Raw genomic sequence first — 72,089 nt, 5'->3', positions numbered from 1 at the left:
ACAGTGTGAATATAAACCTATTGCCTAGTAAACGCCCACCCGCCCAACGTACTTTAGGGTAAAAAAAAATGGGGGGGTGGCGGTCTCCCATATTGGCAGTTAGGCACATAGATATTCATTTAATTTGTTTATCAACTTGTTTGTGTATCTCGTTCACCTGATGTCCACATGGTTTCAGGATTGAAGGCTTGTCAATATTATCCATTCGTTTATCAACGTAGCCAATTAATCTCTCCATGTACTTCAGTAATCAATTCCATATATGTAACACTCGGCTTATATCACAGATTGACTAAGTTTACATTTGGGCCAACAGCAAAGTGAGAGCTGTATTATCAATGGTTTCTCCGGTCAATGGGAAACCATTTACAGCTTAGTCTTTTGTGAAGGACTATGACTTTCAAACTAGGAGGCAAAATTGCACTGGCTCTTAGTGCTGCAGCCTTGTGGGCTAGTTGGCCTTTGGGAACCATCCCAACGCCGACTGTCCTAAAACCCTCTTGGCCTAGAGAGTGGGGATGTACTTGGGCAAGACACTCTCCACTATAATCAAATTCTAGCCCAAATAGTCGGAACAGCAGTTGCCTCCTCTGCTGCTCTGATGGTCATAGTCGGACACGACTGACTATCATATATGTAGGCTACGGTTTTGGTGTGTATTGGCAAATACTAGAAATTTATTCTATTCGTTAAATTGTTTACCCATTTATGTTCACTTATTCACCTGTTATGTGTGTGTTTGTACGTGTGTTCAGTGGCAGGTATCCATACAGATGTTTGTTTATTCATTTGTCAACCGATTTATTTATTTACTGAACCATCCCACGAAGTTTACGTGTGTCTGACAGGATGAGTCAGAGGAGGAGGAGGAGGAAAAGGAGAAGGTAAATCCTGAAAAGACCTCGCGCCGTCTGTCCCTGGTACAACGTTTCAGTCAGTTCGCCATCAACTTGAACAAGACTTTCATCAGCAAGAGGAACAAAACTGCGGCTAATTCAAACGAACAGGCGTTGACCGAATCCGACGAAGAAGTGTGATAAACTGACTGGAGTGACAGTGAATAAATCAAGTGTACAACCACGAGTGTGGACAGCGCGTTGGACTGATAAAGTACGAGCTTTTTGGCGCCAGTGATATTTCGTGGGTGTTTTGGTGCTGACACGCCTTTGCCTTAAGTCTTATAGCCGTGTGTACATGTAGGGTATGTGTCAGGTTTAATGTGTGTGGGTCTGACGGACTGTCGGTGTGTGGGTCTAAAGGACTGTCTCTGTGTGGGTCTGTGGGTCTGAAGGACTGTCTCTGTGTGGGTCTGTGGGTCTGACGGACTGTCTCTGTGTAGGTCTGTGGGTCTGACGGACTGTCGGTCTGTGGGTCTGACGGACTGTCGGTCTGTGGGTCTGACGGACTGTCTGTGTGTGGGTCTGAAGGACTGTCGGTGTGTGGGTCTGAAGGACTGTCGGTGTGTGGGTCTGAAGGACTGTCGGTGTGTGGGTCTGAAGGACTGTCTGTGTGTGGGTCTGTGGGTCTGAAGGACTGTCGGTGTGTGGGTCTAAAGGACTGTCGGTGTGTGGGTCTGAAGGACTGTCGGTGTGTGGGTCTAAAGGACTGTCGGTGTGTGGGTCTGAAGGACTGTCTGTGTGTGGGTCTAAAGGACCGTCTGTGTGTGGGTCTGTGGGTCTGAAGGACTGTCGGTGTGTGGGTCTGAAGGACTGTCTGTGTGTGGGTCTGAAGGACTGTCTGTGTGTGGGTCTGTGGGTCTGAAGGACTGTCTGTGTGTGGGTCTGAAGGACTGTCGGTGTGTGGGTCTGAAGGACTGTCTGTGTGTGTGTGTCTGAAGGACTGTGTGTGGGTCTGTGGGTCTGAAGGACTGTCGGTGTGTGGGTCTGAAGGACTGTCTGTGTGTGGGTCTGACGGACTGTCGGTGTGTGGGTCTGAAGGACTGTCCGTGTGTGGGTCTGAAGGACTGTGTGTGGGTCTGAAGGACTGTCGGTGTGCCTGAAGGACTGTCTGTGTGTAGGTCTGAAGGACTGTCTGTGTGTAGGTCTGAAGGACTGTCGGTCTGTGGGCCTGAAGGACTGTCTGTGTGGGGACCTGTGGGCCTGAAGGACTGTCTGTGTGTGGGGCTGAAGGACTGTCGGTATGTGGGCCTGAAGGACTGTCTGTGTGTGGGTCTGAAGGACTGTCGGTCTGTGGTTCTGAAGGACTGTCTGTGTGTGGGTCTGAAGGACTGTCTGTGTGTGGGTCTGAAGGACTGTCGGTGTGTGGGTCTGAAGGACTGTCCGTGTGTGGGTCTGAAGGACTGTGTGTGGGTCTGAAGGACTGTCGGTGTGCCTGAAGGACTGTCTGTGTGTAGGTCTGAAGGACTGTCTGTGTGTAGGTCTGAAGGACTGTCGGTCTGTGGGCCTGAAGGACTGTCTGTGTGGGGACCTGTGGGCCTGAAGGACTGTCTGTGTGTGGGGCTGAAGGACTGTCGGTATGTGGGCCTGAAGGACTGTCTGTGTGTGGGTCTGAAGGACTGTCTGTGTGTGGGTCTGAAGGACTGTCGGTCTGTGGTTCTGAAGGACTGTCTGTGTGTGGGTCTGAAGGACTGTCGGTGTGTGGGTCTGAAGGACTGTCTGTGTGTGGGTCTAAAGGACCGTCTGTGTGTGGGTCTGTGGGTCTGAAGGACTGTCTGTGTGTGGGTCTGAAGGACTGTCTGTGTGTGGGCCTGAAGGACTGTCGGTCTGTGGTTCTGAAGGACTGTCTGTGTGTGTGGGTCTGAAGGACTGTCGGTCTGTGGGCCTGACAGACTGTCGGTGCTGTAGAGGTCAGCAAGTTTTATGCACCCAGAGGCTTGGGGTTTTTTTTCCTTACAAGTGCTGTATCTATTCGTCTTTTTTTTTTTAAATACTTTTTTCTTTTCTGTTTATTTTTATACACTGCTACCGTTTCTAGCATACCATGTGCTTATACCAAACAGCAGCTGGAATGTGGTTTTAATGTTTCCACTCACCAGTGTGTGTGTCTGTGTGTGTGTGAGAGAGAGAGAGAGAGAGAGAGAGAGAGAGAGAGAGAGAGAGCTTGTATGTCAGTGTGGATAATTGGGAGCTGTGAAAGAGAGAGACATACGGACAGAGAGAGAAACATGTAAGTGACAGAGATTCACAAATAATAACATGGTTGTGCGCTGTGCATGGGACTCTGTGCGAGTTACTGTGTATGTGCATATGTTTGTGTGCAAATGTCTGCGATCAGGGAATTCAACTGCTACTCCTAACACACACACACACACACACACACACACACACACACACACACACTTTTCCATCAAGATCTGTGGATGGTACATTCGCCTTTGAGGGTGTGACAAACAATACAAGACCCTATTTCTTTTCATTCATGTATTTCTCCTTAGTTTTGTAATTGCACTCACACAATTTTAGAAAGATATACAAATCCCCGAAGTAGTTTAGACACATAGTGAAAGTGAAAGCAGAATACTGGTCGATATGCAAGCCATAGCAACAGGGAAGCTAAATTTCCGGACAGCTTTCCATTGAAGACAAAGGTTATGCTATTTTGTCAAATTTATGTTGCCAGTGGCCTGGAAAATGTTACCATGCATACCTTGTTATAATATTTGTTTGATTGTCATAGATATGAAATTGGTTAGTGAATTTCTTAAGCGATACAGGAGTTGACAACTGCAACAGTTGAGTGATTGTTTGATTGTCATAGATATGAAATTGGTTAGTGAATTTCTTAAGCGATACAGGAGTTGACAACTGCTACAGTTGAGTGATTGTTTGATTGTCATAGATATGAAATTGGTTAGTGAATTTCTTAAGCGATACAGGAGTTGACAATTGCAACAGTTGAGTGATTGAAAAAATTGAACTGAGGGTCATAGGTGGAAATTTTTCTTCATCTCCCAGTCAACAGAAATGCAGTCCTGCTTCTGCCCGAACCCTCTTTCTTAGTGAATCTCTCTATCTCCCCCCCCCCCCACACACACACACACCCCTCCTCCGCCCCCCTCCCGCTCTCTCTCTTTCTATCTCTGAATATTGATAGAGAGATACACACAGAGAGCATGAGAGAGAAATATATGCATGTACATATGCATGCAGAAAATCAATTAATGTTAAAGATATGTCAAATTCAGGTTTCATACAAGTTCTTCATCGTAAAATTAAAGAAAAGTAATTATATACATCATTATATCATATATATATATATATATATATATATATATATATTTGTGTGGAGAGAGAGAGAGAGAGAGAGAGAGAGAGAGAGATGCATGCATATATGCATGCATGCAGAAAGTAAACTGTAAATTCCAGGGTTCTTACATTAAAAACAAACAAACAAAAAGCACCAAAAGCCAACAATCGCAATCATCAAAAGCCAGATGAAATGCATGACATTCTGTAATCATCAAGAGCCAGATGAAATGCATGACATTCTAATCATCAAGAGCCAGATGAAATGCATGACATTCTGTAATCATCAAGAGCCACATGAAATGAATGATATTCTGTAATCATCAAGAGCCCAAATGAAATGCATGACATTCTGTAATCATCAAGAGCCAGATGAAATGCATGACATTCTGTAATCACCAAGAGCCAGGTGAAATGCATGACATTCTGTAATCATCAAGAGCCAGATGAAATGCAAGACATTCTAAGTGTCAGCATTTCAGTTATAAAGATTCTTCCGTAACCAAGGTTTTGTGAATCATTGTTTTACTGTAAAAGTCAAATTCAGGTGGAGCATTTCGCAGCTATGCTTTATTACTGACGGAAAAGATGTAGATGTTTTTGTTGTCAGAAATAAAGAGGCCAAAGTTTGAAATGTTTACAAACCTGGGTCATTTTTAAAGACATTTATGGACTTCAAAAGTGCATGTCATTCTTTACAAAGTCTTAACTCACTCAGTACGGCCAGTCCTCTCTTCTCCTCTACATAGACCCCTCGGATGTCCAGTGGGTGTCTGAATGACCCAATCTTTAGCTTCCGTCGTCAGAATTGTGGTATTCTTTGTCAACATTCACCTCTTCAGTATAAGAGCCTTCCGCTTGTAATATTTTGATGGTGGTAATTGGGGTGAAACGCTGTTAACGTCGTCTCTTTCGCCGTTCGTATGGAGAGAGTTAAAAACTTTAAAAACTTGTATGAACCCAATGACCAGTGAGTTATGGAAACAAAACCATACTCAATATGCACACCGTCTACTTGGCGGGGTAAAAATTTCATACACATAAAAGCTTACTCGAACACTGTATACAAGTGAATGTGAGAGTTGCAACCCTAAAATGCAGAAGACAAAGTCCAGGACTTCTCTTATCAATAAGAAATGCAAAAATGCAATGGTTATCAATCATTTAATATCCTGCAGATAGTAACCCCTTGATTGACTTGTCCATTGAATTTACAGAGCTCTCAGAGCCTTCTGCGACGGCCATCTCCGTGACATTAATGGGGGATTCCATCAAATGTATGTGCCTGTTTTTGAAGGTCTGAGTCCATAGGGTCGGGAAAGGTTCATTAATGTGATTTTCTTCCATTGTCCCTCTCTCCAAGCCATACAGTTCTCGTGAAATCATTTTTCTCTCTGGAATTGAACCCGGTCTTCTTCAGAATGGCACTGCCACGATGGTCTCAGACTCGTAATCCTTTCAAACATTTGAGGAAAATAACAATGATGCGGTCTGGGATAAAGAATTTTTTTTTTTTTTTTTTTTTTACAATGATTCAAATGGTATTTTTGATAATTCTGATGAACATACGAAGGCTTACTGCTCGCTCGCTCTCACTCTCTTTCTTCTTCTTCTTCTTTTTTTTTCCTTTCTTTCGTTGGGGGATTTGTTTTGTTTGTTTGTTCGTTTCTATATTGTGAGTTTGCTTGTGGAAATATTCACAAAATATAAACACGTAATAATTTCATTGAATACTCAGCAAACCACGAAGTGAGTTCATTTGAAAGTGGAACAGTTACAGTAGTCTGTTTTCAATTTCATCGTACTGGCAGTATTTTCCTCGGCATATGGAATACAGCTGACCACAAAAAGTGTCTGCAGTCATGGAATACAACAGTTTTAACTTCAGAAATGAAATCTACTGGTGAACACGTGTGAAACGTATTCTATTTAAAGTATTTCATTTGTTCCAAAATCATTTTGGTATATCGTGCTAAACACCAAAGTTCAAAATAACATACACAAATCTATCCCGAACCAGAAAAAAAGCTCTGCTACACATGTTGACCAGAAACACACATAGAGAGAGCGAGAGACAATGACATTTAATCGACATTCACAGCTGAATCAAGGTCAAACAACTGTTAATGACAATTATAAAATAACAATTGTTCAAAATGCATAACTATATTTATCATAGTTAAAGTTTCACGGTGTCAAAGTGCACGGAATCATGCACACACACACACACACACACACACACACACACACATTTACATATATATATATATAGAGAGAGAGAGAGAGAGGTGCCGGACCTTCACAAAGATCCAATGTGCTGGTCAGACTCTGGGGGCCTATCCTACATATAATGAAGTAAAACAGCTAGAATAAACAAATAAGTAAATACATATATATATATATATATATATATATATATATATATATCGACAGATAGATAGATATATATATCTGCCGTCTGATTATACGTATTTTCTGGGCACTTTGTTACCTTTTCCAATGGTTCTGATCACACATGAAATACCACTTCTAAAAGTGAATATGCATGGGAACTACAGTCTACAATACAGAAGAGTTTTAAGAAATTTACCTCTGTGTGTGTGTGTGTGTGTGTGTCCGTGTAAGCATGTGGATAGGCAAACAAACAGACATTAACTGGAGAATAAAACGTTGTGTGTGTGTCTGAACTTACGTCCTGATCAAAAGCATACAAACAAAACTCTAAAACTATTATCTCCTATTAAAGTTATTCACAACCTTTTTTTTTTTTTTTTTAGGACACAAACAAGACCAAAAAATAGTTCTAAAACTTATCACCGGCACCTCTTATTCACAAATTATTTCTCCTTTTTTTTTCTTTTTTTTTCCCTCATTTTTTTCTTTTCTTTCTTTCTTTTTTTATTCTCTCTCTTGTTTTCTTCTTTTTTTTCCATACTGAAATCCATCATCAACAATTCCAGAAACTTGATAGATATGTAACAAATAGGTTTTCAGCCATTATGGAATTTTGTGTCTTGTGTTATCTTTTTCAAATATATATAAATCATTTTGACATTTTCACCGGATCTTGTGAACATAGTTTCTACGTCAGTCATTAATCAAACGTTCTGTGAAAAACAGGGGGGTTAACTATGAGCACACCAACAACGCAAAACAGTTATATAATGAAAATACTAATATTTTAACAGGTTAGCTGGTTAACCAGGTCTCTGGTCTTCTTACCACACTCATTACCAACAGCTTTTGATTTTATTCACTAAACTTTTCTTTTTCTTTTATCATGTATTACTTTTATCAAAACGTATTATACTATATGCCTATGTGCACTTCTGTTTGTGACAAATACCTTGACATGCAAGGTACTTTCTGATGACAAGATTAATACTCTTAGATAACGACCTAATAGTAACACTCATTAGAGTGGAAACGGAAAGAATGTTGATTATTTTACAATCAGAAAAATCTAGCTAAAATTTATAAAAACAAAAAATCGTCACCAAAAAAAAAAAGTAATGTGGCAGATGGCAATTCCTCATTGCTATATATAAATATAAATCATTTCTACCATAAATCAATAATCTGCATTATACATTTAATATTGATTATTATGTATAGTGATATAAAAATGCAATGACATTTGAGCAAACTCAAAATGATTCACACAGAAAATCTGTTAAATGACACTTGTTACATAAGCAGGGCAATTTCTGAAGTTAATCCTAGAGTGGCTAGACTCCCAGAGAGACAATCTGAAAAAAAGACCTCTCTTCCCTACTGGAATGTCCACTGACTGCCCAACAGCTGGTTTCTCCTACCTGTTCTCCCCACTGAATGGGTCCAACAGATTACATCTACATCTGTACATGTCAGTCTTGATTCTCTGGCACAGACAGAGTGATTGTGTACTGGCTAAGACTAATCCTTGAATACATCAAGGATCATTTCTTCCCTACTTCACAACACACTGAGAGAGAATTCACCATGTGGGTTCATAATATCTTGGCCTCAAGTGCAGCATGTACCTAAAACAGTAAAAGAATACAATAAACTGTCCTTTAAAAAACTTGCTGGGGAAATAAAAGTCAAACAGTAAACCAAAACACTGGCAAACACATATGTCAGTATCTTCAGTACGAACGATCTTAGCAACTCTGAAGATGAAAGAAAGTCCTGAATAACGAGAAGAAAAAAATCTTATGCAGAGTTTGCTGTAGAACTTTTGGCAGCCATGTTACGATTTGTTTTGTTTCAAAAGCTTCATCAGTTTACCGCTGTTGTATGCAGCTGCCACATCATCTCCACCCCCGACACACCGCTGATTGACGAAAACACGTGGCACCTGAAAACACACACACACACGCGCGCGCTCTGAATCATCACTAACTGATAACATATACTGTCTAGATCTAACACCACACAACTGGTGATATAACTTTTTTTTCAGCAACCTGGTTAGTCAGTATTATTTTATTAGTTAAAACGAAAGAACAATGAGACCAGGAGTGTACATTACAGGGAAGTAACTCTCCATATACAAGTTACATAACTTCAAGTCAATGTTGTTCATGCTACCGATTCAGTTAGCACACAGGTAAATAAAAGTTACATTGGAACAAACTCAAACACTTCCTCAAAGTTACATTGGAACAAACTCAAACACTTCCTCAAAAAGCAAGTTCTGGGCTTCTTTTTATACCAGTCATTTGACAAGTACACACCGCACAGCAGCAATGACTGAAATGTGCAAACACAAATTAGCCTTTATTTAAGACTGTCGTTGCCTTTTAGTTCTCAATATGCTAAGCAGAACATACAAACTTTTCAGAACAAACGCATGATTGCCTCGATGGATTTTTTTTTTTTTTTTTTTTTTTTTTTTTTTTTTTTTTACTTGAAAGAACAAAGATGTAAGCAGAGTAACGGATTAAACAATAAAGAGAAGTAACTCTTCATATACAAGGTAGACAACTTGAAGTTAATGCTACTTGTGCTGCCGATTCAGCTAGCAAACACTGAAAGGTAAATAAAAGATAATCGGAATAAAATAAAAGATAATCGGAATAAGTCCAGACACTTCCTCAAATACGAAGTTCTGGACTTGCTTTTATACCGATCATGAATTATGACATGTACACGGCAGCAATAATTTTATTTCTTCTGTCATTGCTGCTGTGAGAAAATGTCTGGGTTTGTTCCAATGTACCTTTTATTTACCTGTGTGCTAACTGGACCAGTATCATGAGCACCATTGACTTGAAGTTGTCTACCTTGTATATGAAGAGTCACTTTATTGTCGTTTTATCGTTGTCTTTATTGTTTTAAAAACCTTTTTTTCATGTTAGTAAAAGGGTTTATATTCAGGGATTCAGAATTTATTTTGAAGTTTGTTTTAAAATCTTGGCTTTATTTCAGTCTCTTTTCTTTTTCCCTAAGATTAAAAGTGTCACTGAATGATCATCAATAATTGCTAGACATGACAGAGAGCAAAGGCAAGCAAGGTCTCGAGTTTATTAACACGTTGGGGTTTTTTCTTCACAATGACTTTAAATCACTTGTAATTTGTCCTGACATTCCGAGATCATAGTCTTTTCAAAAAACCGTACCAGGTTCAACAAAGAAAGGAGAAAGCATGATGGTTCAGTTCTGTTCCCGTTTCTGCAGATCTATCCTGCATGTCTTAACAGCTCATGTTAAGAGACAGCGTGTGCGTGCGCACATCTACGTAAAAGGTTTCAATCTATATGCGTGTGTGAAAAAAAGATACATACATATTGCCCACACACACATTACACATATGTATATAATATGTGTGTGTGTCACAGTGGATGCAATTTGCAGTGCAAACCTCAGTATGGGGAAAGTCTGAATAACTTCGAATATGATACACAGTAATAGTTTCTGTACAATGAGTGAGAAAGAGTGTGTGTTTGTGTGTATACTTTGGGGTATTTGGATACCATCTTGGCACTGATATCTTGGTTATTCATGTTCTGTAGAGTCCAGCTGATGCAACTACGATTAATACAATAAGTGAATGACCTTACTTTAGAGTTTAGTAAACAGTGAGTATTGCTCTGGCCATTATTCAAGTATATATATATATATATATATATATATATATATATATATATACTGATAGTGATACATCATGAATGTTTCCATAACACAACAAAGGCTGAAAAGAACGTTACAGTGGGATATTTCAGTTAACTAAAACTTTTAAACACGTGTTGTATGATAGTCATATAAAGTAGGGTAGGTACGCCAAATAGCGAACGATCCAGTCGAGGCCACCAGCTCAACGTGTGCATTGAACAAGTAACAGTTTGTATCACCGTCAAATGTTTTTGAATTCTTTCTCAGACTGGTTGCACGAGGAAAGGTTTCCTCTTTCTTTTCAACGTTTTTTAAACGGTTGAAATGCCAAGGGCGCCTGAGGGTAAATGCGAACAGACAGGTCCAGTTGCGGACGACTGGTTTGGGTACATGTCGACAACGAAAACAGAAGCAGGTTTTCAACTCATTAGACAAAACATATTATTGGAACATCGCACCACACTGTTGTAAAGTTGTTTTGATCACACACACACACACACACACACCACACACACACACACACACACACAGGCACACACACACCACACCACACCACATCACACACAAACATACCCTTTAAGAGCCGTGTGTAACTGTGCAGAATCGTTCGCAAATAGACTCACATCAAAATATCCTATGGTCTAATTGCAAACGACATTATTTGGAGATCCCAGTCAAAACGGGCGTTCTGATATGTCACCAGCATATGCTTTCTTAGTTCTCCCAGCACTAGTTATGCAAAATAAATTAACATATCCAATCAAATCAGCTGTATTCAAACTGTGTCGAAGTTCAAGTCGTACCACTTGCTTCCCTTGATTTTAGGGGGCGAGCACGAATTTGAACTTGGTCGGCTGTGATGTGCGTAGAAAAGAAAGAGTGCGGAAATAGTTCATTGGAAATACCTGATGTCTGACTGGTTCCTCGAAATGGATATTCATCAAGGTATCAGAACGAGGTCGAAGCAGATTGAATTGTGAAATGTGTGTGGTGAGAACGCTTTGATGAGGGGCGGTACACGAACCGTTTGCAGATACACACTGTTTGCAATTAGGCCTACCTTCCCTAATTGCAGCTCCGCGCATACTGATATGGGATAGTAGATAACTGATTTCCCAGGAGAAAGAATGCGAGCACACAGAGAGTGCTGATTGCCGGCAGCCCTCCTCCCTCCTCACACGTGTCAGACTGAGTACTAACCCTGTTCTTGAATTGTAGCACCAGTGGAATATAGTTCCTTGTAAACTAATTCTACATGAGTTGAGTGTATGTCAGTTTCAATGTGAACATACAAACTTGACAACCCAAAACCCATCTCGTGTGGAAACCTTGATCAAAATGCAGGATATTCATAATCAATTTTTGTCCAACACTATAACCATCAGTCTAAGCATTTGGCTGACACACACCTAATTGTATGTGGTTTACCAAACTAAATTAATTTTATAAACAAGTGTCAAGCATGCATACCACACCGTACATGTGTGTGTGTGTGTGTGTGTGTGTGTGTGTGTGTGAATTATCATTGTGTGTGTGTGTGTGTGTCTGTGAGAGACAGAAAGAGACAATGAACGACATAGCCTACCGATTTTGCTCCTGTCAGCTTGTGTAAATGATCTTGTATCAGATCACAGTGCGGGTGATTTTCTATCTCCATGACCTCATAATCGGTTGGGGTGAGCTTCTTCTCTTGTAACATCTCTTCGAAGACTCGTTTCGCTTTTGAGCAGAAAGGGCAGTGTGATTTGGAGAAGACCACGACCTTCTTTTGCTGGATTTTGTCTTCGATGTGAATTGTTATGCTGCCCGCTTCAGGGTTACTGCCGAGGAAAGAACAGGTACGAGTTGCTTGATTTTGTGTCTGTCTTGACAGCCGCGTCGCTGTCGAAAACAGTCGAGTTGCCAGCATTGTTGATGGAGAAATTTCAGTAGTGGGGAGAAAGAGCAAAAGTTTACAACGTTAAAACGAAAGAAATTACGTGCTCGAAAACCGATGACGTAACAAATCGTCTTCGTTCTTTAGATAGCGTCTTTTCACTATCAGTTATATTAGACGATTTTTAAAAAAATCCTTTTTTTTTTTTTTTTTAAAGGGAGGGGGTACGGGGGTAGAGGAAAAACAGAAAAGGTAGAAAACTACCAAAAAATGCACAACTAACATGCAGTTACATCAACGTTTAACAGTAACAATTCAATGAAACCATTAACACAATTCTGAAGTACATTAAAGGGAATGTAGAAGTAGGGTTATGAACTGATGCCTGTGAAAGTTCGACCATAAGAACCTCGTCAGAAATAACTTTCCAAAAATCATCTGCAGAATAGTTATTCTCTTTGAAATACTTGGGCAAGAAGGTACGTAACTGTTGACAGTGAAACAAACAATGATGCAAGCTGAAATGCTTACCACAGATGCATGTAACATTTTTACTATGCTTTGTCTTCAGCGCATAAAGTTTTATACGGAAGAAAGTAGAGGTTATTAATCTTGAATAGCAAGTTGATGGATTCAGTATCTTTTCTTTAAGGAAGTATCGGGGAACAGTTAGCTGGGAAGAGTCAAGAGATCTCAATGTTCTGTTTGGCAAGTATGGGTTAAAAAGCTCAGAAAAATATGAGGGTGTGGTAACACAATTCAGGCACTGAAAGCATAGACAGGCAACTTTATTTTCAATTCTGGCTTGAACAGGCAACCATGAAATGTCCGCAGGAGAGAAGCTTTGCCCTCTCTGCATCATCCTTTGTAATCCTGGCGTTCAGATTTTGACCAGTGCTGTACTGCGCAGTAGCTCTCGAACTTCTGTTTGAAGGAGAGCCAATTTGATTTGCCATCATTACAGAGGTTCTTTGGCAGCTTGCTTGGGTCACCGCGTTAACGCGTTTTCCACGGAGCTGAATTTGGGGTGTTTCCTCTGCACTGTCCTCAGAATCATTGCAATAATTGAAACCACGATCCCCAACATCACTGAGATAGTGCTCCCCTCTTGGGCTGTTTCTGTGCAGTGTGTTGGGGTGTCCCTGGTGACTGGATATTCTAAGGGGGGACCAAGATTCCAAGGAGCTTGAGTCTTCAGGGTCACGCCCCTGGTATCTAGGGTTCCTGTTCCTCCTACCCGTATACTCACCTCTGCGGTCATGCGCCTGTGATCTCCTGGACCAGCAGAACATGGGCTATGATCCAGTGTTCCTTCCTTGAGGTGAGTCCTGCAGTCCACATACCCGTCCTTTGGTCCCAGTATCCCAGTCCCTCGAGCTGCACTGTCTATCGGCACAGCGTCCTCTAGCGTCACTTTGTTTGCAATCACCAGCTGAGAGTAACTCCGAAGAGCAAGGTTCAGGTCTCCTTCCAGATTGTGTGTGGACAGCCCTCATCCTTTCACACAAGTCTAGTGAAGGCTCATCCTCCTGTTTTGGGGCTGGTAATTTTGGAACTGAATGGGAAGTTGGTAGGTTGGCACCACAGGGAGATCAAGAAGTGAACCAGTTGATCTGGGCTGGTGTGCACTTACTAGGCTCCAGAAATGGTTAAAAAAAAAAATCTGCTTATCTTCTGGAGACAATGCAGACCAAGTGTTTCCCTTACTGTTTCCTGGCATTGCCACCTCACTAGCAGGTTTCTGATTCCCTGACTCACCGTCAAATTCTATCAGACTGGGAAATTCTTGGCTTGGTTCTCCAAAATAATAGGGGTGATTTTCCCATACTTCACTCTAAATCTGATGAGTTCTCCTGCTGCCTTGTTACATATGCCTGGCAACAGATTTACCATTTCTTCCCATCTGGCAGCGTTGATGTTAAGATGCATGATTTTTAGAAAAAGAAACACACACACACACACACACACACACACACACACACACGTGTGTGTGTGTGTGTGTGTGTGTGTGTGTGCGTGTGTGTGTGAGCCCCGTATTCTCAGATCTATGCACTGATCTATGCGCACAAAGCGAAAACCAAAAAACGATTATCATTCTTCTTCGTTGTTCTATTTTGTTCTGACTACAAGAAATACAGATCTAAATGATTTCAGATATAAACACAGATCTATGCACAGAAAGACCAAACCATACATATTTCTTTCTTTTCTTTTTTCTTAGTGATATATGCCTCCCCTAACCTTAAAGCAACCCGTTTCACCTGACACCAATAAAGTGCTCGTGACTGCTTGTGACTGCTGATGCCCAACTGTCATTATGACCCCTAAATCTAAGGCACAGCTACGACATAGGTCAAACATTACAAAGAGTCTACTCACTGAACGTGGCACTGGTCAGGCTCGGCCCTCAGCAGATGACTACGGGACCGTCCTTCCAGGCTTTGGTCAGGAAAGTAAACACAGCGGAGACACTGATCTCTGATTTCGGTGTTCGTATAAAAATTATGTATATTTCTTCTTCTTCTTTGTTCGTGGGCTGCAACTCCAACGTTCACTCGTATGTACACGAGTGGGCTTTTTTGTGTATCCCACCATGTAGGCAGCCATACACAGTTTTCGATGGTGTGTGTATTCACTCACAGAGGGACAGCTCAAACACTGCTGGGTCTCAAACAGGTTCTCCCGGGAGAGTTTACGGACTCTGACTTGTTCGTCCGTCGACCACATGGATGGAGCGCAACAGTGCCGCGCTGTTGTCAAGAATATCTCGTTGTGTACAAAACCGTTGCTTCCCCAGCCATGTCCAAAGGCCGCCCACATGCGCACGATCGCTTCCGGATGTTACTGCTTGTGATCCGTCATCACTGCAACTGAGTGACTATATCAATAACATCGTTCCGCGACAAAGCAAGTGTAAGTGTTGACAGTGGCACCACACAGCTAGGGGGAAAACACACACACACACACACACACACACACGATTTGTTAAATGGAAAATGGAATACAGTTACCAAGTTGCCCAATATCAAATAACTCACAAAACAAGTTTCTACCAGATTAGGAAAGGGCAGAAATCTTTGTTGAAATGCTTGCGAAAAATAGCAAATACGAAGGTTTATCACCTGCGTGTAAAACACACGGAGACAGAGAAGAAGGCAATGCTTTATACAGTGATCCCATTCCGCAAAATGACTTGTGGTTTAATTCTCCTATCACATATGAGGAGTTACAAACCGCTTTAGCTTCCCTTAGCAATAAAAAAGTTCAGTTGGCATCGATGCACTATCTAATGAGATGCTAAAACAATGTATCGTTTTCCTACACAAAAAATACAATAAATGTTGGATATCTGGAACTGTACCACAGATATGGAAAACATCAATAGTTGTACCGGTTTTAAAAACAGGAAAACCTAAACGTAATAAAAACAGCTATAGGCCTATTGCTTTGACCTTGCATGTCAGTAAATCAATGGAAAAACAGTCCTGTTGAGAATAATAACTTCCTGTGAAAAATACAATATCATTCCAGTGAACCAGGCTGGCTTTAGAAAAGGAAGACCAACACTGGAACACCTAGTAAATATTACAACTCAAATAAAACGTCAGTTTGCCCGCAGAAAAAGTGTCCTAGCAACGTTGTTTTTTTTGTCGTAAAAAGCCTACGATCAGGTTTGGCACAAAAGCGTGTTATACAAACTGAAATCAGTTGAAATATCTGATAATCTCTATGGGCATATAAAGCTTTTTATCAAATAGAATTATTCAAGCAAAGATGGGAACACATTATTCTTTGCCACATAAACTTGACATGGGAATTCCACAGGGCTCAGTTATAGCCCCTATTCTCTTTAATATTCTTATTTAGGATCTTCCAAAGGCATTGTCAAATCGTGTAGTTTTAGTACAGTATGCTGATAATATATGTATGTGGATGGTTGTCAATCTAAAAAAAAGTCAACCCCACAAAGAGTGCAGAATTACATACGTCGTTTGTATCAATCTGACTTTGATAACTTTGGTAACTATATGTATGAAAATGGTCTAGCTTTGTCGACTGAAAAAAACATGTATGATGTTGTTTAGTTCAGGTGGTAACCCATCTAGCATACCCATTTTTAAATTACTTGGTGACGTCATTGATTATAATCAGGTGGTGAAGTTATTAGGTGTTTATCTTACTTCAAAGCTGACATGGAACATTCACTTTGATTACATCTTAACAAAGGTAAGGAAAAGTATCAATTTTATGAAAATTATAAGCCGCTTACCCTGGGGAATGGATACAAAAACATTGATTCATCTTTCCATGGCCCTTGTAAGATCTAAGATAGCCTATGCACAAGAAATATTTTTCAGTTCACCTAAATATCTATTACAAAAGATTCAAAGTGTAGACTGTAAAGCTAACAAAATTGCCCTCGGAGTGCCCTCTTATGCATCCAACCAGGAAACATACAAAACAGCCGGAATTCTTCCCTTAAATGAACATCGTGAGTTAGCAACAGCAAAAATCGCTGTGAGGTACACTTCAATGACAAAAACTTTCATTGCTGATGAACTTACAGTAAGATCTGACACTGATTGTCCAAAAAGAGCTAAAGCCATTAATAATTTTCATCACAAGAAACACTTGCAACTTACGTTTCAAATTTGATAAAAGAATCTAATGTTAACATGAAAAAGTTAGCTGCAAAACCATATCATACTCCTGTTCCTTTTTGGGAAATGTTGAAAGCAGATTTTGATATCGATTATTCTGAAATAAAAAGGAAGAAAACATCAATATCACGACAAGTACTGCCAGAATTCATGTAGCAGAAAATATCAGAATCATCTGAGCTAATTGCTATCATACAAGCTCTGAACTACTAAGTGAGACATCAAATATTTTTCTCGAAAATAGCATTCTTTGTTGATTCCAAATCAGTACTTTATGTGGGTATTCGTGGCAATGAAACTGCTGATAAAGCAGCTAAAAGATGAGGACAAGATTCAGAAAAATCGACAAAAATACAAGTCCGTCTTTCCGTAAAAGAGGCATACACTTTGTTAGAAAAATCAGCATGGGGTCGATTTCATAACCGGTGGAAGGAAAAGTTTTTAGAACATAAAGGGACATTATTCCCCGAAAATATTATTAACTCTTGTGGAATGAGGTCATTTTTCGTCTTCGCCCAACAAACTTAGAATTCTCTGCCTATTGCTCTCTGACAAACAGCTCATCTATCTACCTTTAAAGCAAATCTTAAAACTTATCTCTTTAAAAAGAATACTTGTCATAACTCAAATAGCGCTGTTGTCCCAGGCTCAAGGCAATGTGTGGGTGTGGGTGTGTGTGTGTGTGTGTGATGTGTGAGTAGAGAGAATGGGGGTGGGTAGATGGATGATGGTGGTGTGGTTCGAAAGGGAGAATGCCCCGATTTTTACCCCTCTTACCGTTTCTATCCAAAACTTTATTTTGCAATTTTTACAAAATCTATGGCATGCAAATTACAATTATACTCCTTTTTACATGTATATATTTTAAGTGAAAATTGCTATTATCTCAGCTGTTTAATCATGTGTGTGTGTGCGTGTGTGTGTGTGTGTGTGCGTGCGTGTGTGTGTGTGTGTGTTCGTGTTTGTGTTTGTGTTGGAGAGTAACAGTTGTAGTATTGAGAGTGTGTTACTAAGTGGGTTTTGTGCATTGTGCTTTTATAATATTTATGATTCTGATTTATGTTTCAACTACTTTTTATGTGCTTTCTTGTTTCACTTTAGGTACTGGATTGTAAAGTGCATTGCGTTTGCTCATGCTTGAATCAGGCCTATAGCGCTATTATAAAAAAAAAAAAAAAAAATTTAAGAAATATTATTTTTATAGATTTTTATGCCATGGTCACAAGAATGGATACGGAAGGGTCATTCCGACAAATAATGAAAAAGATGGAGCAGCGTTTCGGTACGAGGGAACTTGCCGAAACTGCCCGCATCAAGTTCCAACAAGCAATGCAACACCCAGACGAGGCGTTCTGTGACTGGGTAGACAGAGACAGAGTGATGACCCTGGCAGCTTCCGTCTTCAGGGTATTTCCAGAAAAAGTTTGCCAAAACGGAGGCCGACATTAATAAAATCTGCCAAGGCAGCATCGACAAGGAAGCGGGAAAATCTGCCTGCTCAGAAAACCCATGGATGATGGAGGAAGCGCGGAACAAAAATTCAGCAGTTTCAGCACATTTCCTGGGCAATACAAGGCCAGAAAGGAAAAAAAAGGAGGACCTCCTCATAAGGACCAGACCTAAATGGCCAACCTTCAGAAAGCCATGGAAAAACTGATGGCCAAGGTGGAGTCCCTGCAAAAGAAGGTTGGGCAGAATGAGAGGGGCGAATTGGGTTCTCAAAGGCAGAATGACGCAGTAATGCTGTGTTTTTTCTTTAACCAACAAGGGCACGGGAAAATCAACTGCACAAGTTATAAAGAAAACATGAAGGACAAAAAAGCAGGCGAAGAGTTAAATGGCTAAGGTTCGAGGACGGAGGCCAAGTCCCTGAACCAGAGGAAACTACAGGCCATGCAACTCACAGGCATGAGAGAACCAGGAGAACTCACAGAGAAGTGTCAAGGAAGCTGGGCGAGTCTCTGACCTCGTCACCACAGCCTTGGGAGCAGAGTTGTCCCAAGGAGCGAGTGATGGGTGAGGGAAGGGAAGAAAGGGAAAAGCGTACGGTCTCCTCAGAAAGCAAATTGGCAGGAACAGCCAAAGGTGTTCCAGTCATCGGTGCGCCTACAGGTGGCCCATGTGCTGAACAAAAGGGAAAGGAGGCCAGCGCAAAACCGCTTCATACACTTGAATCGAGTGTGTGCTGGCAGGACACCAGTGCAGGCCAAAGTGGACTCAGGCGCTGAAATAACCATTGTAGTAACATCGGTCTTTGACCAAAGGAAACACAAACCCCACAAAGTTAAAGATCTCGTCTTGAACATGGCAGATCAGGATTCTTCACTGTCACCTCCTATTCAAATCAAGATAGGTCAGTCATTCCAGGAAGTTGTCTATGTAGCACCCATCGGTGCATCCACAGATCGGCGCATCCACAGTGGATGATGTGGCAGTAGATGCTGCTCGGGCCTTGCGCACTGCACGCTTTCGTTGCGCCTCGGTGATGCGCCTGGCTTCAGATGCACGGGCTCCTTTGGTGATCATGCTGCGCCAAGCTGAACGGTCCAGAGCAAGCGTCTCGCACGTGTTGATGTCGATGTCGATGTCCAGATGTACCGGGGTCACAATGAATATTGGGGAGAGGAGGGGGTAGATCGCATACGCAAGTACAACAAACATGAAATGGAAATCACACAAAAAGTAAAACACAAAATACAGTGCGTGCCAGTGCGTGCGCGAGAGTGTTGAGCACTGACCTAGGTATATGTATTGTTTTGTTGTTCTTCAGTTGAATGTGTGTGTGTGTGTGTGTGTGTGTGTGTGTGTGTGTGTGTGTGTGTGTGTGTGTGTGTGTGTGTGTGATTCATTACCGTTCCGAGTCGGTGCTTGGTAACACTGAGAATTAGTAATGTCCGGTCTGGGCGCGTGAGAGCATTTTGTCATTTGCTGTCGTCTTCGCTGAGCGTGTCCTGAGGTGTCGGTGTGACCACCCGGACATAAATAAATATTTATAGGTTCGTTATCATATTAATCCCTTGCCATACTTCGTGTGTGTAGTGACCCATAGTTTCTGGAGATAATCCCATAGTTTCAGGGAATATTCCCTTGCCATACTTCGTGTGTGTAGTGACCCATAGTTTCTGGAGATAATCCCATAGTTTCAGGGAATATTCCCATGCCATACTTCCTGTGTGTAGTGACCCATGGTTTCTAGAGATAATCCCATGGTTTAAGCCGGGGAATATTCCCATGCCATACTTCCTGTGTGTAGTGACCCATGGTTTCCAGAGATAATCCCATGATTTCAGCCGGGAATAATCCCATGCCATACTTCGTGTGTGTAGTGATCCATGGGTTCTAGAGACTATCCCATGGTTTCAGGGAATAATCCCATGCTATTCGTGTGTGTCTATGAAGGAATAATCCCTTGTCGTACGTTGTCACGGGATGTACAGTCACCCATCAGATGGTTTCTGTGAAGGAATAATCCCTTGTGAAACTTCGTCGATGAACAGTCACCCATCGTTCCTATGAAGGAAGAATCCCTTGCCTGAATCGTGGATGTACAATCACTCGTGGTTTCCATGAAGGAGTAATCCCTTGCCATAAGTTGCGTGTGTGCAGTCACGCATGGTTTCAATGAAGGAATAAACCCTTGCCGAACGTCTTGGGTGTGTAGTCACCAGTGCTTTCTATGAAGAGATAATCCCTTGCTGCACGTCGTCGATTTGGGACAATAGTCACACATGGTTTGTATGAACGAATAATCGATTACCGTACATCATGGATGTACACTGACCCATGGTTTCTATGAACGAATAATCCCTTGCCTGTAAAGTAACCTATGGTTCCTATGAAATAATTTCCCGAAATGTCGTAGATGTACAGTCACCTATGGTTTCTAGGAAAGAATAATCTCTAGCTCTTGCCATAAATCGTGGATGCACCGTCACCAAGGATTTTTAGGACGGAAGAATCCCTTGCCATGTGTTGTGATGTACAGCCACACATGGTATCTAGGAAGGAATAATCCCTTGTGATAAGTCGTGGATATACCGTCACCCACGGTTTCTAAGAAGGAATAATCCCCTATCGAATGTAGTGGATGTACATTTACCCATGATTTCTACGCAGGAATAATCCCTAGCCATATTTCGTGTGTACAGTCAGCCATGTTGTCCATGAAGGAATAATCCCTTGCCACAAGTCGTGCATGTACAGTCATCATGCTTTCTCTCAAGGAATAATCCGTTACCGTAAGTCGTGTGTGTGCAGTCACGCATGGTTTCTATCAAGGAACAATCCCTTCAGTTACCATTGGAAATTAACAATTACGCATGGAGATGAAATGATTAATAGTAAAGAGTGGTAACTCTCTCCATTCACAAGATATACAACTTCAAGTCAGTGCTGCTTACGCTACCGATTCAGCTAGCATACAGGTAAATAAAAGGTACATTGGAACAAACCTGTGTGCTCGCTGAATCGGTAGCGCCGGGTAAACAGCACTGACTTGAAGTTGTGTACCTTGTGAATGGAGAGAGTTACCACTCTTTACTATTAATTTGTTAATCCCTTACGATGTCATGATGCAGTCACGCATGGTTCCTATGAAGGAACAATCCCTTACGATGTCATGATGCAGTCACGCATGGTGTCCATGAAGGAACAATCCCTTACGATGTCATGATGCAGTCACGCATGGTTTCCATGAAGGAACAATCCCTTACCATGTCATGATGCAGTCACGCGGTTTCCTGTTGTCGCGAATCTGGAGGAGGGGGCGGGGGACTCCGAAGGACTGACAGCTAGGTCTAGGTTATAACAATTTAGATATTCCACTAAAACTAAAATAAACAAATTTAGATATTCCACTGGAAAGCCGAACATAAATCAATCCACAAATCAATGATAAGACTGAGGCAAATCATTGCTCATACCAACCCAGAATGCCGTTACTTTGTTTTGGGGTTAAAGCAAACCCCAACTCATATCCACCCTACGCAGACCACTGAACTATTTGAGGATGTGACAGGGCATGATAGTACAGTCCTCAGTCTTTTCTCACGTGTTCTCTGTACACTGCCCCTCCCCCTCCCTCCCCTCCCCGAATACATAAAGCTTTGTGAAGAATATAGATTATTCAAAAAATAATCGAAAGAAACTGATTCATGGGAAAGGGTACAGCAGTGCACGCACGCACACACACAGAGGTTTGGTGGTGGGAGTTCCTAACCTATCAACACCCCTGGTGAGAAACATTACTTGGTTTCAGTTCGCGTGACTAGCTTCTGATGTCTCGCATGGTTGGGCTTCAGACTGAACATGCAGCTGGCAGTTCAGTGTAATCGTATGTTTTGGGGAGAGGTTTATTGGCGTGTACTAGTACGTGCGTGTGTGTGTGTGTGTGTGGTGTGCGCGCGCGCACGTCAGTGCGAGTGCTCTCTCGTTGGTAGTTTCAGCAAAAAATAGGATTTTTGAATGAGCCGCGAAACACTTGCACACACACACACACACACACACACACACACACACACACAGAGGGAAATAGAGAGAGAGAGAGAGAGAGAGAGAGAGAGAGAGAAAACTGAACTCAGTAAACTGAATAAATTTTATTTCCTGAGTTAGCAAGACAGCCCTTGACAGGGAAACGGTAAACAAGATAAAGGGGGGAATCATCATTATCAATACAGCTTGCACATCATATTCATGGTTACATGAATGGTAATTTGACACACAGAGAGCGAGAGAGAGAGCGCAGGGGTGTCCAGTCGGGAGAGACATACAATCAAAGAGAGACACCGAGTGACAAATTACTTATTTTAGAGATTAATATTTGCAATGCCGTGTGTGTGTGTGTGTGTGTGTGTGTGTGTGTGTGTGTGTGTGTGTGTTTGTGTGTGTATGTGTGTGTGATGATAACAAAAGAACAGAACTGATGCAACTGAATCAACTAACACACATCAGTCGAGGTCTCAACAATGGCTTGTTTGATTCGTCAAGTTTCCCGAATTATCAGTACGCGCACAGACAATTAAGTCTTATCGATAACTTATAATGAAATATTTGTAAGTCCATGCTGAATGCGTATCAAAGCCGCAGTTCTTAGTACAAGGGAGATAATCAATGCATTATATTTCACATCTGTTGCTTCATTTCGCCAAAGGCATACAACTTCAGAGTTAAACACCAGTGCACAAACAGGTGTTGCACAGAGGCAAATGTCTCATTCTGGGACTAAACGCAGTTTCATGGAAACGTCAAAGCATGTGGATTGATGCTCCGAAATATCTACTTTAAAAAAAACAAAATAAAAATTAAACACACACATATACACATGCACAGACTCAATGCACTGAGAGTCTACCATGGGTAAAAAACTAAAACTAAAATAAACAAATTAATAATATATCAAAACACAATGACAACAACAAAAGGATATACCTAAATTGAGATGAATAACAACAACAAAAGGATATACATACACTGAGATGAATAAGAATTAAAATGGGCTATGTTTATTTCACTTGTGCACACTCACATGCGTGTGTGTGTGTGCGTGTGTGTGTTCGCGTGTGTGTGTTGGGGAAGGGGGTGGGGCGGGGGTGGTGGTGCTTGTGTGTGGATAAATAATTTCTTTTTATCCAAACTTTCTTGGCTCAACAGCTTTTGTTCAGATTGATGACCTGATCAGGACAAGTCCTCACGTTGGATCCCTCACACACTCTTATGCATGTCAGTGCACACACTCAGACACATGATTGTGGAGCACAGAGTAGTACAGGGTAGCCTTGCAAGACAATGTATTTCATCTCTGGTGTTCACAAAGTGCACACTGAAAGACAGTAAACAAAATGCACTCAAAACCACTTGACTTATTCAAATAAATAGAGTCTACTTCAAAGTACTAAGTATTCACCATGATGTGTGTGTGTGTGTGTGTGTGTGTGTGTGTGTGCGAGACCGTGTGTAACACTGTAGTTGGTACATTTCACTACATGAATGAATTTGCAGCAATGATATAATTGCAAAAACACATCTGCCCAAACCAGCCATCATGTTTTTGAAGATGTCATACAAATACTTTAACATTAAAAAAAAAAAAAAAAAAAAAAAAAACCTTTAAAAGATATAGGCATACACACTACCATGCTGATTAAGGATCATGGATTTCACCCCAACCTGGTTTGTACATTTTGCAAAAATCTGAGGGTTTCGGATCAAGAAAACGTTCCTCCAGGGTTGTTGATTAATGTCTGAGTTTTAAATGGATTTTGCATTTTTCATACTTAAGCAAATATCTTGGGACTTGTACTTTAGATACTGTCCGGTGGTTTGAATGGGTATATCAGTGTATGCTTCAGGCCCCTTTTTAATGTGGTCGTAGAAAGTGCCAGCAAGGATGCTGGTTGTAACAGAGTGGGGGTGGGAGGTGTGGGGGGCTTGGGGGAGTGGCGGGGAATGTAGCTGGGTTGGCTACATCCTCAGGTAAATTGGTCACAATTGATTTACCTCCCCTTCACACACACACACACACACACATATATATATATATATATATATATATATATATATATATATATAATCTCCAGGTAAAGCAGTCACAAGTGATTTACCTTCCTCTTTTGAGAGCATATTTCTCATCAATCTTAAATTATCATTATGAGCACTTCCCAATACATGGGATTATTGATCTTATATTATCAAAATTCAGTAAGATTAATTTTTTATTACTTATTAGTTCAGAAAGCGTGTAATTCTAATACACTAATATATATGTGAAGGAGGGGGGGGGAGGGGGGTTTGTTTGTGGGAATATCCACAAAATATCAAAAAACATGTAATGATTTCTATAAATACTCAGCAAATCAGGAAGTGAATCCTTTTAACTCTATTTCCATTTGAAAGCAGAAACTTATTAATATTATGCCTCAGATGATATAATTTCAAACATAAATTTGCACAAATAGAGAAGCTACAGTAGTTTTACTTTACATAGTACTGACATAGCTTCTTTATTCAGCATATGGAACACAGTTGACCTCAAGAAGTGTCTGCAGGCAAAGGGAAATCATTCAACAGTTTTCATTTCAAAATAGAATCTGAAGCTGAATGTGTCAAGCCTATCTTATTCAAAGTAATCTATATGTTCCAAAATCACCGGGGTCATGCTCAACACCAAGTTTCAAGATGATATACATGCATCTATCCTGAACCAGAAAAAAGCTCTGCTAGTGCTATACATGTTGACCATGAACACACATACACACACACATAAAAATTAAAAATGCATAGTTATATTTATCATAGTTTCAAGGTATCAAAGCATGCAGAATTATATATATATATATATATATATATATATATATATATATATATATATATATATGTATGTATGTATGTATGTATGTATACACACACACACACACACACACCACCCGGTATATGAAATTATGCCACAACACATTTCCCTTGAAAAGGAACACATGCCTGACCACACAGACCCTGTGCCCTGGTCAGATCTTGAATGCCTACCCTATAGGTTTGAGTAACAATATTTAGAATAAAACAAAGAAGTAACTGCAAAAAAATATCGGCTGTCTGATTTATGCATACATTCTGGGCCCCCTTGTCACCTTTTTCAATCGTTCTAATAACACATAAAATCCCACTTCTATAAATGAACATGCATGGGAACTGCAGTCCGCAATACAGAAGGATTTTAATGTACCTCTGTGTGTGTGTGTGTGTGTGTGTGTGTGTGTGTGTGTGTGTAAGCATGTGGATATGCAAACAGATATGAACTGAAGAGTAAAACTTATTGTTTGTGTGAACTTCTTGATCAAAACCATACAAACTCTATAACTATATATCATCTGTTATTCACAACCATTTTTTTTTTTTTTTTAGCACACAAACAAGACCCCAAAAAATCTAAAACATCACATGTGTCTCATACTGAAGTTATTCACAACCTATCTGAGTATTTCTCTCTCTCTTTTCTTTTCATCTCTTCTCTCTCTCTCTCTCTCATTTTTTCCATGCTGAAATCAAATCATCAACAATTCCTGAAACTTAACAAATATGTAAAAAAAAAAAAAATAAAATAAAAAATAAAACAGGTTTTCAACCATTATGGAATTATATGTCTTGTGTTATCTTTTTTGAACAAATATGAATCGCTCTGACATTCTCAGAGGATCATAATTGTGAACATATTTTCTACAACAGTCATTAATCATGATCATGTTCTGTGGAAAAACATGGGTTTACTTTTAACTATAAAGTATAATTACTAAGTATCAACACACCAACAACACACACAAAAAAGTTCTGTAATTAAAATATTTACCAGTATATTTCAAGAGATCAGCTAGTTGACCAGGTCTGTTCTTTCCCTACTCTTTACCAACAGCTTTTTATTTCCAACACTTTTTTTTTCTTTTATTTATGTACTACTTTTAATAAAACTTATCATAATATATGCCTCTGTGCATTTGTGTGTCTGTGACAAATACTTTGACATGCAAAAGTACTGTCTGAGATAAATGCTAGATGACAACATAAATACTATTCAATGACAACCTAATACAATAATGACAGTTATCTGAGTGGAAAAGGGAAGAATGTTAATCCTTTTGCAATCAGAAAACTAGCTCAGAGAAAAGTAAAATGAAAAAAAAACCTTACAAAATCAAAAATGTCATCACCAAAACCAGTAATGTGCAGGATACCAAATCATCATTATTTTATATAAATACAAATAATTTCTATCATAAATCAATAACAATCTGCATGATTATAATTTATAACATTTAATATCAATCATGTAAACAGTAATCAAAATAGAAAAATTTCAATGACACTTCAGCAAACCTGAAATGATCCACAAAGACAAAATCTGATCATAGGCACTTGTTACATAAGCAGTTGCTGAAGTTAATCCTAGAGTGGCTAGACTCCGAGAGAGACAATCTGGAAAAAAACCTCTCTTCCCTACTGGAATGTCCACTGACCGCCTAACAGCTGGTTTCTCCTACCTGTTCTCCCCACAGAATGGGTCCAACAGATTACATCTACATCTGTACATGTCAGTCTTGATTCTCTGGCACAGACAGAGTGATTGTGTACTGGCTAAGACTAATCCTTGAATACATCAAGGATCATTTCTTCCCTACTTCACAACACACTGAGAGAGAATTCACCATGTGGGTTCATAATATCTTGGCCTCAAAAGCAGCATGTACCTAAAACAGTAAAAGAATACAATAAACTGTCCTTTAAAAAACTTGCTGGGGAAATAAAAGTCAAACAGTAAACCAAAACACTGGCAAACACATATGTCAGTATCTTCAGTACGAAAGATCTTGGCAACTCTGAAGATGAAAGAAAGTCCTGAATAAGGAGAAGAAAAAAATCTTATGCAGAGTTTGCTGTAGAACTTTTGGCAGCCAGGTCACAAATTTTTCATTTTCTTATGATTCTGTCAGAAGCTTCATCAGTTTACCGCTGTTGTAAGCAGCAGCCACATCATCTCCACCCCCGACACACTGTTGATTGATGAAAACACGTGGCACCTGAAAATTGAAAAAAAAAAAACAATAAAAAATACACTTTGTGAATCATCACTGACTGAGAACATGATATTACATAGACCACAAAACCGGTAATAATATAACTTTGTTGTCAGCAACCCAGTTAACAGTCAGTATGTATCTAACCAGTTGAGTGGCAGAGAATGAAAAAAAAAAAAAAAAAAGAAAAAAAAGGTCCTTGCCATGGAATTTTGATGATTCGGTAATAAATCATAAAAAATAAAAAAAAAATCTAGCACAAAAGCTATGGGCAATACAGAAAGAAAGCAAACGTTTTTGTGAAGGAAAATCTGTGTAGATTCTGCTTCTGGGCTTTTTTTCCCCCAAAAAGGTTAGATAACTATTCAGGCATGTTAAGTCAAGAAAATAATTTTTTTGCAACAAAAAAGTCTATTTCCAGCTTCACATAATGACATCCATAAAGAAAAGGAACAAAATACAGCTAAAAATAGCATGCCTATTGTCAGATTATACCTGTAGAAGAAATTAAAACAGGCTATAAGTTTATAAAAACAAATCACAGCTTGTGCAGACATGTAAATCACTGCCCCAACAATGACAAAGGTGGGTACAGTCAACGTAAAAGGTCAATCACGGTCTCAGAAATTGAGCTGGCAAGCTTTTTGACAGCTAAGAGCATTCACAAGTGAGAGGGTGAAGTTCTTTGATGACATTCACTCCTTTTAAGTTGCACGTGGGCTGATTAAAATGTCTGCTGTGCATCCGGATTGCTACCTCTTCAAACAAGTCATCCATCTGATTCAGCGGGAGAAAAAAAAGCATTAAAAACAAAAAGCATGTGTTTCACGTCCAGTGCAGGTTCAACCCTGCGTTTCGTGAAAATCATGGAGCACAGGAGGTTGTTGATTTCTTGCAGTCTGCAGAGAAATGGGAGTACACTCTTCCCAAAAACCACACCCCCTTCATGACCTCTGGCTGGCATTCAACCTATCGTCTTACATCACTCCTCCCCCTCTCCTCCCCTTCTTCCAACCTCACTGCACATATTCTGTCAGTCATAACCAACTGTTCCAAAATGCTGTCTGATTGGATGGACAGACTGAATTACCATCAAATGTGCTGTCAGTTTCATCACTGTCATTGTCAGGTACCTTTGTTTTCAAACTAATTATCAGACAAGAGAGATCCTTCTCCATCTCAAAAGCTGTCCATAATCACAAGCAGAGCTTTCAGAATTGTATAAATCTGCCAACTGTGACTATTTGCTTTACTGGAAACAGTTTTCAATGCCTTTTTTTGCACATGATGCAACCCCCTTTTCCACATGCGTATCACGTGGTCAGTTAACAAATTATTATCAAGAAGAAAGGGGTCTTCTACCTGATGTATGTTCATCTAAATAGTATTTTTAATTTTATAATCCAGACACATCAAACTAACCATTCAGAGTCTGTGTATGTGAATTGAACCAAACTCCAATGAAGGAAAAATTGGAACATATGTAGGGCATCAGTGGACGTTTTGTAGGCACTATGACACTACTTTTTGTAGGACATCAGCTGATGTCTTATACTGTTAGTGTTATAGGCACTCTACTTATTAAGAGATAAAATGAAAGAACATCGAGGCTTAGTGAGTAAATGACAAACAACAATTAAGGGAAGTAACTCCATATACAAGTTACACAACTTCAAGTTGGAGCTGTTGATACCACTGATTCAGCTGGCACACAGGTGTAAAAGATATATTGGAAGAAACCCAGACACTTCCTCAAAAATGAAGTTCCTGGCTTGTCCTTACAGTCACACCAAGCAAACGCATACAACAGCAATGACAACAGACAAGAGAAATGTGCAAATACAAATGAACTTTTATTCAAGACTGTCATAGCCTTTCAGTTCTGAATATGCTATGCAGAACATACAAACTTTTCAGAACAAACACATGATTGCCTCGATGGATTTTTTTTACTTGAAAGAACAAAGATGTAAGGAGAGTAAAGGATTAAACAACAATAAAGAGAAGTAACTCTCCACATACAACGTACACAACTTCCAAGTCAATGCTGCTTATGAAAGAAAATGCTGGCAAGAGAAAACTGAAAGCCTAAATCTCGACAAGGTTGGCAGCAAGCTGTGGAAACTGGCTAGAACCCTCAGCAACAAAACAACACATCACACCACAATAACAATACAAGAGAATGGAAATTACCTCTCTGGAAAGAAAGCAGCAGACCACTTCATAGACGTCTATGAAAACATCAGCAATCTGGAAGTCCCTCCTGAACATAGAGCTGCAGTGCACAGGGTCCAAGGTGAACTTCATGAGAAAGAGCCCCAAGAGGAAGTCATGACCACAGGAAGAGCTGGAGGAAGCGTTGCAGAGCCTCAACCTGAAGAAGTCACCTGGACCAGACGCAATCACAAATGAAATGATTCTGCATCTTGGGATGAAAAGCAAGGCAGTCCTTTTAACAATCTTCAACTCCAGCTGGAAGATAGGATCAGTCCCACAGTGTTGGAGGAAAGCAGACATGACCCCCATTCACAAAAAGGGAAAGGACAAGTCGAAGGCTGACAGCTACAGACCCATCAGCCTTACAAGCTGCTTAGGAAAGTTGATGGAGAGACTTGTCAACACTAGGCTTGTCTGGCACCTTGAAAATATCAGCTGCTGAACCCTGAACAGGCAGGCTTCCGCCAACACAGATCAACAGAAGACCAGATCATATTCATCGCTCAAAGCATTGAGGACGCATTCCAAGAAAAGAAGAACATGCCTGCTGTTTGGATTGACATGGAGAAGGCATTCGACAAAGTCTGGAAGGACGGACTCAGGCTCAAACTATGGCAATGTGGTGTGTCTGGGAGGATGTACACCTGGATCAGCCAGTACCTACACAACCGCCAAGCCCGAGTCAAGATTCAGGGCCAGAAGAGCAAGAAGAAGGTGCTGAGACAGGGAGTACCTTTCGCCAACGCTGTTCCTCATCTTCACAGATGACATCGTCAGAGAACTGCCAAGAGGGGTCAGAGGAGCGATCTACGCAGATGACCTGGTACTCTGGTGCTCTGAAGAGAACACCACTACAGCACAGGTACGCCTCCAGACTGCGTTCAACAAGATCAGCAACTGGACCAAGGAATGGCTTGTCTGTCAACTCAAGCAAAACAACCTACACAGTCTTCAGCCTATCCAGCAAGAAGCAAGAGGCGGAACTGACACTGAACAACCAAAGGCTTGCAGAGGAACCCACACCTACCTACCTGAGAGTGACCTTTGACCGCAGGCTCACTTGGAAACAGCAGATCACCAGATGCAGTAGCAGGGCCAAGCTGAGACTGGCGATCATGAAGAAACTTGCAGGGATGGACTGGGGGGCTGATGAACGTATCCTAAAGAGACTCTATACGGGGAGAGTCCGACCTGTAGTTGAGTATGGGACATCAATGGGCATCAGCTGCAAAGTCTAACCTCGACTATCTCAACAAGATACAGAACCAAGCCCAGCGTGTCATAACTGGTGCCATGAAATCCACCCCAATCCTGAAGATGGAGGAGACCACTGGGCTACAGTCATTGGAGGACAGAAGGGACACAAAGATCCTCATCCAGGCAGCAAAATTCAAACGCCTTGAAAACCATCCAATGAACAACAGAATGAGCAGACTCACCAAGAGCCGGCTGAAAAGAGGCAGCTTCATCCACCAGTCAAGACGCCTTGAAAGACAAACCCCAGTCTTGATAGAACACGAAGCAAAGCCTATCCCGGCAAATGTCACCCACCCATCTTGGAAGGGGCAGGTGTTCCCAACAGCCGTCACCAGCATTCCCGGAGTGCATAAGAGAGGAACACAGTCAGGCACCCAAAGGAAGGCCCTGGCCATGGAGTTCATCTGCAACCAGTACCCCCAGGAAGACTGGACCCATGTCTTTACAGATGGCTCCACCACAGAAGCAACGAGGGATGGTGGAGCTGGAATCTTCCTCCACTACAAAGACGGAGATGAAGAAATTGCAATCCCAACAGGAAAATACTCCACTAACTTCCAAGCTGAGCGAGAAGCCCTCTGTGAGGCAGCCACAATAGTCTCGCAGAACTCCACAAGAACAACAGTCAACAGGGCAGGTGGTAGTGTTCTCACACACTCTCTCCATACTCCAAGCCCTCAAGAACTCCCGCTGCAAAGAACAGAACCATCTCACTTCAGCCCTTGTTGCCCTGAGTGCCAGAGTGGAGAAAGTGGTGATACAATGGGTACCAGCACGCTGTGGCATCAGAGGCAATGAAAAAGCGGACATTCTGGCAAAAGGCGGTGCACAGAAGGAGCAGGCCACCAAACTGGTGTCATACGATGAAATCAAGACAATCATCAAGGCACAGCAAGGAAAAAAAGTGGCGCCTCCAGCACCCCAAATATAACCCAGAAGACAGATACCATTTGCTGGAACGACGGGAACAGGTCAAAATCTTCCGCCTGAGGACTGGACACAACCGCCTGCTCCACCACATGCACACAAAATTTGGCATTGGACTGAGTGGAGAATGCCCTTGTGGTGAGGGACTAATGACAACCGACCACATCCTTCAAAACTCTAGGACACATGCAGCATCCAGGAGGAAGTACTGGCCAACACCGACAGCAGTGGAAGCCAAACTGTACAGCACCCTGGAGGAGCTGCGACGGACGGCAGCCTTCATCGAGGACACCAGGCTGCTTATCTAATGGGAGGCGAACGAGGAAGAAAAAGAATACAATGTACCTGCAGCTCCTCACATAATAAAACTGATCTGGAAAACTGATTTCCACCTAATAGCCACCAAATCCTTGAACCTTGACCAAAAACCAGGATACTCAGAATCAGTTTATGTCCAACACTATAACCATCCGTCTAAACATTTTTGTAAACAAGTGTCAAGCATGCACACTCCAGTGTACATATATATGTGTTGTATAACAATATAACAATAATGGTTTATTCAGTTTTTGCAGGTCATCTGGCCCATGAGCAGGAGAAATGCTTGAAGATAGCAAAAAGATATAAAGTGAGTGAAAAAGGTGGATTTTACTGCTAAAATCACGTGCTCTTCAAGAGACATAAGTGCTGCATGTGTGTTTATGCGCGCGCGCGTGTGTGTGTGTGTGCACGTATGCGTGTATGAGTGGGTCAATGATCATGTGCGTGACTACAAGAGTCAGAAGAAAGAGACAACGGCATACCGTTTTTGCTCCAGTCAGCTTGTGCAAATGATCTTGTATCAGATCACAGTGCGGGTTGTCTTCTATCTCCATGACCTCATAATCGGCTGGGGTGAGCTTCTTCTCTTCTAACATCTCTTCAAAGACTCGTTTCGCTTTTGTGCAGAAAGGGCAGTGTGATTTGGAGAAGACCACAACCTTATTTTGCTGGATTTTGTCTTCGATGTGACTTGTTATGCTGCCCGCTTCATGGTTACTGCCGACGAAAGAACAGGTACGAGTTGCTTGATTTTGTGTCTGTCTTGACAGCCGCGTCGCTGTCAAAAACAGTCGTCTTGCCAGCATTGTCGATGGAGAAATTTCAGCAGCTGAGAGAAGGAGCAAAGTTTTTTGCGTTGTTTACGAACCAAGGTTGGCAGCTGGACATTACCGGAAGAAGGAAAAGAAAGAATGTGCTCGAAAACTGATGACGTAACAAATCTCTGTGTTGCGTACCTGTGTGCTGCCAGGTTTAACATGATTATTTACATTAGCCTCCCTTGTTTTAAAGCACTGTCATTTCCGGGTACTTGAAAACAAAACAAACGAGCTTCTGTGTTATGGAAGATCCCTGATTGGTCTGTCATCGGTAGCTGCCACCCAGAAAAAAAGTCAGATTCTTGATGAATAATTTAGACGTTTCGGTTGTAATTTAATGAACAGAAACCAGTTTGACTTAAACAATAAGAGCACAGTCGAAAGTGATTATTGTAGTTTGTAAAATTATTAGAATAAAATAAAAATAAAATAACTGTCTAAATTACTTATCCTACTCTGTTCAGAATACTTCCACAGGTTTGTGGATTTTTTTTTTCAGGTAACATTTAGCTTGAAGCGCCACTGACTGCCTTCGTGAAGGCAAAGCTGAAGTGAAGATGGGATGCTGCACGTCACAGGTTGGTTAAATCTCATCCTCTTTTTCTTCTCTTCTTTCCGTTACACGACCAACATTGACTTGCCGATGACTCTGTCGTGGTTCATGCATGCTGGGTATTTTCGTGTCTCCATAACCCACCGATCACTGACATGGGTTACAGGATCTTTAACGTGCGTGTTTGATCTTCTGCGTGCTTATACACACGAAGGGGGTTCAGGCACTAGCAGGTCTGCACATATGTTGACCTGGGAGATCGGAAAAATCTCCACCCTTTACCCACCAGGCGCCGTTACCGTGATTCGAACCCGGGACCCTCGGATTGAAAGTCCAACACTTTAACCACTCGGCTGTTGCGCCCGTCATCCTGATCCTACAAAAATTCTGCATATTCTTCTTCTTTCCGTTACACGACCAACATCGACTTGGCGATGACTCTGTCGTGGTTCATGCATGCTGGGTATTCTCGTGTCTCCATAACCCACCGAACACTGACATGAGTTACAGGATCTTTAACATGCGTGTTTGATCTTCAGCATGTGTATACACGTGATTCGAACCCAGGACCCTCAGATTGAAAGTCCAAAGCTTAGACCACTCGGCTATTGCGCCCGTCAAATCTCATCCAGATCCTAAAAAAATTCTGCTTCTTCTTCTTCCATTAACGTGTGTATTTGATCTTCTGCGTGCGTATACACACGAAGGGGGTTCAGGCGCTAGCAGGTCTGCACATATGTTGACCTGGGAGATCGGAAAAATCTCCACCCTTTACCCACCAGGCGCTGATACTGTGATTTGAACCCGGGACCGTCAGACTGAAAGTTCAACGCTTAAACCACTCAGCTATGGCACCCATCGCTTCATCATCTGTCTTCTTGAGTTCTCTTCCTCCGCTTATTTTGACCTTTTTCTACATCTTAATCATGTCTTTGTTAGAGTTTCAACTGGGATTATTGCTATTGAAAAGCTTTAAACAAAATTACAAGTACCTTGTCTTGTCTTGTCTTGTCTTGTCTTGTCTATAATCCTGTGGTAATCCCTGTAGAGGACAACAATCCACTGGGGGTGCGCTCTGGATGTCATGCCTGTGTGCGACCGTTCAGCCCCCTAGTTCAGGCAGGGGAACCCAGGCCCCACTCAGCATCAGTCAAAAAAGAAAACAAAAACAAAACAAAAACAAAAACTGTACTCCTCTGTCTCAGTCAGTTTGTGACTATCAAAGTGTCATCTGCAGACTGCCTCAATCTCTCCAATTGCTTTCATTAGATCATCTCCCGGTATATACATACATACATATATATATATATATATTGTTACACGATCTTCAGTTGTCGTTTTGTGTTTGTGTGTGTGAGAGAGAGAGAGTGTGTGTTGCTATTGTTGATTTAACTTGTTTCACTTTCAGCCATTGTGCCAAACGGATATTTTTAACTTACAACATAAATGCTGCTTAAGATTAAAGATGGTTGACAACATAGCATACTTCATCTCAGTGAGGCATCTTCTTGAGTGAATCATTCAGTCTGGAACCTATACAAGCAAAGAAACGTTGACAAACCTGAAGCAGTTTAGTGATGTGCTGCGCTTTTCGTCTGTAACTGCTGCCACAACACCTGTAGTGTGAGCGCCTTGCGGGAACATCTAAGGTGCTGACACTGCAGTACTGGAAAAAGAAAAGGCCCAAAATGCTAAAAAAGATCCATGATGGTAAAGTCCATGTGAAGCACAAACTGCAGCCTGCTACAACTCAGTGCCAGAGAGGACATGATGTCATTATGAACATATTTGGATGATCCATTGCAGGACAAAAAAACAGGTGGCTAAATTTTGTTGTTGTTTTTGTTTAAACAACTAAAAGTGCCTCTCCTGTTTCCCTCACAGTCACACCATCAGGGACTGGAAGACCCATACGTAGCACCGATGAAGCAGCCTCCATCGGCACCACTCTCAACAGCATCATGCTGCAATGTGTGGAGCATAAACAAAGTGCCATGATCCCCCAGATCCTCAGTCCATCCAGCCTCCCCTACCCCAGTACCTCTCCATCCATACCTGTCCCACATTCTTTCTTATAATTGAAATGAAAGAGCAATGAGGGTAAGAAAGTAAAGTATTAAACAACAATAAATAGGAGTTCACTTGTCCATTTAAAAGGCACACAAATTTCAAATCAGTGCTGCGAATGCTACCAAGTCAGCTAGCACACAGACAAATTTGTGTGGCTGCTTCTGGGTCTACTTTGGTCCACGCTTGCCAGGACTACAGGCAACTGTTTGCAGCTTGCTGGCAGCTCCACATTCAGTTTCTGCTATAACAGTTTAGGGAAATGAATTAGAATGGAGTCATTATTTACTCATTTTATTTTATTTTATTAATCTTATTATATTATTATCATTATTATTATTTGTTATTATTTCATCTTTTTTTTTATCCACCAAGGGAAATAACAGCATCCACCCAAGTCAAACTCATATTCATAGTAATTAGTGAAACAAAAATCCAAATGTTGATTGTTGCTCCTCAGCTTTAAGAAGAAAAAGGAGAATCAATGATTTTCATATTAGATTTTTTAAAATTGCATTACAGCAAGACCACTACCTGTCATGATCTACCAAGATCACTTTCAGTTTATGTTTGTTTCTTTGGGTATTTCATGATCAACAAAGACCATTTACAATTTATCATTTTATGGTTTTTTGGGTTGTTGTTTTTTTGTTGTTGTTGGGGTTTTTTTTGTGTGTGTGTTTTTTTTTTTTGTTGTTTTTTTTTTTAATTTGTTTTGTTTTTTTGGTTGTATTTTTGTTGTTGTTGTTGATTTGTTATAAACTTTTCCTGTGATTGTGTGTGTGTGTGTGCGCGCGCGCGCGATTGTGTGTGTACAAGTGCACTGAATATCATCATAAAATCACATTTAAGCTCTTCAGACTAGTTAAGTACACAATTTATTCAATGATAAGTGACATAGAGGTTTGCTTCCAAATAGTATTTTCACAAATTAGTTACTTTCTTAAAAATTTTTTAAAAAAGCAAAAAAAAAGCAAAGGCATTAATTGCAGAATCTCTCTCTCTCTCTCTCTCTCTCTCTCTCTCTCTCTCTCTCTCTCTCTCTTTCTCTGTATTCACCATACTGTCTTGATATACTGAGATATCTTTTTTTTTCTTTTTTGATGGCAGGATTTAAAAAGAACATTGTATTGCGTACTATATTATCCTAAAAAAATTTCAGTTCTACCTCTCTCTGTCTCTGTCTCTCCCCCTCTCTCTCTCCGTCTCTCTCACTGTCACACTATCTAACAGACCAGAAGGAAACTATAATATTGATCAGTTTTATTTGATATACATGTGCTTCTCCAGCCACAGAACTACCAGTCATCATTTGCTTGTGCTGATGCTTATTACAGGACACAGTCAGCATGTTTGTCATTATGATGTAGCGTGCTTAACTGATGCCATCTACCTTGATCCAAACCAAAACTTTCCACACATGTGTCATTTGCATAACAAGCACACACACTGTGGCAGGTTGCTGATGCTGTAACAGTGTGTGATACACTATACAGGTAAATGTCAGTTTCAACTTTTTCTTGTCATTGGTAAATTAATACAGCTGTCATCATGTTTGTTGTTTTATAAAGTAATCATCAGTCAGTGTCAGAAATTCTGTTGTATTGTTATCTACATTTATCCTTAATGTAAGGTATGCTTTGTAATTTAATCCTGATTATATATGTTTAATGTTAATAATTAGTTACTTTTCAACTTTTTCTCTCTCTCTCTCTGTCTGTGTCTGTCTGTCTGTCTCTTTCCCTCCCTCCCTCAGTTTTCAAGAATATGAAAAGATGTACATTCATGTGCGTTTTAGTTCAGAGTTTAGTATGGTGTGATATGTATGTGTATTCATGTGCTAACAAATATATGGATACATATATATTTATTATATATGTTATATGATATATATATGAATATAACATATAAGTGTGTGTGTGTGTGTGCGTGTGTGTGTTTGCTGCTGTTTTATGATGCATGATATAATTATTTCATGTCACAATGATAAAAACAGAGATATTTCCCCAGCTTGCATGCTGCTGTGGGCCGGCCTCTTGTGGCCTGTGCTGCTCCTGCCTCCCTCCAATCCGGGAGTCCACAGGCACGCGAACCATGTACACTCTTCTGCTGACCCTGGGCTTCATTGTTCAGTGCCTCATGCTGGTTCCACAGGCACAGGAGTTTCTCGCTGAACAGGCAAGTGTTGCAAGGATTGGATGTAGATGTGACTATGCCAACATAGTTTTGGAAAAAGCAGAAGCAGAAGAATGGGTATTTATGATGCAGTTTACTTCCTTAGCACAAGTACCTGAGTGCTGACAGTTATCATCAATGTGGGGTGGGGAGGGGAGAGGAGCTGGATGACTACAAGAATTAACAACTACACGATAATCAAGACGTACAGGCCAGACAAATGGAATATGTCAATGACAAGGTACACAGACACACACACGCACACGCACAGGCACACATACACACACGCACGCACACACACACATGCACACACTGTACCATACACATCTGACATCGACATTATCTCTCCTTGTTCCACAGATTCCAGAGTTTAACAGCACATGCGTCACACTGTACCATACACATCTGACATCGACATTATCTCTCCTTGTTCCACAGATTCCAGAGTTTAACAGCACATGCGTCACACTGTACCATACACATCTGACATCGACATTATCTCTCCTTGTTCCACAGATTCCAGAGTTTAACAGCACATGCGTCACACTGTACCATACACATCTGACATCGACATTATCTCTCCTTGTTCCACAGATTCCAGAGTTTAACAGCACATGCGTCAGCATCTTTGCAGGGGAGAACTGCAGCCGACTGGTGGGCTATGAGGCGGTGTATCGGATGTCAGTGGGTCTGGTGGCGTTCTTCGCCATCCTGATGGTTCTGACGCCTTGCGTTCCCTCCTCGGACCACTGGAGGGCGTCCTTGCAGAATGGGTATGCCAGTGAAGAGACTGTTTGCTGGTGTGCTGTACTATACTTTATTGTATTGTAGTGTATTGTATTGTATTGTATTGTATTACTTTTGTCACAACAAATCTCTGTGTGTGAAATTTATGCTGCTTTCCCTGAGGAGAGCATGTCATCACAGTGCAAGGCTTTTTTTTTATTATCATTTTTTTTCTTGTATTTTTTGCAGTTTCTCTGTCTGTGAGTATGTTTGTTTTACTTAAACATTCGGTTTTTGTACATGTATAGTTTTGCATGGGACAGCCCTTTGATTGCACTAGTTTCTTTAACATGTGCCAAATGCATGCATGACATTGATTTTATCGTCTTGTCCAAGAAGACAAGCACCCCGATCACCACACAAGGTCTTGTGGAGTGGGAAGCTAAAAGTAGATAAAATAGAAAATCCCAGTCCATTTATGGATTTTGGTGTGACTGTTGGGCTTTGTGACTGGTGGATTGATTGCTGGGCAGTTGTGTGGCAGTTTGTTTTGGTAATGTTGTATATATATATATAGATGAATCTATGTTGAGTTTATGTTTTGTGTCTGACTCAGACTACAAAGTGGGTATGTGTGTGTGTGTGTGTTTCTGTCTTAAATTTGAGTGTAATTTGGCAATGAAATGCGCATAGGTAGATTATTCAGTTGGTCAGCTAACAATCACGGTAATTGTGAATTTTTTCCCTTCAACTGTCTTTCTTTTGCCACAAAAATTGTGTTTACATTAATTTACTTACATATATATATATATATATTTTTTTTTTTTTTTTTTTTTTTTTGTTGCTTGTTGGTGTTTGTACTAAAAATGGTCGAATTCAAAAGTTAGTTTGACTGTACTGAACCTGCTTTATATGTTGGGGCTTTTTGTTTGTTTGTTTTTGATTTGTTGTTTTTTATTCATTTGTAAATAAGTTAGTTTGGAATAAAAACTTACAGATTCCCCTGGTAATGTTTTCGTACAAATGATTGCTGTTGTTTTCTTTCTGCAGGTACTGGGGTATCAAATTCCTGGCCCTGTGTGGCATGTGTGCTGGAGCCTTTTTCATCCCCAGTCAGTTCCGACTCTGTGAGTACATCAGGATCAAAATGTACACCATTTTGCAACTGCACACCGCACATCGCATTGCATGTCAGGCTTTCTCAAGCACCAGCTGTCACATGAGACACATTTTGGGTCACGCGCAGTGGGTGTCACAAAAGGGAACCATTTCTATTTTCATGACGCTGCCTTATGAAACACACCATTGGAAAGCACCATGAACCACAGCTGGGCCACATGACAGCATGAAAGGTTAAGGTTAAAGGTCCCATTCCCTTTTATGGCCATAGGGGGCGGTGACTTGAGTTTGACTGTGTCTATCACTCTGTGGCTTGGCACAGGAAGACTGGGCTCATGCCCCTTCCCTGATCGAAGTCAGGTAGCCGTTCACACCTAGGTGGAGTGAGAACAATCGGCGTAAAGTGCCTTTCCCGAAGACACAGCACCATGCTGAAAGGGATGTCAAACCCTGATCACTGGCTAACACTGAACCAGAAGTCTCATGTCTAATCGATTCTGCCATTGTCAGTACAAGACGACGTGTAATTAAGGCAGTCAAGCTGATTGACATTGAAACTGACCAGCTGATATGTCCAGAGTTTCAAGTCTGGTTGATCTCACTGTCAGTCGTTTGACCTATTCACCACAAAATCAGTGGGTTATTATTCTAATTCAGTGGGTTATTATTCTAAATCAGTGGGTTATTATTCTAATTCAGTGGGTCAGGAAAGAAAACAACAACACTCACTTTCTTCCTCCACAGTTGGCTACCCCGGCCCCCAAAGTGTGTACTGTTATTTGTAGATTGTCCGTTGTGCTCTTGGGTATGTGAAACAGTTTAAATATGTGTTTATGTTTTTGTTTGTGTATGTGTGCATGCATATGTGTGTGGGTGGGTGGGTGGGGGAGAGCGGGAGGGGGTGTGGGGGGTGGGGTTGAATGTGGGTTTGTGTATGTTTGAAAATTGTGATACTGGTTGTGCATTTCCTGCATGTATGTTCATGTGCATGTACCTAATGTGTTATTCCTTTTGTTGCAACTGTGTGTGTGTGTGTGTGTGTGTGTGTGTGTGTGTGTGTGTGTGTGTGCAGACTGGATGTACTGTGGCATGGTGTGTGGCAGTCTCTTCATCATCCTGCAGCTTCTACTGTTGGTTGATTTTACCTATGCCTGGAATGCCACTTGGTGAGTGGAGTGAGACCAGTGCCTGTCTGTCTGTTCTTTTCATTGCGTCTGTCTGTCTGTTTCTGTTGTGTTTTGTGTGCCTTCGGATCATACAATGCCTCCACTTCGTATTCTTTTCTTTTTTTCTCTTTTTTTTCCCCTTCCTATCATCAGTACTCTCATGCCTCTCACTCCGAGACCCCCGTACTTGGCCATACCCAGGTTCATCTGCTGCAGTCTCAGCTCTAGCAGTACACAGGAAACTGTTGATGTTAGGTCTTCTTCTTCTTCCTCGTTCGCCTCCCGTTAGATGAGCAGCCCAGTGTCCTCGATGAAGGCTAGGCTGCCGTCCGTCTCAGCTTCTCCAGGGTGCCGTACAGCTTGGCTTCCACTGCTGTCGGTGTTGGCCAGTACTGCCTCCTGGATGCAGCATGTGTCCTACAGTCTTGAAGGATGGATGTTAGGTCTCAAGGTGGCCACACATCAGAGGAGACCCTGCGCTTCTGCCAAGTCATTCGGGTGGTGTTCTGTAGTGCCTGATTTAATGTACAAGGGACACCAGCTACCAAGCTCCCTACTGATGACAGCAATTGCTTAGTTGTGGAGTCAGACTGAGTGAATGTCTCCCCCCCCCCCCCCCCCCCCAGAGTGGAGACCGTCACCACATCCCTCCAGTAATGGTCCTCCGTCAACTGACCACACCAAAGACCTTTGACCTACTTTGTCATCTTTGTGTGACAGTTTTTAAGCATCTTTCGTTCATGTGATTTTGTGTCTTTTTGTTTGCTTGATTTCATTCTTCACACTTAGTTTACAACGACAGTGATTACACTTAGTTTACAACGACAGTGATTACACTTAGTTTACAATGACAGTCATTCCAAGGCATTTAGTTAGCAATCTCTTGTGGATCAGTCTCAGTTTACAGCAACAGTGATTACAAGGCATTTAGTTACGTGGATCAGTCTTAGTTTACAACAACAGTGATTACAAGGCACTTAGTTACATGGATCAGTCTCAGTTTACAGCAACAGTGATTACAAGGCATTCAGTTAGCAATCTATTGTGGATCAGTCTCAGTTTACAACAACAGTGATTACAAGGCATTTAGTTATGTGGATCAGTCTCAGTTTACAACAACAGTGATTACAAGGCATTTAGTTAGCAATCTATTGTGGATCAGTCTCAGTTTACAGCAACAGTGATTACAAGGCATTTAGTTAGCAATCTGTTGTGGATCAGTCTCAGTTTACAGCAACAGTGATTACAAGGCATTTAGTTAGCGATCTGTTGTGGATCAGTCTCAGTTTACAACAACAGTGATTACAAGGCATTTAGTTACATGGATCAGTCTCAGTTTACAGCAACAGTGATTACAAGGCATTTAGGTACGTGAATCAGTCTCAGTTTACAACAACAGTGATTACAAGGCATTTAGTTACATGGATCAGTCTCAGTTTACAGCAACAGTGATTACAAGGCATTTAGGTACGTGAATCAGTCTCAGTTTACAACAACAGTGATTACAAAGCATTTAGTTACGTGGATCAGTCTCAGTTTCAGCTCTGTTAAGGTCAAGATGTTTGTGTTCATTTATTGTCAGGATCAGCATTGATCTGTGTGAACTCGGATTAGGTCAAGATGTGTGTGTATGAGGGAGAGAGAGAGAGGGTGTGTGTGTGTGTGTGTGCATGTGTGTTCATTTGTTATAATCATTATTGAGGTCAAGATTGTTATTGTCATCATCATTATGTAATATTTTGTCTTTTCAGGGTCGGGCGTCGTTATGGCAAGCGAAACACCTGTGGTTATATAGGTAAGGGAATGCTTTGTGTGCAGCAAGGTGTCACCCAGTGGTACAGATTTTATTATCATTATCATTGTTATTATTATTGATACTTATGTAGTGCCTATCTTTGATCTTAGACTAAATTCTAAGGCGAAGCACTTTACAGAGTCATTTGCATAACAGGCTGCCTACCTGGGTAGAGCTGACTGACGGCTGCCTTTAGGCATTCATCATTTGTTTCCCATGTACTGATGATGACAAAGATATGGATGCCTGTTATAGCACCTATTCTCAGTCAGTGACCAAGCTTTAAATGCTTTACGAACACAGAGTCAGTTGCACAACAGGCTGCCTACCTTGGTAGAGCTGCCTTTAGGTGCTCATCATTCGTTTCCTGCATCTTTCAGTCAGGTTTCAGTCTCACACACACACACTTCACACAGACATGTAACTTCTAACTTGAAAGACTGTTTATTACCCTGCCATATATAGGTATCCACACTCCATTTTCAGTGGTGTGCATGCTGGGTATGTTCTTGTTCCCATAACCCACTCATCCTTATATATATATATATATGATAGTCAGTCATGTCCGACTATGACCATCAGGACAGCAGAGGAGGCAACTGCTGTTCCGACTATTTGGGCTAGAATTTGATTATAGTGGAGAGTGTCTTGCCCAAGTTACATCCCCACTCTCTTGGCCAAGAGGGTTTTAGGACAGTCGGCGTTGGGATGGTTCCCAGAGGCCAACTAGCCCACAAGGCTGCAGCACTAAGAACCAGTGCAATTTTGCCTCCTAGTTTGAGAGTCATAGTCCTTCACAAAAGACCAAGCTGTAAATGATTTCCCATTGACTGGAGAAACCATTGATAATACAGCTCTCACTTTGCTGTTGGCCCAAATGTAAAACTTATGTCAAACTGTGATATAAGCCGAGTGTTGAGCGGAACCCACTCATCCAGCCATGCTTTCAATCACGCACACCCAGACACATGTTCATCAGAGTGGATTTTTTCTTCAGAATTTGATTCTCAATGCAGGGTGAGAAAGTACTGGTGGGTGTGGCATCTGATCTCATGCAATACGATTTTCTGGCTTCCTAGGGAGATGTGTTACAACTAGGCAAATGCTCCATGCTGATGTGTTGTCAGAAACATTTTAAACTCATTTTTGTTTCTTTATTATTTATTCCATTTTACTTTTTTTTTCAAGTATATTTTCGATCAGTTGCTTTATAGGTATACATATATATATATATGTTTTTGTTAGTCTGTTAATGTGTATATATGTGTGTGTGTACACGCGCGCACGTGTGTGTGTGTGTGTGTGTGTGTGTGTGTGTACTTGCAGCTAGTAAATACTTGTAAACTGCAAGACCAGCTTTTGTTGCAACTTGGACCAGTCCCGTTTGAAAACCTTATGAAACTGATTAAAGATGATTATTGACTTTCACTGGCATTCTAAATGCACACAAAGGTCAACAACACATTTTCTGCATGCTTTAGTAAACGGTTTGACTGAGTTCTGTAAAATTTCACACACACACATGCACACACACACACACACGCATGCACATACGCGCACACACACACACACACACACACATATATATATGTCTTTCTGCTTGTCTGTTTCTCTGTCTATCTCAATGTATGTATGTGTGTGTGTGGGTGGTGGTGTTTTTTTTTTTTTTCACAAGACATGTATCAACTAATGGCTACACTTTGTGAAATATACAACATGCTTTTATACTGATAGTACATTTGCAGTATCGAAAGATGAACAGGGATGTAAAATAAAACGAAAAACAACAACAAGCAAACAGACAAACTCAGGCAGAAGCAGAACGCAGTGGAAAGGGAGGGAACTGTGTTTCAGCCACAGGCCTGTGCTCCACCATCTTCTTTGTCATCTGCATCCTGGGGATGGTCATGCTGTTCTGGTACTACGCCCTGCAGGACTGCACCACCAACCGTGTCTTCCTGGGCGTCAACACCGGCTTCTGTCTCCTCATGGCCTTCATCACCATCCTCCCCTGTGTCGAGTCCAGTCAGTGGGGGTTTTGTGCGTGCGTGCGTGCGTGTGTGGCGTGTGTGTGTGTGTGTGTGTGTGTGTGTGTGTATGTTGTGTGTGTGTTGTGTTTGTGCATGCGTGTGTGTGTGTGTGTGTGTGTGTGTGCGTGCGTATGTGCATGCATGTGTGTGTGTGTGTGTGTGTGTAAACAGAGTGAGTCTATGTTATAACCCAGTGTTTGGTTGTCTCTGTGTGTGTGCGTGTGTGTGTGTGTGTGTGGTAAACTTTGGCACAGGCACTTCCTCTGAAAATATGTTGTTTTGCAATACCAAATTTGGATTATACATAGTAGGAAAAAAAAAACCCATAGCATTCATACCAGTGAAAGGTTGTGAGTCTCCCGATTGAAGCTGTACTTCCAGATCATTAACAGTTTATTTCATTGAGGCTCGGTCTGGATCCAACACGAGTGAAGGGTGTGTGTGAGAGAGGGGATGTGTGTGTGAAAGAGAGGATGTGTGTGTGTGAGAGGGGGGATGTCTGTGTGTGTGAGAGGGGGGATGTGCATGTGAGGGGATGTGTGTGGGTGTGTGTGTGTGTGTGTTATGTACCTGTGGCTTTGTCTTCCATTATTGCAATAATACTCATCACTGTTAAAGTTTAACAGAACTAATCTACACAATCAATCTGAATTTTATTTTCAAAGCTTACAGACAACCTGTATTGTGAACTGGGCAGTAGATAACTATGGTAACTTCAAGCCTATAAAGTGAAACTTTTTTCCAACTTAAATCTGACCCCTGCATCTTATTGATTACATGTGCCCTGTATGTGTGTCTGAGAACTGAAGTGTGACCACCACTTGGTGTCACCTCTCACAACAAACTCAGTACTTGACAACACACTTGATCACAATACAGCCACACAATCAAACTGAATAGTAACACTGACATGCTTCATACTTACTGCTGTTTGATTCAACATTGTTGATGTTCACCACTGTATGGAATTGAAACCAAAAATCACACATGTTGACCAATTTAAAGTGAACATTATCATGATTTGCCCTTTGGGCTGAAAAGAAAAAAGCAGCCTTTGAGTTGGGGATAAATTTATGGTGTGAAAATAGAGAAATCAGAGGAGCAAACTTGGCTGCAAAACAATGAAAAAAATAAAGATTGAACATGCAAAGCAAGATGGCAGTTGGGACTGTAAGCAGAGCTGGCTGACTGGATTCTGATTGAACAAGTTTATGCACTGGGGCTTGATAGCAGAGTGAGTTTGGCTGAAAGCCTTAGAGTGGCAGAAATTGTACCAGTAAATGAAAAAGCAGGTAACATATGAACGGTGTAGCACAGCCTAACTGATCAGTCGACTGAAACAATTTGGATTCCTGTCCAGTTTCTGAAGTTACTACCCAGAAAACATTTGGGGTCTGCAGAGCCATTCTGCTTCAATGAAAAAAATAACACTTTTTTTTATTCAGTTTTCATGAGTGAATATTTTTATTCAATTTTCATCCGTCAGCATTTTTAGCGATAAACCTGAAAATGAAAAGCAAAAGGTAACATAAAGAAAATTGCTCTTGATTAGTATTAATCTTGATCCCTATGCTGAAATGAAAAGCAAACACAATATGAAAATAACAGAATGCAGGAGATACCATACACCCATGATAAATACACAGTCTGAACATAACATTGAATATTATTGAGAAATGTTGTCATTCAGATATTCACAATAATTGAACATCACATCCAGTTACTGTGTAAGTATGTATAAGAAAGTATCAAATAAATCAGCTTAGAATTATGGATGAATATTTTCATTAATTGCTAAAAGGTTATTAATTGGTGGAGATAAATAATCTGTTCAGCAGACATCTGGCAGAAGGAGAGGCATGGCTAACACATATGTATTATGCTCTTGAATTTTGTATCAATGTCTGTTTGTTTTTTCCAAAAGGACTTATGCCTGCGGAAGGCTTTCTTCAATTTGACATAAATACAAGTGGTACTTTGCAAACAAGATGATAAAACATAAAACAGCAGTGGTTATTGTTATCATGTTTTATTATATCAATCAGTATGGATGACTTTGTTTGAATGAATGATGAATGAATGATATGGATACTTATAGAGAGCCTTTCCTCGGTCGGAGACCAAGCTCTAAGCACTTTACAAACTCGGGGTCATTTGCACAACAGGCTGTTCACCTGAGTAGAGCTGACTGACGGCTGCCATTTGGCACTCATCATTCGTTTCCTGTGCCATTCAATCAGATTTCGGGCACGCACACATACACACTCAGACAGACATGTAACATTTTACGTGTTATGCAGTTTTGTTTATTTACCCTGCCATGTAGGCAGCTATACTTAGTTTTCAGGGGAGGAGGGGTGGGGGGTGCATGCTGGGTATGTGCTTGTTTCCATATCCCACCAAGTGCATATACACACAAAGAGGATTCAGGCACTAGCAGGTCTGCACATTTGTTGACCTGGGAGATCAGATTAAACTCTGACCTTTATCCACCAAGCGCCGTTACCAAGATTCAAACCCGGGACCCTCTTTTGGTACATGACTGGAACCTGTCCGGCTGTGTGTGCAGGGAACCCCAACGCCAGCCTGCTGCAAGCCTCGGTCATCAGCCTGTACGTGGTGTACCTAACCTGGTCAGCACTGACCAGTGAGCCTCCCGAGGAAAGTGAGTTTTGGGTGTTCAGCAAAAAGAACAGTGAAAGAGAGTTGTGCTTGCTTTGTGTGTGTGTGTGTGTGGAAGGGAGCAGGGGGAGGTGCATGGGCTGGGTTGACAGGAGGTGAGGTGGTTAGTTGTGGGGCTATTTGCTTGTTTGTTACTGTTATTTGCGACACTGTTGTGTACCTGCCTCCTTTCACTGGAAGAGAACAAGCGGATTGATAGATGATTATCATGACTTAACCACAACAGGAACAAGCGGATTGATAGATGATTATCATGACTTGACCACAACAGGAACAAGCGGATTGATAGATGATTATCATGACTTGACCACAACAGGAACAAGCGGATTGATAGATGATTATCATGACTTGACCACAACAGGAACAAGCGGATTGATAGATGATTATCATGAGAGAGAGAGAAGACGAAGTTCCTAACAAACATGGTGTTGTCTCCATTGGCAGTCGACAACATCATCGACACTCTGACCGCACGAGCCAAGCACGCCAGTAGGGAGAGCGTGACCATGGCAACAGTGGCCCCCATCCCCACAGTGGGCCCCCCTTCCCGACAGGTGATGGTGGACATGGAGAACGAGGCGATGAAGAACGTGTCCTACAGGTGTCGCCCCGAGCCCGCCTTCCCCAAAGGCGACCTGGTGTCAGCATATGCTGGGCTGTTGATCAGCTTCATCATGGCAGTCTACGCCAGGTGGGTGAGCGTGCTGGTTGGGTCGGGCTGCTGGATTGGGTGGATGTAGCTCTTTCGTCAGATTCTGCCCCAAATACTGTACCTGTACCTGTAGGTAGAGGGCCCTAGCGATCGAGATTGCGCCATAATTTTAGCTCGATTGGCCAAACGAGCTAAGTTTGTGACCTGATACAAGTCTGTGTCAGATACAAAACATAAGTGTCAAAGAATTGATAGACAGACAGAAATACGAAAAAACTTAGCCGTATGAACAGCACAGGATCAGGAGTCAAGGTGGCTGCTGGAAAAAGAGGGCGCTAGGCAGGGATACACAGGGGAGGTAACCTACTTCAGGAGGTTATCGGCCGTAGCTACTTTTGTTTTCTCCGCATAGGCAGGTGGTAGTTTGCACAGGACAGGAATCAGACCCCTGCCGGAGTCTGCACTAGTGGGTCACAGTAAGTGTGTTACTTAAACATAATTTTAGGAAGAAAATTTCCTTTATAACTCATTGAACTCTGCGTCTGACCATTGTGTAAAAAAAAAAAAAAAGTTTTATTATTCCATTCAACCCCCAGGGCGTTTACACTCTGGGCAGGTTCCCAGTCATAGGGATGCAGAAAAACGAAGAAAATATACAGAAATTGACTAGTTTTTCCTCAACAGTGGTCACAGCTGGAAATACTGTAGAAGTTAGTTCCCTTTGTTTGCAGTTTGTCCACATGTAGGAACGTAAACACATTTTTGATGAAACAAATTTCGATGTCAGTCAGAGCGCTGCTGGGGCGCAGGGTTGAATGAGTTAAAACAGTTACCCAGTTCTGACATGTGCATTAACCACAAGCCAAGTTGAAACAGTTTCCCAGTTCTGACATGTGCATTAGCCACAAGCCAAGTTAAAACAGTTACCCAGTTCTGACATGTGCATTAACCACAAGCCAAGTTGAAACAGTTACCCAGTTCTGACATGTGCATTAACCACAAGCCAAGTTGAAACAGTTTCCCAGTTCTGACATGTGCATTAGCCACAAGCCAAGTTAAAACAGTTACCAATTTCTGACATGTGCATTAACCACAAGCCAAGTTAAAACAGTTACCCAGTTCTGACATGTGCATTAACCACAAGCCAAGTTAAAACAGTTACCCAGTTCTGACATGTGCATTAACCACAAGCCAAGTTGAAACAGTTACCCAGTTCTGACATGTGCATTAACCACAAGCCAAGTTGAAACAGTTTCCCAGTTCTGACATGTGCATTAGCCACAAGCCAAGTTAAAACAGTTACCCAGTTCTGACATGTGCATTAACCACAAGCCAAGTTAAAACAGTTACCCAGTTCTGACATGTGCATTAACCACAAGCCAAGTTGAAACAGTTACCCAGTTCTGACATGTGCATTAACCACAAGCCAAGTTGAAACAGTTTCCCAGTTCTGACATGTGCATTAGCCACAAGCCAAGTTAAAACAGTTACCAATTTCTGACATGTGCATTAACCACAAGCCAAGTTAAAACAGTTACCCAGTTCTGACATGTGCATTAACCACAAGCCAAGTTAAAACAGTTACCCAGTTCTGACATGTGCATTAACCACAAGCCAAGTTGAAACAGTTACCCAGTTCTGACATGTGCATTAACCACAAGCCAAGTTGAAACAGTTTCCCAGTTCTGACATGTGCATTAGCCACAAGCCAAGTTAAAACAGTTACCCAGTTCTGACATGTGCATTAACCACAAGCCAAGTTAAAACAGTTACCCAGTTCTGACATGTGCATTAACCACAAGCCAAGTTGAAACAGTTACCCAGTTCTGACATGTGCATTAACCACAAGCCAAGTTGAAACAGTTTCCCAGTTCTGACATGTGCATTAGCCACAAGCCAAGTTAAAACAGTTACCAATTTCTGACATGTGCATTAACCACAAGCCAAGTTAAAACAGTTACCCAGTTCTGACATGTGCATTAACCACAAGCCAAGTTAAAACAGTTACCCAGTTCTGACATGTGCATTAACCACAAGCCAAGTTGAAACAGTTTCCCAGTTCTGACATGTGCATTAGCCACAAGCCAAGTTAAAACAGTTACCAATTTCTGACATGTGCATTAACCACAAGCCAAGTTAAAACAGTTACCCAGTTCTGACATGTGCATTAACCACAAGCCAAGTTAAAACAGTTACCCAGTTCTGACATGTGCACTAACCACAAGCCAAGTTAAAACAGTTTCACAGTTCTGACATGTGCATTAACCACAAGCCAAGGGAACTAACTAATGCAGTATTTCCGGCTGTGCCCTCATGTGACAGTTTGGAGAGAGAAAAAAAAAGGTCAGTTTTAGTATTTTTTTGTTTTTGTTTTTTTCTGTGCATTTCTTCACATCAGTATGACCTGCCAAGTCTGTAAACTGCCTGTTGTACATGCACATGTCTTGATTACCCTTACATTTTTTTGACACATACATGTGTGTGAACATGCAGAAAACAGCACAAATACTTTTCAGAGTGTCCTCTCTGGTGCTGAAATTATCAGGAAAGACTGCCTGCTGTCCTGTCACTCACACCAGTTCAGTGCTATAAGCCCCCACACTGCTGATTCCGAGTCCCCCATCCACAGCCACACCCAGGTTCATCTGCTGCAGTCCCGGCGATGGCAGTCCACAGGGAATGTTAGGTTGCCAGGAGACCACACTATAGAGAAGATCCTGCCTTGCTGCTGAGTCATTTCAGTTGTGTTCAGTTGTGCCTGTTGTGATTCAACATGTGCCTACTAAGCCCCATACTGACAACAATAATCACTAATTAATGGAGCCAGACTGAGTGAAGATCTCCCCAGGAGTGGAGACTGCCATTACTTCCTAACAACAGTCCCTCGTTAATCTGTTGACATTGAAGACAGTAGCTCACAATATTTTTTCTCTTTTTTACGATGCTGCTAAGGAGGTCCATTTAGGTTTGGGACTCCATGATGTGACCACACTGTTTCCTTTCACAAACTATCCCAGCATCAGCCAGTCTTGAGAGAAACAGCCACCTGTAGTATTGGTCAGGAAATAAGCAGCAGCAGTTCCAAAGACACATCTGTGAAACAGACGACCCAGGATTGTGTGATGGCAGTCTTCCCATTGGAGTCCATAGCTTGCTCAGCTGTGGGTTGAAGCCAGCCATGGGCTTCATGAAGAATCTCAGGTCTGTTTGGGCTTGAACACACGTTCTCCCAGCTGTCGGCCCATGATGCTAACCACTTCTCAGTGGCGACAGACTGAACTTTTGTTTAAAAAGAGAAATGAATAAGATATTACACAAATGCGTCCGCCACAGACTAAACACTCAAATGAGGGCTTGCAAGACCACATGGGCATAAACACACACATACTTACACACACACACACACACATATACACACACACATACACACATGCACGTATATGTGTGTACACACACACACTCACACACATACACACACACATACACACACACACATATATTTGTGTGCACACACACACACACACAAGCATGCACATACGCACATACCATTACTGACAGTCTTTATATTTTTCATTGATGCCATGCTTTTCTGTCTATGTTTTCAGTGTCAGAACATCTACCGAAGCGCACAAACTGGGCATACGGCACAAGGTGGTAGCTATATTAGTTAACACAGTAATGCATTCGAAAATTTTTGTTCTTTTCTCTGGGTTGTTTTTTTTTTTTTGGAGGGGGGGGGGGTTGTTTTGTTTTAACTCACATGATACCTTATTCATATTGATGTTTTCCTCCTGAAATATATTATTGCAAAGATAACAAAATTAAAACCCAACATGCAGTGACACTTTTGTGTAACACCATGGAAAAGAATTGACACTGTTAAACAGAACAGAAGACTTTCAGTTTTAGTAATCAAACTCTCAACTGTTCTTTCAAATAAAATAAAAGTTTTGTAATGCTAAAAGTAGACAGGGTACAGTTTAATTCTTCTGCATAGTATTCAATATCAGAACATGAATTTTTGGCGGTGATAGAAAAATTGACTATTTCTTTTGTGTGTATTCATCTGTTTCACATCTATACAGGTAGCTTTTTGCCACGGCTCAAACCATCTATTTGTTATAACATTTTCTTTCAAGTTAAGAAGAATGATATTTTGTGAGATAAGTGAAAATATTTTATTTTCACATTGTTCATTGAATATTCTTTTATGATGGAAAACAGTTTTCATGGTATGTTTTTTTGTTGTTGTTGTTTTTGTTTTTTCTTTCTTTCTTTTTCTTTCCCTTTTTTTATTTTATTATTATTTTTTTTTTTACTTTCTTTCTATTTTCTCTTTGTTAGAAATTATGATAATTGTGATGGCAAAGATAATGTTTTTATTATAATGTTTTTAGCCGTCTTATTAGCAATTATTTCTTACTGTTTCTCTGTTAATGTAATGTTTCAGCAGTTTTTTCATGCAATTTCTGCATCAAGGTTGATAAAGTAATCTTGTATCAGGTAGTGACCATGTATTTTTGGGTCGGCATGAAAAGGCATTATCTGGGGAAACTGGTTGTGGTTGCAGATGAATTTGTTATCCCAGTTTACTGTCACTAAAAAAATGATATAGTAATTATAAAAATCAACGTGTTTAAATAACATACCAGAAACAGATATCCGTGTTTTGGGGTTGTTTTTTTTCAGAAACATGCCTGCATACCCATGTTTTCTTTGAGCTTTTGTTGTCTTTTCTCATGAAAAACAATACCAAAAACAGAAAGAAAAGAAATGGTATGTCCAGAATGGTCTCTCCTTATTACAAGTAAAATGGACAGAAAAGATGCATCTAGTGTGTTTGTGCCTGCAGTTTTATTCAGGGTAAAAGACTGACTAGTTCTCTTCACTTCAGTTGATCAGTGACTTGATCAGTGACTTGATCAGTGACTTGAGCCATGTGATCAGTGACTTGATCAGTGACTTGAGCCATGTGATCAGTGACTTGATCAGTGACTTGAGCCATGTGATCAGTGACTTGATCAGTCTTCTTCTTTTCGGTCGCACTTGTCACAGAGTCAGGCTGGCCTGCGAGACAAATGTCGTCGTGGCTTCCAGGTCTTGTCTGCAGCCGTAGAGCTTGGTGCGTAGTGGGGTCGCTTCTGGCCACACGGTGTCTCTCAGTCCCTGGTGGAGGGGATAAGTCTGCAGAACATGTTCTGGTGTTTGGTCTTCAAGACCACAGGGACTGGTCGGTGATGGTGCCAGCTTCAGCTTCTTGAACATGTGCGCGTTGAGGCGGCAGTGTCCTGTGCGTAAGCGCATAATTGCTACCTGCTGCCAGCGTTCAAGCTCGTGATATGCATCCCTTGTGGCTTGTGGTCGCAGTGCTGCCTTCACAAGGGTCTTCTTTTCAGCGAAGCTAACACTGTTGTTTGGTTGTCTTTCTTTCGCTCCGAGTTTGGCGAGCTGGTCCGCAATTTCGTTGCCTGGAATTCCGCAGTGGGCTGGAACCCATTGCAGGACTACTCGTCGTTGCTGGGCAACTTCTTGTAGTTTCTCCTTGAGACGAGGAAGTTTATCTCTTGCAAGGGCTTCCAGGACAGACAACGCATCTGTCAGAAAGACAACTTGTGGGCATTCGCTCTCTGAGTCGTGAACCATTGAAGCGGCCTGCATGAGCGCCTGAACCTCAGCTGCGTAGTTTGAACAGTACTTTCCTGTGGGTATCCTTGCTGTGGATGTGTGGTGCTCAGGAGACTTCATGTACACTCCTGCTCCTCCGTCAGCAACAGTGTTGGTTGCAGAGCCATCTGTGTACACGTGAAACTCAGTGACTTGATCAGTGACTTGAGCCATGTGACCAGTGATTTGATCAGTGACTTGAGCCATGTGATCAGTGACTTGAGCCATGTGATCAGTGACTTGATCAGTGACTTGAGCCGTGTGATCAGTGACTGTGACCAGTGACTTGAGCCATGTGATCAGTGACTTGAGCCATGTGATCAGTGACTTGAGCCATGTGATCAGTGACTTGAGCCATGTGATCAGTGACTTGAGCCATGTGATCAGTGACTGTGATCAGTGACTTGAGCCATGTGACCAGTGACTTGAGCCATGTGATCAGTGACTGTGACCAGTGACTTGAGCCATGTGATCAGTGACTTGATCAGTGACTTGAGCCATGTGATAGTGACTTGAGCCATGTGACCAGTGACTTGACCAGTGACTTGAGCCATGTGATCAGTGACTGTGACCAGTGACTTGAGCCATGTGATCAGTGACTTGATCAGTGACTTGAGCCATGTGATCAGTGACTTGATCAGTGACTTGAGCCATGTGATCAGTGACTTGAGCCATGTGACCAGTGACTTGATCAGTGACTTGAGCCATGTGATCAATGACTTGAGCCATGATTCTGTTGTCCTTGTTCTATATCTATCCTCTTGTTCTATTGCAGGAAAGACGTGCTTGCTGCTGTTGTATTATCAAGAAAAGTAAGTGTTGCCTACTTGATTGACTCTGAAGCTTTTTTTGATCATCTTTGATAGATTGACTTTGGAAATACTTTGTCATCACAAAATTTGGTTTAACTTAAAGGGGAAAAAAAATCTTATTTCCACACATTCCATGTGATGGTGGTGAAAAGTGAGTCAGTGTAATAACCCGTTTTCATTTGTCTGTGTGTTTGTGCAGATATATATATTTGTGTGCATGGATGTTTGCTTATGTGGGTGTGTCCTTCGTAAATGTTAACTAATTCGCTTTCTTTGAAAGTACTTTTGTCAGCATTATATTTTGATTAAAGATAGAAAAGAAAGAGTTCTTTCCACATATGACATTGATTTGGGTGCACATCTGCCAGATTTTGTATCGTTTTCCTCGGGATCAGCAAAAGTTTCTTTGGGTTGCTTCCAGATTGTTTCCAGATTCATGAAAATAATGTTTCAATAAGTTTTCGATACAGGACATTGTGACACTCAGTTTCTTGTCTGCAATTGAAAAAAAGAGTAAATAAAATTTGGGATGAATCACACTATTTTGCCTCCAAATTTATTGTTGTTGTTCTTGAATCATTTAATATGCCACATAGCTTTTTTTTTGTTTTTGTCTTTTGTTTATGAAATATCAGAGCAGTAAAGTCTTGGAAAAGATGGGAAAAGTTTTAAAATTCAACAGATCAAAACATATAACAGTAAGTTGTTTAGATATTAAAGATTGAAATGCAGATCCAATATGGCCACGACTGCACAACAGGTGAGCAGTCACATTCCGGTATGTTTCAATTGGAAAAAAAATCTTTTTTTTTTCTTCTTTTCTTTTGTTTTTGGTCGTGAGCTAAACACAGAATTTGGATTGATGTGTGCAGTTTACACATAGTACATCACACATCCTGTTGTTTGTGTGGAAGAATATGCCATGAGAGTCAGGAAATCTAAGCTATTTAGTCTTCCCACTTGAGCCCACAGCCCATTCGGCAGGGGACATGGTTATAGCAGGGGAGATAATGTTGTCAGTAATGGGATTCATTCCAGTTGTCTGTGACGCTTCTCTGATCAACAAACTGTGAAGTGGTATACTTTGTACAAATCATAAACTGTTCAGGAAAATATTGTTGATGTACTGATCATAAATGTTTGGGAAAAATGATGGATTACTGGATGATTTACCTAATATTTAGATGTTCTGCATACACTTGAAGGAATTTTGGGCTTCAACAGGTCTGCACATAGTGTTGACTGGAGAAAGAAAGATCTCCATTCTTAACCCATCAGATACTGATATGGAGACTGAACCCAGGACCTTCAGATTGAATCTTACGTCAAACACTCTAACCCACCCCATTACTGCACCCTTCTTGGAGTGTAGCCGACCTGTGCCACTGTGCCACTGCTGTGTTCATTTCTGTTTCTTGGCCTCCGACAGGGGACAACCCTTCACTGCTGGGCGGTCAGAAAGTGATCTACAATGAAGCGGAGCAGGTGGCGTATCCTTACGCCTTCTTTCACTTTGTCTTCTGTCTGGCTGCCTTCTACATCATGATGCAGCTAACCAACTGGTACAGGTAGGTGGTGAGGATGGGGGGAAGGGGAGTAATTCTTATTCTTCTTCTACAGTACTTCTGTAGTCATGGGCTGCAACTCCCACATTCACTTGTATACGTACAAGTGGACTTTAACGTGTGTGACTATTTTCTAGCCCGACCGTGTTGGCAGCTAAACTCCATTTTCAGGGGTGTGCATGCTTGGTATGATCTGTTTTGCATATCCACTGAACTGTAATACAGAGTGCAGGATCTTTCATTTGCAAGTTCAGTCTTCTGCACGCATATACATACCTACACAAAGGGGGTTCAGGTGCCAACAGGTGTGTGAGTTCATGGAAGTGAAAATTAATGCAGTTTTGCATGTAAACACTTATGTTTGTGTGGTGTATGTGTGTGTGTGTCTCTCTCTCTTTTTTCTTCTTTTTTTTTTCTCTCTCTCTCTCTCAATTGTATTTATATGTATTCTACTTTTATTTTATGCCCCAGGGCTGGGTGGAAAAACAGTATATTAAAATTTACCATCTCATTACCCTGGTTAAATAGCATTTAGTTCTCATTCGTTTCTTTTCTGTCTCTTTTCCCTTTCTCTCCTTTTCTTAGATTCTCTCTTCCTTCACACACCTGTCTTTCTTTTCATTCATGTGACTTTCAGTGCCTGACCAATGCACTGGGTTTATGTAAAGGTTAGGCATCAGCTCTTTTCAGAAAGAAACGTTTGACAGCAGGTGTGGTGCGGTGGATACATGGATCAGTTGTCATGCTTTGACACCACCTTGAAGCTGAACCTCTTTCATTTTAGTACTCCATTGTTGTTTCCTTGTTTTTGGTGGGTTTTTTTTCATCGTTTAATGTTGTTGACCTTGCAACACCTGTGGGAAGTGCTGCGCATCCAGAATCAGCCTCTTCTCTCATATGAGGACACACACCGACAGATAAGCCTGCCTGCCTACTCATCTGTCGGACCGACGGGAGACCCCATCAATGTTGTTGGGTTTTTTCTTTATGCTCATGTATCCCATCATGTATCCCATCATGTATCCCATCATGTACCCCATCATGTATCCCATCATGTATCCCATCACCCATCATGTATCCCATCATGTACCCCATCATGTATCCCATCACCCATCATGTATCCCATCATGTATCCCATCATGTACCCCATCATGTATCCCATCACCCATCATGTATCCCATCATGTACACCATCATGTATCCCATCATGTATCCCATGTTTTCAGACCAGGAGAGTCGGACCTCAATCGCTTTGGGCTGAACTGGGCGGCAGTGTGGGTCAAGATGGCTTCCAGCTGGGTGTGCGTCATCATCTACATCTACACACTCTTCTTCCCCCGCCTCTGCTTCGGCCGCAACCTGGCCTTCCCGCCTGCGCCCAACAACGCGCAGGAAGGAGACGAAATGGACGACATCGACGGGGCGGAGAGAGGCCAGGGAGACGCTGACACTCCGCAACCACTCTCGTCTTCGGCCAATCGTCCCTCCGCAGCCTCACTGACCCGTTCAGCCAACGACCTGTCTCGGTCGGCCAACGACGTGCGATCATCACGTGAGGGTCTTGGTCATGCAGGACGAAGTGCGGAGCGACCAGCGTCCAAAGCTTCCAGGAGGTCGAAATCTCGCTCACCGTCAAGGGAGCGACAGAGCTTTGTATGATTTTTGGGGCGACTTAAGTGGTAATGTTATTTCTGAGTATTGAGGATTTTTTTGTGTGTGTTGTGGTGGATGTCCTGTGCTGTGCTTTGGTCATTTTGTTGTTGAGGGATTTGCACAATCACCTTGTCATCTCCGACAGTCTCTCTCTGCCCACCTGGCAGGATGAGCTGTGTGAAAACTGAAGTTTTTTCCCCCCACAAAAACATCCCTTCAGTCAACAGATTTTGTTCAACATTTAGATGACTGTGGTGAATGAAATCAGATTTTACTGACAGGATGATTATTTCTTTCACACATGCACATACACACACACACACACACACACACTCTCTCTCTCTCTCTCTCTCTCTCTCTCTCTCTCTCTCTCTCTCTACCTCTCTCTGTTCTTCTCTTTGTCAGTAGCAAAGTTTATCAACAACCATGTGCTATTCTTCTTATAACCAAATTTTTTTCTTCACCCATTATCTATTTACTGTGGCATTCCCACATGCACTGAAGGAAATGATTCATGTATCTATACCACATTTGATGACTGTAGTTAGTGATTGTTCCTGTGCATGCATTATACTGGCCAGCATCTCTTGATTGTTGTGGTGTTTTATATCTTCATCCACTTTGCCTTATTTATAAGGCATACATGGTATATCTGTTATGTTTCTCGCAGCAAATAAGTGTCCTTTTTACTCAGTGGGTCATTTCTTACTGATTGTTTTACCTCACAAAATATACCCATCTTTCTTTTTTTTAATTTTCCAACAAAAGGCATGCATCTTAGTTCTGTTAAATGATGTTGGCTAATTAATTTGACACCACCACCACCACCACCACCACCAACAACAACAACAACAACAAGAAAGGCAAAAGAAAGGTGCAGAAAATCAAAATTGAAAAAAGAAAAATAGAAGACATGGGCATGAGATTTGTAAACTGTGGTCTGAAATCAGGCTGAAGAAAGATTTAGACAGAATAATTTTTCTTATAAATCATTTTTTTTATGCATAATCATGCAGACAATGCACAGGTTTCAGACTGAAAAACAGAAAGCTACAATCTCCTCCCCGAGACAGCACCTCATTTCCTGCACATGGCCCCTCCCCCCCACTTCCTCTTCTTTTTCATGAACCATGACACAGCTGGTCAGGGATTGTACTTCTGATGTAGTGTTTACCAGTAATCAGAGTGCCAGGACCCATTGCATTGTACTTCTGATGTAGTGTTTACCAGTAATCAGAGTGCCAGGACCCATTGCATTGTACTTCTGATGTAGTGTTTACCAGTAATCAGAGTGCCAGGACCCATTGCATTGTACTTCTGATGTAGTGTTTACCAGTAATCAGAGTGCCAGGACCCATTGCATTGTACTTCTGATGTAGTGTTTACCAGTAATCAGAGTGCCAGGACCCATTGCATTGTACTTCTGAGGTAGTGTTTACCAGTAATCAGAGTGCCAGGACCCATTGCATTGTACTTCTGATGTAGTGTTTACCAGTAATCAGAGTGCCAGGACCCATTTCAGCGTAATGTCAGTGTATCATCCCCGGGGAAGGCAGTTTTCTCCCGTTTTCCTCACTCCGCCTAGGTGTGAATGAACACCTGAGTTTGGCTGGGGAAGGTTAAAGGTCTCTACTTGTGCCTTGCTTCCCAGGTATTTTTCATTTGGTTTTTTGTTTCGCTTTGTTTTTTGGATCCTTCAGGATCAATATTTACTGGGTGGGTGGGGTGTGGAGGGTGGGGGAAGCCCTGATATGATCCTGTGTGGCTGATTGAACTTTAACTCTTTGCTGCCATAGGCAACTTAACTGACTAAACAGTGTACTGCTATAAGTGCCTTTAATGAAAATGAAGGTGTTCTGTTAAAAGGACAATTTTTCACATTTCAGCTAAGCTTGACAGCTGCAGCCAGTTTCCTACGCAAAAGAACAATGACTAATATTTGCCCCCTGACCTGATTTGAAGTGAATAGTTCCACTTTGTTGTTTTCACATGAGCTGAAGCCTGTGTCTAGAGAGCTTCCGCTGTAAAATATCTGGTACTGGGAACTGTCTTCCGCACAGAAAGGTAGTGGTGAAAGAGTTCAGCAACAATGAAAGGTTTAGAATTCCAAGTGGCGCCTGGCGCTTTCTTTTAGTAAATGACAAAAATGAGTCACCCACCAGTGTTCCATGTTTACATGGAAGGTGGCAGAATGGTTAAGACGCTCAGCTGCCAATACAGAGAGTCCGTGAGGGTGTGGGTTCGAATCCCGCTCTCGCCCTTTCTCCTAAGTTTGACTGGAAAATCAAACTGAGCGTCTAGTCTTTCGGATGAGACGATAAACCAAGGTCCCGTGTGCAGCACGCACTTGGCGCACTGAAAAAGAACCCATGGCAACGAGAGTGTTGTCCTCTGGCGAAATTACGTAAAATGAAATCCACTTTCATAGGTACACAAATATGTAAGCATGCACTCAAGGCCTGACTAAGCGCGTTGGGTTATGCTGCTGGTCAGGCATCTGCTCAACAGATGTGGTGTAGCGTGTATGGATTTGTCCGAACGCAGTGACGCCTCCTTGAGAAAGTGAAACTGAAACTGATACATCACTCCCCTGAGGGGACACTGGGTGTCTTTCAGTGTAAATAGCATCCCCACCCCCCCACCCCCGCCTTCTGGATATTCCGTGCTAGAAATTTCCTCTTTTCTATTGTTCCCTTTATTTCTGCCTTTTTTTCTTTCTTCACTGCTGTCTCCTTTTTCTACCTTTCCAGTCCATTCCCCTTTCTTTTTTCAAGCAAGCCTTGACATTTTTCTATCTGTTCCGCAGCCAGTGATGTACTATCTGTGCTGTTTTGTTCTGGTGATTAGGTAGTGAAATTATAAACACTGGGATGGGCACTAGCTGCCTGTTCTGCAGTGTTACTTGCCTATATGGCCTTTTTAGTTCATTTTTTTGTTTGGTTTTGAAGCATTGGTTTTTCCATTTTTACAATTTTTTGTAGTAATCTTGGAATGATGAATTAGGCAGACTGGCATGGACTGCAGCATGGCCCAATCTTATTTGCCTTAAGGAGCTGAATGGTTAGGAATGTGTCATGAACTGTGTTTTGTTGGGGTTTTTTTGGTGTGTGTGCGAGTTTTGTGTTGATGTGGTTGACCCTTTATATGGTTTGACAGTCCTGATATGGCCCTGTGTGGTTGGCTGGACTGTAGGCAACAATAAACAACATTGTTTGTTCAGAGATATACTTTATTCCTTGGTCATTTGCTTTGTTCATTCAGTGGTAAGGGCTGACATCCTCAGCCCAGCCTGATCTTATTTGCGGTTGTGTTTTTGTTTTGTTTTGAGATTTTTGTTTTATGTGTGTGGGTCGGGGGGAGGGGGGTGCGGGGGGGGGGGATGTGTTTTTTTTGTTTTGTTTTTTCAGATTTGATAGAGTTTTTTGGTTAACGCTGTTGATTTTTTTATTTAGTTGGCCAGTCCTGATATGACCCTGTGCAGTCAAATGTCAAATCCTTTGTTTAGTTTGCTTGAAACCCAGTTGCCTTTTTCTGAAGCTGTGTTGATCAGTCAGCTTTCATTTTTTCTTTGATTTATGTTGTTGTTTCTATGAATGTGCAATGGTTTTTACAAATATTGGAAGATTCATAAACTGGCCATAATTTTGTGTATCTTTTACTTTTTTTTATGTTTTTGAATAGTTAAGCATTTTTAATCTGGCATTTTATGTTTGTATGTACTGCCTGACAGCAAACTGTCTGGGACGCACAGTTTTGCTTTTTTTTTTTTTTTTTTTTTTTTTTTTTTTCCTCTTGTTGTTGGTCATATGTTGAAGAAGACTTTTTTGTTTCTGGCACTTACTTGTCTGGAACTTGTATGTTTGATGCAAAGTGTCTTCATATACTTTAAACTTGTTGACCAAGTTCATGGTTCCTTTAGCTCATTGAAGAAACACTTTTTTCTGGACTTTTTTTTTTCTCTGCAACATTTGCTTGCATTTTAATTTTCCTTGAAAAAGGAAGCAGTATTTTTGACTGTCCATGGCCATATGCAAGTTTCTTTTTTCTTTCTTGGCATGCCAGTGAAGTATAATCATGAGAATGGATTTTGTACATGTGATAAATATGGCCATTTACTGTTATGACCTGGCTGTTTTTCATATTTGATCTTGTGCATGCCTTTTCCATTTGTGGCATTACTGTCATTTGTCAAGCACAGTGCGTGTGTGTGTGTGTTTGTGCACGTGAATGCATGTGTGTGTGCATGTGTGTATGTGTTATTGTATCTGATACATTTTGTTGTTCATCTGTTCATTCAGACTCTTTTGGAGGAAATATTTTTTTTAAAACTGAGGTGAAGGAAAGTATCTTTTTTTCTTTTTTTTCCCCCCCTGAAACAGACACAGCCCTCTAGAAACTTAAAGTTTCGTATGAATTAAAATACAGGTTTTATATTCCCAATCACTCCCTCACCAAAACCTTTCTCCTCTGTGACAGTTTTATGTCTTTCCATTTCAATTGCTATTACTCAGGAAAGTCTTTTGTGTATTTGTGTTAATCGTTCGTTCTTTAGTTTAACGTCTTTTCACTGTAAGTGATATTAGACATACATACACACACAGACACACAAACAAACCAACGGACACACACACATTAACAGCATACTGCTTGGTGACAACGAAAATTCACATGGTCATGTACATGCACATGTACACTGCATGCATGCAGATTTACATATATACATATATGGTGTATATATGAATGTAAGTATGCATGCATGCATTTCATGTGTGTGTGTACGTGCCTGTGTGACTTCTTGTCATTACCAGGAGGAATATGTGTGAGTAGTGTATGTTTGTATATATGTAAATTTGCATGCATGCAGTGTACATGTGTATGTACATGACCATTTGAATGTTCATTATCACCAAGCTGTATGTTGCTCTGTCATGCTTGGGACCCATAGTTGTGTTATGAATGAAGAACGGATGTTGATTGCACGTTGTTCCCGATTAAGGTTAACTCACTCAGTACGGCCAGTCCTCTCTTCTCCTCTACACAGACCCCTCAGATGTCCAGTGGGTGTCTGAATGACCCAGCCTTTAGCTTCCGTCGTCAGAATTGTGGTATTCTTTGTCAACATTCACCTCTTCAGTATAAGAGCCTTCCGCTTGCACTATTTTGATGATGGTAATTGGGGTGAAACGCTGTTAACGTCGTCTCTTTCGTCGTTCGTATGGAAAGAGTTAAGTGTCCAAGTGCAGAAGTCATTTGTGTTGGTGGGTGTTGTCCTGTTTCACCTGTTCCTCTGTCGCTTGTTCCTGATTGATGTCTGTGCTTGTTTTTATTTGTTTGTTTAAAGCTCACTTTCTTCATTACTAGCTTGATATCTTGTGTTGATGGCCTGCTGTCTTTACTGGTAAGTTTGAAACAGCAAACTTTGTCTGCCTCTCTTGCTTTGAACACTGACAAAGCTTTGTCCTAGAATTAATTCTATTATCTTCGCTTGGAAGTCACTTCTCTAAAAACCCTCGATACATTTCGCCTTGTCTCGAGACCCATAGAGAATTACAAGTGTTCATAGAAGCTAACAGTGGTATCTATGCACAAATATTAGTGTGTGTATATGTGTGTATGTTTGAAAAGGACAGAGAGTGTTAAGCAGGTCAAATGGGATGGATGGGTAGGCAAAACAGGACAATGCACATAGAGCTTCAAGAATATTTTTGATAGCAAGTCATCTTTATAGATAAATGAATAAAGTGCCAAACCCTGAAGTGAAGAAGCCATTGAGAGTGACAACATTACAAAGAGTAGGCAAAACGGGAACAGGTGAAAGAGACCTTAGACAGTTGAAAGCATACCTTTCCTCTATTGTGGATGCCAGTGCCAGTGGTGATTTTCGGTTATTATTAATGATAATAAGATACACCTTTATGCACAAGCTTTGCATCAACCAGTTCAGTGCCAGATAATTTTGTATCAAAAAAAAGAAAAAAAAAAGTGCTATCCCCTTGCTAGGGAATGAGGATGATAGTTTCTGTGCATTAAAAAGTCTATTTCCACCTCCATGGAATGCCACCCAGAAGGAAATCAAACAAAATACAGCTGGAAAAAGAATGATATACCTATAAGAATAAAATAAAACAGCTAATAGGTTTATGATAACAATCACAACACTTGTTGTCATGTCAGTGAATAACTGTCTCAGCAACAACATATGTGGGTTCAGTCAAGATAAAAAGTCAGTTACGTTGTCATATAGTCAGGTCAAGGTCAGGGACATAGCCCTTGCTACTGGTACCATGTAACCCAGTACTATCTGCCGCATGTGAAGTCTCCCACCGACGGACCAGGCGGAGGAGGAAACCTTTCCCAATGGCGGTGAAGGCGGAAGAGGATGACCAAAGGGCAGGGGGAGCTCTTATCCTTGGCTGGAAGTCCCCCTAGGAGACGGAACTCTGAAGAAAAAACCTGCACCTGCCGAGGCCGTCCTACACATGGCAGTATCTGCACCTGTGGGACTGTGAGCGTTGGTAGGCGAGAGAGTGGGGAAGGGACTGCACAACTCCTCCTCACTAAAAAAAGTCACCTGTGCTGGTCAGGCAATCAGGCTGGGAAACTGATGCCCTTGACCGCTGTCGCTGTAGGATGCTGTGCTCTAGTGGCATAAAGACGTTTGAAAAAAAGAGAACGCTGGCCATTAAGGAGAAGCGTGAGCGAAGGAAGCAGGGCTCAACTTCTGGAGACATTTTCCCTTGCAACACCTGTGGGAAGTGCTGCGCATCAAGAATTGGCCTCTTCTCCCATATGAGGACACACACCGACAGATAAGCATGCCTGTCTACTCAACCGTCAGACTGACGGGAGACTCCATCATCATAGTGAGCCATCGAGCGTGTTGAACACGGAGGTGAATGACAGTGACAGGAATGAAGCTGGCAGCCCATTTGATGCTAATTCAATCTGACTATCCAGCCAGACAGAACTTTTGAGCAGGTGACTGTGACTGACAGAGTATGTGCAGAGACGTAGGAAGAGGGAGAGGAGAGGGAAAGGAGTGATGTAAGACAACAGGTCCAATGCCAGTCAGAGGGTGTGGAAGTGGGTGTGGCAGTTGGATATCAGTGAACTGTTATTTCAATGCATACTGCCAGAAATAGAAAACTGTTCATGTTCATGTAATGCAGGGTTGAACCTGCACTGAATGTGAAACACATGCTTTTAGTTTTAATGCTTTTTGTCACAGAATTATCAGCCCAGGTGCAACTTTGAGGGAGTGAGTGTCATCAAAGAATGTGTCTCTCTAACAGGAAAAGCTCTTAGCTGTCTAAAAGCTTGCCTGCTCAGTTTCTGAAAACATTATCAACATTTTATGTTGACTGTACCTATGATTGTCATTGTTGGGACAGTTATTCACTTACATGTCTACACAAGTTAAGATTTGTTTTCATAAACTTGTGGCCTTTATAATTTCTTTTACAGCTATTATCTGACAATAGGCATGCTATTTCCAGCCATATTTTGTTTGCTTTCTATGTAGATACCATTCTGTGGGTGTGAAAATTGACTTTTTTGTTGCACAAAAAATATTATCTTCACTTTCAAATGCTTGAACAGTTATCTACAATAAAACTTATTTTGGAAAAAGCCCAGATTCATAATCTACAATAATTTTCCTTAACAAAAGGACCTCTTGTACTTTCTTTATCTACCATAGTTTTTGTACTAGATTTTAAAAAAAAACTTATTACCCCCATATCCTCAAAATTCATTAGCAAGGGGCAAGTACATTACTTTTTACAAAGTTCTCTGGCACTGAAGTGGGTGAATTTGATGGCATGATGATCACAAGGGCAGCCTGTCTCCTTCTCTTGAAGTTACAACTGGCCTCTAGTTAGAGACCATTACATTCTCTGATCACCTGTCTCTCCCTCTAGTCTCTCTCTCTTACTAACACAAAACTGTAATAAACCCTGCTGTTGTAGAGAAAAAAGCAGTGCATGTTTCATTACAGGTGATTAAGTGACTTTTTTTTTGTTGAGAGTGGTTTCTTTTGGGGATTTCGTGCAACTTTGTATGTTTCAAACTGTTGTCCTTCCTGTATTCTAGTAAGAATTTGTACAAGCTTACATATGAATTGTTTAGTGAGGTTGTTTTTTTTATAGTTAAATTTTGGTTTTGCATGAAACATTTGTACTTAATATTTTGCAAAATCATAGATATATGATTATTTTTATACTTTATACTAGATCTTTTTTTTTTTTTTTAATCAGTTGAGACAAAAACTATGCAGTGAGAGAGGAAAGAAAAACAGCAGAGGAAACTTTTCTCAGGTTTTTCGGACAACTCATGAAGCTGTGAAAGAAAAAGCTTTTGATATGATTTATTTTTCTTGCGAAAGTTCTGTATTAATGTTATAATATCAAATCAAGGTGTGCCTTTTATTGATGACTTTTTCTTTTCTTTTCTTTTTTTGTTGACATATGCTTATAGCATTCTGTGTTGTTGTTTGTGTGTGTGTGTTTGATTGTGCATGTTCCAAAGATGTTTGCTGGAAAGACTTTTAGACAAATGGCATGTTTCTTTGAAGAAAAAAAATAGTCAAAATGACAAAAGCTGGTGTCTTTAAAAGGTTGGCTGATTCCTTTTCTCCTTCCCTACTTTATATCATTGCTCTAGATATCTGACCTCTTTAATTTCCCTCCCTCCTCTTTGTCATTCCATTAGGATTCCAACTTAATGATGTCTTGTTAACAAATCTGCTTTTGATCTGGAAGATCAAAAATTTTGCACCAACTTTGCGTTGTGATACGATTCCGTTGTCATTTTTGTCCTGGTTCGAAATTGTATTTGCCACACTGATGCCAGTTAATGGGATGCTTCAGCCATTTTCTTAATTTGTCATTGTCCTGGTTCATTTGGTGGTGTTATCAGTTTTTGTGATGTGCTCATGATTAGGTGCATAGTAATCAAACTTCTATATATTGCAGCATTGACCTCTGTGTCACAATTTATCAGGAAAGATTTGTTATCAGGAAAGACTTTTTTCTGCACCTAATGACAAGTTTTCAGAATTGGTATTTTTTGCAAGATGTGTGGAGCTCATGTTGATACCTGTATCTATATCACAGCATTCTTTATATTAATATGCATGTTTCTTTTTTTCAGACTGAATTACAAATGAAGGTTTGAGATTGACTTTTATTTTTTCTTTCCTTTTTTTTTGGCTCAACATTTTGAACCACCTGGAGACATTGGTATCACAAATTATGTCTATATTTGTGTTTTATCTGACATAAAAGAGATTTGTTTGTACGGATCTGACTTTTTCTTTGAAATTATTGCACAGGTTTGTGTTATCCAATGTATATATGATGCTTGCCAAAATGAGAGATAGATTGCATTGAAGTAGATAGATCCCTGAAGCTGGTGTTTGGTCGTGGTTTATGCTTACCTGCCCAAACATCCCCTCCCCCCTCTACCCCAAACAGTGTGGACACAAGGACTTTAGTCTGAATTTGGTAGAGTAGGGATCAGATTTCACACAGTTCTGATCACCAGTTCTCGATCCTTGTTCTTTTTTTATGTATTTTGTTTTCTTTGCCTTGAAGCATTTCTGTAAAATGTAAAGATGATTACCATTAACAAAAGGGGTGTGATTTATACAAGATGAAAGTTAATTACCTTGCAAAAAGTGAGAAGAAAGTGCCACTGTGCAGAAAAAACACACCATAAGGTTAGTGAATTAGTATCAGGGGTATTGGATTCATATGGCAAGAAATGATTCTGGCAGATTTGTTGTTAATTTAAGGAAGGAGCATGAAAAATAAAACAACAGAGAAGGTATTATAAATCACAATTTGGCTGTGTTCAAATTTGTACACATTCTGTCCACTTAGTTGAACTTGTGCAATGTCCTATTGTTATCTGTCACAGAACTTTGGTAATGCACTGTTGTAGTATCCTAAATTCTGGGACCTATTTCAACGAAAATTTTCATGCATTTTGCAATGCAAAATGACCAGTGTCATGAACACAAAGCCGCCATAGTTTTTGTTTACCTTTGCATGGTTTGCAGGATCAAAACAAACTGAATGACTGCGTCACTGCACACAATTTTTGAGACCTGGCAAGCTGGCTGCTTATTAGTTTAGCGACTGAATTTGTATTAAAACTTAGTACAATAACCCTCAAAATAGGGTCGAAAACCACTGAAAATGGGTTACAACATCTACTAATGGTAATATCGTATCATCTGTGCATGAAACTTGCCTTTTGAATAGGTCCCTGAATTCAGGATACTAGAACAAGATTTTTACCGGAAACTTTAATATTTTAAAATGATTATTTGCCAGTTCAGCAGTCAAGAGGTTAAAATATGGCCAGTGACATTTCTTGTTGCCTCTCTATGGCACAGTGTGACTGTGACCTGTGGCACAAAGCAGCAGTCGGGGGGAGTACAGCAGTGGGCAGTGTTGTGTCATGGATGTGGTTTCCATTGGCTTTGCTTCTGTGAAACTGCATCTGCAGTTGAACTTTTTACTTTTTGCTGAATATATAGATTGGAAACCGACTCTTTCCCATCTACAGGAAAACGCAGTTCATTTTATAACATATGTGCTGGATGTCTTGCCTTTTCTGTTTTCAGTTGTAAAAGTATTGAGTTTACAATGCAAAGCAGCGTTGTTGTTTTTGTTTTTTTTCCAAGAGCACTGTTGCTTGCTTTTTTCCCCCACCAGGTTTCAAATGTTTTTATCTTCTTTTTTTCTTTTCTTTTTTAAGATATGCATGTTAATCACTGTCAAGAGTATTGCTGAAAAATAATTGTATTTTGAATTATTTCATTTGTATTGTAACAAAAAAAAAAAAAAAGAAAAAAAAAAGAGCATGTTCTACTTACATTTTCCAGTGTTTTTATCTTAAGCTTCATGTAAATCTTGTGAAGAATCTTTTTTTGGGAAAAAAAGAATTATCTTACTTGTGTTTTGTTATAGAAAAAAACATGTTCTAATGATCTTATCCTGTGTTTTTTCCATAAGCTTCATGTAAATCATGTGACTAGTCTCTGAAAAAAAAATTGGTATTTAAAAAAATCATGTATTATTTTACTTGTATTATAGTAGTTAAAAGAGCATGTTCTAATGATATTTTCTAGTGTTTTCATCTTCAGCCTTATGTTGTGAAGAGTCTTTCTTGAAAAATAAATTACATAGTGAATCACTTTATGTTTTTTTGTGTGTTTTATTTTTTTTATAAAGAAGTATGCTCTAATGATTATATTGTATTATTCTTTTTGTCACAAGTTTTCTCTGCATGAAATTTTGGCTGCTCTCCCCAGGGAGAGTGCATTGCTACAGTGAGAGTGCTATCCATTTTTTTCTGTTTGCACGTGTAGCTGTTTTCTACCAAAGTGGGTTTTTCTGTGGGACAACCCTTTTGTTGCTGTGGGTTCTTTTATGTCCGCTAAGTGCATGCTGCACACAGGTCATCTTGATGCCTAGCATCTAGACCACCACTCAAGGGCTAGTGGAGGGGGAGAAAATACTGGCAAGTATGGGGATTGAACCAATGCACTGACGGGCGCAATAGCTGAATGGTTAAAGCGTTGGACTTTCAATCTGAGGGTCCCGGGTTCGAATCACGGTGACAGTGCCTGGTGGGTAAAGGGTGGAGATTTTTCCGATCTCCCAGGTCAACATATGTGCAGACCTGCTAGTGTCTGAACCCCCTTCATGTGTATACACAAGCAGAGGATCAAATACGCATGTTAAAGATCCTATAATCCATGTCAGCATTCGGTGGGTTATGGAAACTAGAACATACCCAGCATGCACACCCCTGAAAGCGGAGTATGGCTGCCTACATGGCGGGTTAAAAAAGGTCATACACGTAAAAGCCCACTCGCGTATATATGAGTGAACGTGGGAGTTGCAGCTCACGAACGCAGAAGAAGATGAACCAATGCACTAAGATTCTCTCACTTCCTAGGCGGACGATTTATCTCTAGGCCAACACTCCAGTGATCATTAACTGTGTTTTTATTTCAAGCTTTGTGTAAATCTTGTCAAGATTCTTTCTGTAAAAAAACAAACAAAAAAAAAACCCCATGATTATTGTATTTGTATTTTGGTTTTGGTCCCACCGCTTAGCTTATAACACAGATTGACATACGTTTACAGTTGGGCCAGCAGCAAAGTGAGAGCTGTATGATCAATGGTTTCTCCATTGCAATGGGAAATCACTTACAGCTTAGTCTTTTGTGAAGGACTATGACTCTCAAACAAGGAGGCAAGGTTGCACTGGCTCTTCATGCTGCAGCCTTGGAGGCTAATTTTGCCTTTGGGAACCATCCCAACGCCAACTGTCTCACAACCTTCTTGGCCGAGAGAGTGGGGATGTAACTTGGGCAAGACACTCTCCACCATAATCATATTCTAGTCCAGATTGTCGGGACAGCAACTGCCTCCCCTGCTGTTCTGATGGTTATAGTCAGACACGATAGACCATCATACATATTTTAGTTTTCAATGAAAGCCTGTTCTGATGATCTTTTCCTGTGTTTTAATCTTAAGCTTCATGTAAATCTTGTGAAGAGTCTCTCTGAAAAAAAAAAACATATTATGAATTATTTGTACTTTAGTCAGGTTTTTTTCTTTTTAAGTATGTTCTAATTATCTTCTCATGTGTTTTTATTCTAAGCTTCATGTACACATTGTGACAACCTGTTTGGGGACCAGTACCTTGTATGTGAATATAGTTTTCCCAGAAACCAGATTTTGCTTTTTTTTTCTTTGGTGTGTGTATGTTAGTATGTGTGTGTGTGTGTATGAAAAATGCATTTTCAAACTCTCTGTCTCCGCCCCCATTCCCAGCCCCCACTCTGCTCTCAACACGTCCATCTCTCTCCACAAAAAAAGGACATACAGAAAAATATACACAGAATTACTTATACTTCTGACTGCTTACAATTTTTTTTAATAACCGTTAAAGCATCGGTTATCACAAATAACCCAACTGTGGCATGAACTGTCATTCAAAAGAAAATAAAAATAATAAGACAAGAGAGTGTTGGGGGACATTTATATAATCCGTGCCATATGAAAAAAAAAGAAGCTTCTTATTTCAAAGAAAAAGTAAACACGCATTTAAATAAGTCATTGTGAAAGTCGCTATTCTTAAGTAGATTTTTAAAAAAATTATTAAAAAAAAAAAAAAAATTAGGGAAAGAACAGAAACTCTCCACAACTTTGAGTCATTGTTTCCTGTTATCAGTTGTTAAAAATCTTGTACGAATATTTTGGAACAGTATATACATGTATATATCGTCAGGGTTAAATGCTTCAAAGCAATGATGCTTTGGGGAAAAGTGACCTAAAACACACCCACACTCGCACACATACACACACACACTCACACACACAGTGTTTATCTTATGTTAAGTAGTAAGCATATGTACATATATATGATATGACCTAGGAATGTTCTGACCGTAAAGAAAACTTCACAGATATTTTTCAAAATCCATAAATAAACAGTAACAATAACAAAAACACCATTCGTTGCCCCAACCCCCATCTACCCCAACCGCAGGGCAGGTTTATTTTGATCTGATTTTCATTTGGGTGTTGGTGACAATATGAGGCTATTATCATTAGTATTATTATTATCATTGTCATTATTAATATTATTATTATTTCATTACTACTGGTATGATATTCTTATCGGAAAATCAGCTATGGCTTTGGCAAAATTAATTCACTTGTCTGCAGTCTAATTTGTTGAAGTATAAAACAAATGACAGTCTTGTGGAACAATAATGTTAATACATAAATGTTAATCTAAAATGAAAACTGATGATGGCGTAGTAGCAGTCACAGAAATAGTAGTTGCAGTTTGGAACCACAGTAGTTATTGATGATGACAACAACATCAAAAAGAAGGATGAAAATTATGAAGATCCCGATGACAGTGTCCATCAACAAATTAAATACGAATGACTTAATAATGGTGATGATGATAATAATAATAATAATAATAATGATAATAATAATTATAATAATGTCAGTTATGTCAATAAATCTTGTGTACAGTATCCACCCACAAAAGCAAACTGGTAGCATCCGTGGCAATGTTCACATGTCTGTTTCATACGTCGAAGGGTGATGACTGGAAGCCTGACATCTTACAGTCCGTGTCTGCGTTTCAGCCTTCTGCAACAAATGATAATGATTCCACACCACAGCAGTCGACCCGGTACTGCCTGCCATGCAGCTGCAGTGATCAGGAAATGGTGAAATGATGAATGATCTCACTGAGTTTCAGGAGACGTCAAAGCACGCAGACAGATCCATATATATTATCTGTGTTAAAAAAAAAAAGAAGAAAAAAAACATATGCCTGACCTATTCATAAACCCAATGTTGTGGTCAAGCCTTGAGAGCCAACCCTAGGTTTGTGTAAAACAAGAACAAAAAAAGACAAAAAGAACAACAACAACAACCCGTAAACAAAACAA

The 72,089-nt window shown here is 40.8% G+C and overlaps 3 protein-coding genes across 3 annotated transcripts; 1 reads left to right on the top strand and 2 right to left on the bottom strand.

Moving 5' to 3' along the window:
* Nucleotides 1-7,815: 7,815 nt before the first annotated feature.
* Nucleotides 7,816-14,997, bottom strand: LOC143282560 (uncharacterized). The gene is made up of 4 exons (XM_076588248.1): nucleotides 14,818-14,997; nucleotides 13,521-13,609; nucleotides 11,887-12,121; nucleotides 7,816-8,544 (listed from the first exon to the last, which is right to left on the bottom strand). Exons 1-4 carry the CDS (start codon nucleotides 14,995-14,997, stop codon nucleotides 8,437-8,439), a joined length of 612 nt encoding a protein of 203 aa, XP_076444363.1. The 3' UTR covers nucleotides 7,816-8,436.
* Nucleotides 14,998-22,412: 7,415 nt separating this feature from the next.
* On the bottom strand, nucleotides 22,413-33,007 carry LOC143281872 (uncharacterized). The gene is made up of 2 exons (XM_076587133.1): nucleotides 32,599-33,007; nucleotides 22,413-27,397 (listed from the first exon to the last, which is right to left on the bottom strand). The coding sequence occupies exons 1-2, from the start codon at nucleotides 32,920-32,922 to the stop codon at nucleotides 27,296-27,298; spliced, it is 426 nt and encodes a 141-aa protein (XP_076443248.1). The 5' UTR covers nucleotides 32,923-33,007; the 3' UTR covers nucleotides 22,413-27,295.
* Nucleotides 33,008-33,161: 154 nt separating this feature from the next.
* Nucleotides 33,162-62,213, top strand: LOC143282321 (serine incorporator 5-like). The gene is made up of 13 exons (XM_076587924.1): nucleotides 33,162-33,512; nucleotides 37,565-37,732; nucleotides 38,324-38,502; nucleotides 39,506-39,582; nucleotides 40,647-40,740; nucleotides 42,492-42,535; nucleotides 44,390-44,560; nucleotides 47,135-47,230; nucleotides 47,692-47,938; nucleotides 51,505-51,550; nucleotides 54,339-54,375; nucleotides 55,805-55,943; nucleotides 57,166-62,213. The coding sequence occupies exons 1-13, from the start codon at nucleotides 33,492-33,494 to the stop codon at nucleotides 57,596-57,598; spliced, it is 1,752 nt and encodes a 583-aa protein (XP_076444039.1). The 5' UTR covers nucleotides 33,162-33,491; the 3' UTR covers nucleotides 57,599-62,213.
* The last annotated feature ends 9,876 nt before the right edge of the window (nucleotides 62,214-72,089 follow it).

This window comes from Babylonia areolata, chromosome 5 (assembly GCF_041734735.1).
Source record: "Babylonia areolata isolate BAREFJ2019XMU chromosome 5, ASM4173473v1, whole genome shotgun sequence".
In the NCBI taxonomy this organism is placed as follows: Eukaryota; Metazoa; Mollusca; class Gastropoda; order Neogastropoda; family Buccinidae; genus Babylonia; species Babylonia areolata.
This window is presented reverse-complemented; position numbering and strand designations above follow the sequence as displayed.

What these genes read in the sequence shown, in the direction of transcription:
- LOC143282321 (XM_076587924.1), top strand. Translation starts at nt 33,492, where the DNA reads ATGGGATGCTGCACGTCACAG. An exon ending in AGGAGTTTCTCGCTGAACAG is followed by an intron (nt 37,733 to 38,323) that starts GCAAGTGTTGCA and finishes CTTGTTCCACAG; the next exon opens with ATTCCAGAGTTTAACAGCAC. An exon ending in AAACACCTGTGGTTATATAG is followed by an intron (nt 42,536 to 44,389) that starts GTAAGGGAATGC and finishes ACTGTGTTTCAG; the next exon opens with CCACAGGCCTGTGCTCCACC.
- LOC143281872 (XM_076587133.1), bottom strand. Translation starts at nt 32,922, where the DNA reads ATGCTGGCAAGACGACTGTTTTTGACAGCGACGCGGCTGTCAAGACAG. An exon ending in AGCTGACTGGAGCAAAAACG is followed by an intron (nt 27,398 to 32,598) that starts GTATGCCGTTGT and finishes TTCAATTTTCAG; the next exon opens with GTGCCACGTGTTTTCATCAA.
- LOC143282560 (XM_076588248.1), bottom strand. Translation starts at nt 14,997, where the DNA reads ATGTGGGCGGCCTTTGGACATGGCTGGGGAAGCAACGGTTTTGTACAC. An exon ending in AGTGTTTGAGCTGTCCCTCT is followed by an intron (nt 13,610 to 14,817) that starts GTGAGTGAATAC and finishes AGTTACTCTCAG; the next exon opens with CTGGTGATTGCAAACAAAGT. An exon ending in ATACTGGGACCAAAGGACGG is followed by an intron (nt 12,122 to 13,520) that starts GTATGTGGACTG and finishes TTTCCTCGGCAG; the next exon opens with TAACCCTGAAGCGGGCAGCA.